The 72,089-nt window shown below is 46.3% G+C and overlaps 1 protein-coding gene across 1 annotated transcript; it reads right to left on the bottom strand.

Moving 5' to 3' along the window:
• Window positions 1-42,751: 42,751 nt before the first annotated feature.
• On the bottom strand, window positions 42,752-60,010 carry LOC121836373. The gene is made up of 3 exons (XM_042291271.1): window positions 59,893-60,010; window positions 52,869-52,980; window positions 42,752-42,842 (listed from the first exon to the last, which is right to left on the bottom strand). The coding sequence occupies exons 1-3, from the start codon at window positions 60,008-60,010 to the stop codon at window positions 42,752-42,754; spliced, it is 321 nt and encodes a 106-aa protein (XP_042147205.1).
• Between the last annotated feature and the right edge of the window lie 12,079 nt (window positions 60,011-72,089).

Raw genomic sequence — 72,089 nt, 5'->3', positions numbered from 1 at the left:
TCCAAAATAATGTAACTTCTGTTTGTGTTTACAGTATGAATGTTTTAGCTGGTCCCCTACAGTGGGCAATTCTTGCTTGTATCGGCAGACGCCCACATACATGTGCTTGCCCGCGTTTGTTAGTATTTTACTGCAGCAATTAGAAAATTTTGTAAACCGTGACGTCAGAAAGGCACTGTGACTTAAACCCTTATAATGTTTTAAGAAGCAAGAATTGGTGCAAGCCAGAATGTTTTATCAATTTAGTGGCACTATGGACGTAATAGCCCGATTGATAGAATGTCACGTTGGACGTTTTTTCACTACGGCAACGACATCCGACAAAGAACTACATCCGTCGTGCAACTGCATTCACCGAGCAGATACACCATTTTATTTCAAAATAGAATGAAGGCATCATATGCCGGTAACCAGAAAGGCTTTGCTTATACGTGTTCGTGGCAATTCAAGGAACCCTTCCCAAGCCAGGTATGTTTCCTTGAATCCAAACAAGGAGCGGTAAAAGTAAATGTGAGTGATCCTCTCTATTTGGAAGATTTTTATAAAGTCTCCATTTCATAAAAATTATGTATTCAAACATATTTTTTGTGTATCAAATTTCGTTCGATGCAATGGTTTCGGTTAGAGTGGTCACGTTCCCTCAATGAACCTTTTCCTAGAAGCGTTCTGCGCACGCGCGAGCGCCCGATGCCATGCGGCGGAAGTGGGCACGAAAAATCGAGGAAATTCGGAAGGAGGCTGTGGATCAGGGAGTAGAACACGTAATTGCAGCATATATATAATTGTGTTACACAAAAAAGTGAAAGCCGTTTACAACTCCCTGTAACACCGAATTAGAGCGCAGCTCTTGAGGAGGAGGAGGGAAGGGTACTGGGGGTGGGTGAAGTGACCTGGGGGGGTCGCGTGACCTTGGGGGTCACGTGACGATTCCGATTATGTCATCAGTGACGTCACTGATGACATCATCAGTGACGATGATGATGCTAACTCCGATGACGTTATCAGCGATCCCCGCAGGGGGCACCTGTGAAAGCAGGTGTTTGGAGAGTGGCGTCTCCACGGACCCCGAGCCATGCGGGTTCGCCCGCCCACGTATGGCTGTGCGTGGCTTTCCCGTGTCTGGGGAAAAGGGCATCCTGGTGGTTGAGCCGAGCCCGGGGTAGGTTTGGACCCTTCGGGGCCCCCCGGGCGAGGCAATACACCACTTCGGCCCCTGCTTCTCATAGACGGAAGTCCTGGTAAGGCCCGGCCAGGATGATTCAGCCTAGTCGCCACTTCTACTATCCCCTCCTCTCTTTCACCCTTGTCTTCTCCTTCTTTTCACTCTTCTCATTTCTCTTCTTTCTTTTTTCAACTCCTTTGGCGGCAAGGGCTAACCTTGGGTGGCGACAGACTCCTTGTCCAGAACCACACTTGGGTATAGTACCTGGGCAGTGCTAGTAGCGTAACGTCTCCAGCAAAGCCCTGTTTGTTATGGTGCGTTACCTATTCCCGTGTTGGGCTCCGTGGTGGGCAGCACACCACAGGTTCACTACTCTCCGCCTCTTATGGCTCCCCCCTCCTCCAAACCGAACACGGCGCGTGCCCCTAAAAGGGGTTGCTCCGTACTTCCTTTCGAAAAAGCATCCGAACCGCCAAAGTTTCCAAGATTTTTTGTCATTTAAGCCCTAGATGAAGAAAAGCCACTGGCTAAGCTCTCGCCTTTTCTAGTTTCAAAATGTCTTGATGCCATTATTGGCAAAGCTTTCAAGGCAAAAAAGCTTTCTGGTTCTTGTCGAGGTTGAAACGGAAGTTCAAAGCAGGACGCTTCTAAAACAGACATGTCTAGGCGAACACCAGATAAAAGTAAGCCCACATCGGACACTGAATAGTGTTCGAGGTGTTATCTCTGAGCCTGATCTGATAGATTGCACTGAGGATGAAATTCTGGCTGGACTCCAGAAACAGGCAGTGGTGGCCGTCAAGCGGATCACCATCCGTAAAGACGGGCTGGAGCAGCCAACCAAGCATTTGATCCTGACTTTTGAACTGCATACGCTTCCTACGACCGTTAAAGCTGGTTACCTACACTGCAAAGTCCGGCCTTTTATCTCCAACCCACAAAGGTGTTTCCGGTGTCAGCGCTTCGGGCATGGCTCGCGAAACTGTCGGGGCCGTGAAACTTGCGCAAAGTGTGGCAGCAACGACCATGTTGCTGACATTTGTGAGAATACTCTCAACTGTGTTAACTGCCAAGGCAACCATGCTGCTTATGCTAGAACATGCCCACAATGGAAGCGGGAAAAAGAAATCCTAACCCTTAAAGCACAAAAGAATATTACCTACCAAGAGGCAAAACAACAGTATTCCTTTTTCGCAAAAGGAACGTTTGCGCAGGCGGTGCAAAGGGGACCAGCACCGCGAACAGAATCGAAGGCCACTCAGGTCTCTCCTGAGGTCCTGGCAGTGGCTCTTCAGTCCCCAACCCCCCAGCAGCGGCAGCAGCTTCCCCTGGTTTCTGGAGGAAGCGCACCAGCTGCCTCTCGACCACGGGACAGGCAGGGAGCCCCCCTAGCTGTCTCCACTCCAAGGTGTCCCCCCAGGGAGAAGGAGCGAGAGTCTCGCCCCAACTCACGGGAGAGGGCCTCGTCCAAGGAGCGGCATCACGCCGCTCCTTCAACAGCTGAGGGGCGGGGACGGATGGAGTTGGGCGACGTTCAGCCCAGCACCTCCACTGCTGCCCCTTTGAGTGAGGGCGGTCGTGGCCGGGGAGTCCGGCCCCGTACCTCGACTTTGCCCAAACCTACACAACAAGCCTCGTCTCAAGAGGTGGAGGCGAGGGACGAGGCCACCGAGCCTTCCGCTCTTTCGTCCGATCAGGACGATATGGAATGGGAGATTTCTAAAACAAAGAAAAAAAACGAGAAAACCAGTAATACCTCCAAAGTAGTTTCCTCTGGGAACGTCATCGCAAGACCAGAGTAGTTGATTGTATTTTTATACTTGCATCTCTTTTACATAACAATGCCTCCACTTGTTCTACAATGGAACTGTCGAGGTCTTCTTGCAAACTATGATGATATTACTGATATACTAGAGGAACACAGTCCCATTGCCCTCTGTTTGCAAGAGACTCACCTAAAAGAGAGTCACACAAATGTCCTCAGGCATTTCCAAGTGTTTCGGAAAGACCGGCAGCATTCAAGCCATCCATCTGGAGGTTCTGCTGTCGTTTTGCAACGCTCTGTACCATGTTTGGAAGTACCCTCAAACACTGAACTAGAGGCCGTTGCTACCCGTATACTGACTAACCGATTGATTACTATTTGTTCAGTATATATACCTCCAAACTACCAGCTTAAGTATGAGGAACTTGAATTACTTTGTGATCAGCTTCCTTCTCCTTTTGTGCTTGTGGGTGATTTTAATGCTCAATCCTCTCTGGGGAAGTGGACGAAAAGATACACGAGGAGCACTTATTGAGCGTTTTTTACTGTCATCAGGATTATGTTTGCTCAACTCGAAAGAATCTACACATTTTTCATCAGGAACACGTACATTCACATCAATTGATCTTTCAATTGTGCATCCCACATTATTTCCTTTTCTAACATGGAAAGTCATTCCTAATCCATATGGCAGTGATCATTTTCCCATTATTTTAGACTTTCACAATCACCCTATTACACTTCCGACTCGGACACCTAGATGGAAGATTGACAAAGCGAATTGGACAATTTTTAAACAATCCTCTGTTTTAGCTATTACATCTCTCCATCAACTTTCTATTGAAGAGGCAGTAGACCATATTGCAAAGCACATATTGGAAGCTGCTATGATCGCAATACCCATGACATCCACTCACCTTCCCAAACGACCGAAGCCATAGTGGAATGAAGATTGCCAAAAGGCTAAAAAGAAACAAAACAAAGCATGGGGCATTTTTAGGCGGTTCCCTACACCGAGCAACCTTGTTACTTTCAAGAAAATGAAGGCTTCTGCGCGATTTGTTCGCAGGCTGTCTAAAAGACATTGTTGGATGAAGTATTCGTCATCTATAAATAGTCAGGCGACACCAAAGGAGGTATGGGATCGAGTCCACAAAATAAATGGCTCTTACCATGCTTTTTCCATTCCTCTTTTGACAAAAAATGGAATATGCCCTGAAAGCCTCGAAGAACAGGCAGACATTCTTGGCGAACACTTCGAGTTCGTTTCCAGCTCAAGGAACTACACGCCTACTTTCCTTCGACACAAAGTACATGTAGAAAAAAGGTCTGTCAATAGTTCGAGTGGCTATCAAGACCCACATAATGCTCCACTTACGTTGCATGAACTTAAAATGGTTCTTCATTCCCCTAAGCAGACTGCACCTGGCCCAGATGGAATTCATTGCATTATGCTTCAACATCTTCATCCTTCAACTGTTCAACTCATTTTATATCTTTTCAATAGAATTTGGTCTGAAGGACACGTGCTTCTAGTTATAGGCCTATTGCATTGACTAGGTGTCTATCAAAAACTCTGGAACGAATAATTAACAGAAGGCTTATGCATTATCTTGAAACTCACAAAATTCTAGACGTGTATCAATGCGGCTTTCGGTCGGCACGATCCACAGTGGACCACCTGGTTCGCTTCGAGACAGCCGTGAGAGAGGCATTTGTGAACAAACAGCACTGCCTTTCTGTGTTCTTTGATCTGGAGAAGGCTTATGATACTGCCTGGCGATTTGGAATCGTGCAAGACCTCATCAACATCGGTATTTGCGGGAGCATGTTCGGCATCATTAAAAGCTATTTAGAGTGCCGCTCATTTCGTGTGAAACTTGGAACAACTTTCTCTCGGGATTTTGTACAGGAAAATGGTGTTCCCCAGGGGGGTGTACTTAGTGTCACTCTTTTCATTATAAAAATAAGCTCCATTGCCCGAGTAATACCTCCTTCAGTTCAATACTCTATTTATGTTGATGACATCCAAGTTTCACTATCATCATGTAACCGCTCCATATGTGAAAGGAGAGTTCAACTGGCAATCAACAAATTGACGAACTGGGCTGATACCAATGGTTTCAGGTTTTCCACAGAAAAAACTGTGTGTGTATGCTTTTCTCGCCGGCGAGGAATTTTTCAAGATCCTTCATTAACCATTTATGGACTGCCTATAGCTGTGAAGAGTGAACATAAGTTTTTAGTTCTTCTGTTTGATTCAAAATTATCTTTTGTTTCTCACATTAAGCAGTTGAAGTTGAAATACACAAAATCACTTAATATCCTAAAAGTATTGTCTCATCAATCTTGGGGTTCTGATAGACTGTGCCTTTTACGCATTTATCATTCAGTGGTTCACTCCCGTCTACACTGTTAGCAAGTCCCGTGTATTTGGCGAGTATTTGGGGTGTAAAACACGCTATTTACACAAATTACCATAATTTTACACGATCAGTAACGGATAATTCGTTCAGAAATCATGCGACGTTGTAAAAAACGTGTTTTGGTTAGGTCATACACGCATAACCGTGTAGCCGACCTCGATAACACGCATCGCCCCCGGCGACGACCGCGGCATTGCCGGCTGTCGAAGCACCGGAATGCTTGGGGACACACCTAGAAAGGACCGTCGAGACAAATGCCGCGGAAAGAAACATGTCTCGGAGACAGATATGCACCAAAAGCAACTGCGCCATGTCGCAGGACGTTGGCGTAACCCGCGCTTACCGTGCTCGCCGCCATTTTCGGGTCGATGTCAATGCGGCTTCCCTCATGTCGCCTATGTTTGTATTTAGCTTAGGGGTCTTGATAATAGTTTCTTACACACCACCAATAAAGTCATGGGTCTAATTATTCGTTCCAAACAGTTAAAATGGATATAAAAAGCGTGTCCTCGATGTGAACACGTGACATTGCACTTGGTTTCGTTTTTGCTTCAACTGCAAGCGATCTGGCCACGGCGCAAGCGCAACGCCGATGTACGCTGGAAGCAAGAGCCGGCTGGCTTTCGTTGTTTTTGTTTGACCGGAGAAAATCTGGCAAGTATGGCAAGTACGCATGGCGCCGCTATTGTTTTCGTTTGACGGGACGCGAGAAGCTTCGCATAGAGCTTTGCAGTTTGCGAGCACATAGTGAAGACGTGACCGGAGAAGTGCCCCTGTGATGTTCCCGGAAGACGGAAAGTACCATTCGTAATCGTCGTGTGTGCTTTGAAAGCGAAGGGAGTCACAGGGTCCACGATTGCGCAATTCTGTTTATTGAACAAGTTCAATACATTCGCTTTTTGAGGAAGCTTAACCTTAAGTATGCACGGCTCTGCATCATGCCCTCACTGTGTATTTCCCCACAACATAAAAACCATAAAACACACTTCAATTCATCATTATACAATAATTAACAAATACATACATCTTTATATAAAATCTAAAGTCCATATTTCTTGCAATCTTCAAATCCGTCACAAATACATCAAACACTGCGATTAGTCCCACGCATAAAAGATTAAAAAAAACTGAGCGTTCCCCGTAGGACCTTCATTGTCAGGGATGAAACATTCCGCTTTGAAAATCCAAGGGATAACAGAAAATCAGCAGACCTGGGACAAACTAGTCCTCTTTCAGTTGCTGTTACGGCATGGACCGTCACCGAAGACACCGAGAAAGACAATTTAATAGCCCTAATAAAGGCTTCACCAGAATATTTACGAATCTTATCCTCATTTAAAGAGTTTAATGATTTATATTCCCCTACCACTTGAATATCAACAACCGAAGCTTTACCATCTTTTACTAAAACTAAATCTGGATATCTTACTTCATCTCCAACAACCACCCTCGGTTCCTCCGTGACAATCCATCCCTCAACTCTAGCCTTTTCCGCCACCCAATTCGCAACACAGTTATGTCGCTCCAGTCTCGGCGCATAAGTTCTTGGGCATACCTGGACAACATGCGTATGTGTTTCGGGGAAGAGACAACCAGCCCTGCAACGTGTATCCTTTGCCCGGCCCCTCGCACGTCTCGTCTTGGTCGGGAGCGCGTGGGCTCTAAGTTTGATTAGATCCACGTACTCCCTCCCAGTCAGAAAAGCCAAGGTTCACGACAGCGCGGCGTTGACTTCGGCGATCTCGTTCTGGTTTGGTGCAACAGGGCGATGCGAAAAAGAGCTGAAACGTTCGTCGTGTGTGGTGCGGTGTTTTGTATTCCGGGTCTGTTTGAACCGCGCTTTTAACGCGGAGCGCAAATTGTTTGTTGCGGGGTGGAGGTTCAACGGGTACAGTCCCGTCGTCGTCAGCTGGTCCGGTCCAGCTGGTCCGGGAGGACGGAGCGAGCGGTTTTAAAAGTAAATCTTCCTTCGTTCCGTTTCAAACTGTGAAGATATCCCGACACATACCGTGAGTAAGAAGCAGCGGGCGTTTTCAACAAAATTACGTCGTTTTAATTGAAGAATGGACTCCGGATTGTTGTCTTAAATCTGCCGTTTTTATGCTTCGTGTTGGACTGCGTTTGCACTGCGACGTACACCGCTCGAGAAGATGATTCGGTCCTGCAACGAGTTTGTTGCGCCAATCATGCGGCGTGAATAAATTAGGGCGAGGTTTCCTACCTGCCCACAGATGCATGTACTGAGACCATTTTTTACGTAGTGAACGTAGTGCTTTTTTATTTTGGGAAGAGGCGTTGGTGCATTTATTATGGTACAATCACTTGAGAGTTGAGAAATTGGAGAGCGAGCAAGCTTTCCCAACTTTGTCTCTTTCTCTCTTTTACTGCCCTGTTTCAGTTTCAGTAGGCATATCTACTAGCAGGTACAAACTGCTCTAAAGCAGTTAAAAAACGGGAAGCTTAGGACGGTGCGGACTCCATGTTTCGCGCTTTTCCCAAGGTGACGGGGGAAATGCTTTTGTGAGGTATGCCGAATATGCAAGCGATTTTGTTATGCCCGTCGTTTGCGTCTCTCCAGCAAAACGAATAACTACAAAGGCGCAATCACAAGCCAAGATTTACGATAGCAGTGCGTTTGCTTCGGTGATCCCTGTAGCTGTATTTTATCCTGCTCTCTGCAACACCGTGTCATGACGAAGAGCTCGAACGGTAACGGTTTGTGCTGGCCTCCCGGTTGACAGAAACCCGGGTCGCCCGCATCGGCACCGAGTGCGCTTGGGCTGTTGATGCTCAAGCCTTTCATCCGCGGCTTGTCGCCAGCTCATCCTTCTGCTCAACGGTGAGGAAGGGCGAGAGTAACCACGGAAGTGAATGTAAATTCTCGTTCATTCAGTTATCCGGTGTCAAAGTGTGGAAGATGTCCAACGTGTACTGAGGGCGGGAACTACGAGCGTTTTGCCTTGCTTTTATAACCGAAACCACACCAACGAGATAACTGCCTTGCGTACTCCAAAATGACAGAAGCAATAAGTTTCAACAGGTCACCGGGAATGTAGGCGAGGCGGCGCACACTGTTTAAACACTTGCAGTATCCACGAGTGGTACCAGGAAAGCGACGTCAACAGAGAAGGAGCTCGCGATTCAGCATAATGCAGTGCTACGGGCCCGTGTATCTTCAATGTTCGGGGTGGTGGCAGTATAAAAAAGAAGACGCATCAGCGCCTCACACCAGTGTTTACGAATAACACCGGTCACAAACTCCCGAGCCCCGCCGCTCCACTCGACACCGACACGACATACGACAACAAACTGCATCAAAACGCCCGTAAAGTGAAGGCGTCTGCTCCCGTACTGCAACTAGCGGAAGTGAAGTGTTGGGCGGATGTCCTTCACAAAAATATATAAAAAATGCTTTGCGGAAGGATCATTTTCATTTATTATTGTATACGTAATGACAAAATCCCAATAATTTGTTTTCCTATCTGATTCAAGCTAGTCGGAATGCTCATAACACTGGTCAAGCAAGAAAATAACAAAAATTTTAACTTTTTAGTGACCGGTTTAAGATTTATTGTTAAGGTATCGTTATTTATTGCAACGGAATAACATTATAGATTTTGCCTCCATACTTCTTAAATGCAAACAGTTCTAACACACGGCTGTCCATTGCGCCGTGTTTTGTATATTCTTCTATAAATCTGTAATGGTCAGCGACCAAAGAGCTCACCCGCACATGTCAAGCTTATATGCGCCGCGGGGAGAAATGGATATCGAGTAGGAAGTGTCGGGCGTAGTGTCGTTGTTGTGTTTGTGTACATGTCGGTGCTGTGTAGCATGTGGTACTGGTTTGCCTGATATGTATGTAGGGTTGCTCTCTAGTCATGGTCGTTCGCAGTGTTAACAGACTCGTCTTTTTTTTTAAATACAGGCTGCTAGAAATCTCGATAGGTGGCGCAAGTTACCGCCCGATTTTAAATAGTTTGCTCAAGTTATTTATCCATGTGAGTTCGGCATTCGTTTTTTTGTCCAGCGGCTCGTAGAAGCTACCGACGCCGCCGACCGCCGACGACGCACGTACAGTACGTACCTTTGCATGTAGGTAGGTCCGCCGTTGAAGACTTTACTGTGTATAAAAGACATCGAACGAGAACTAACGCGCCCTGTGTGCTTCCAATTCGGGTGAAAGGCGCGCGGCTCGCTGGGCTCGTTTCTCGCCTGTTCTCGGCCGCTGGCCGCCATGTTTCATAAGGAACACGCTCGAAACGTGTTTTGCTGAAGGCAGACACGGTGTAGCGTGTGAAGTTTACACAGCACCTCATGTGTAGACGAAAAACACAGATAGCTGCGTGTAAAACGAACACGTTTCGACGTGTCCGCTATGGGACAACGGTTTACACGTCTGGGCGCGTTATTTTTGCTAACAGTGTAGATTATGGCAGCTTTGTGTATGGCTCAGCTAAAGCGGTATTGAAGATGTTAGACCCTAGTCATAATCAGGGGCTACGGCTGTCTATCGGAGCATTCCGCACCTCCCCGGTTCCCAGCCTTTATGCAGAGGCCAATGAGATCTCTCTTGAGAAAAGACGCTTTGCTCTAGGATTTATGTATTCACTCCGAGTAAGGTCTGTTCCTCTCCATCCTGCTCATGATTCTGTTGTAAAAATTAGGTTTCCAAGGACTTTCCAAAATAAGCCAAGTTTTGTTCCTCCTTTTGCCTTGAGAAATACTACGGCAGCAGAACTCTTTGGTCTGGAGCCCAAATCCTGCGTGACACAGCACAGAAACACTGTAGCTCCTTGGGATTACTCCCTCGTCCATTGCGACTTTACACTGACAAAACACAGCAAGAAAGACACTCCGGACGAAGTGCTGAGGCAAGAGTTCTTCGAACTACAGAGCCACTATCAGCACTACACAAGCTTTTATACAGATGGTACTAAAACTGAATCTTTTGTAGGCTGTGCAATGATTGGACCATCTGTTTCCAAGGTAAAAAGACTGAACCCCTTTGCCACAATTTTAACGGCAGAGTTGCATGGTCTACTTCTTGCTGTTGAACATATCGTTGAGGAGAGGCTGCGTCGCTCCGTGGTATACACAGACTCTTTAAGCTCATTGAAAGCCCTTGTTTCCCTGAATATCCCCACAAACCCGTTGGTTTCACACCTGCAGAGTAAAATAATGTGTGCGATCAAAAACAAATGTGATATTGTGTTCTGCTGGGTGCCAAGTCATGTTGGCATCCCGGGTAATGAGGAGGCAGATCAAGCTGCGCACTCTGCGGCCACACAAATTGTGCACCTTAAAGAAATCCCCCACAAGGATTATCACAAGGTGGTTAGACATTGCATACTGCAGAGATGGCAACATGAGTGGGATACTGAGATAAACAATAAGTTGCATATGGTGAAACAACTCTTGAAGGAATGGGAGAGTGCTCGGCACCGTGAACGATTCTACGAGGTGGTACTCTGCCGTCTAAGGATTGGCCATACACGGCTCACACATGGGCATCTTTTGCGCGGTGAAGATGCCCCACAGTGCGAACATTGCCATTGTCCTTTGACTATACTTCATATTTTAATTGAATGCAATGCGTATGGCCTAGAACGCCGTAATCACTTTTCACAGCTTTACAAAGAGCATATTCCCCTACATCTGATGATTTTACTTGGCGATGAACCCCTCATACCACACTCTTCTGTTTTTAACTTTCTCAAAGCAATCGGCTTTCTACACCGACTGTGATTTTACTGTTTTGAACTCATGTCTATTCCTTTTACACTTGTACATAGGTCATGTCCACTGTTTTATCCTGTCATCTGCTACTAAAGCTCTTTCTTCTCCTTAACCCTCTCCCACCAATAGTTTATGTACTTGGCGCATTATAGCCTTAGATGCTTTTGCGCCACTAAAACCCAATCAATCAGTCATCAGCGATGATGACGATGACGATGCGGATGTCAGTGACGTCACTGATGACGTCATCCGTGATGATGACGATGCGGATGCCGGTGACGTCATCAGTGACGTCACTGATGACGTCATCAGTGATGATGACGATGCGGATGCCGGTGAGGTCATCAGTGACGTCACTGATGACGTCATCAGTGATGATGACGATGCGGATGCCGGTGACGTCATCAGTGACGATGACGTCATCGGCGAGGTCACGTGACCTCGGCGGGGGGTCACGTGACCCGGGGGGTGGTCACGGGACCTCGCGGGGGGGGGGGGTGTCACGTGACTTCGGGGGGTCACGTGACTTTGGGTGTCACGTGACCTTGGGGGTCACGTGACACCCAAAGGTCACGTGACACCCCAAGGTCACGTGACCCCCAGGGTCACGTGACCTTGGGGGTCACGTGACCCTGGGGGAGGGGTAGCCTTCGAAACTGCAGTGGAAACATAGCCAGTAAGGCTACTGATTAAAATGGTAATTAACAAATTTTAGTTAATTATACTACAAGAAATGACGATTAGCTGCTAGTATAATGTCCGCCGAGCTCAAGGAACGGAGTGTTAGACCGCCTGCACGTAGCAGTGAGCCCTTTCTTTAATAAGTATGTTTCCATTAAAAAAAAATACGCACAGTATATGGCCGGTACTTCCTCTGCGCAAAGTTGCGTCTACAAATGGTATTGCATTGTACATTTATACTTTTACTTTTCCACTTCAAAAAAGAAAAAAAAGGGCCGCGGGGGGGGGGGGGGAGGCGTCAGGGGGGGGGCCGTCCCTTGGCCCCCCGACGCCTTCCCTCTTTCCCTCAAACAAGGTACTTAAAAAGAAATATTGTGACTTTGGGGGCCTAATTGAAACCATCCCCGATCATCTCCCCTTTTGACTTCTTCCGCGCGTGAGAAAGGAAGAAGGAAAGGGATGCTATGGGAGGGGCGACTCTGCTCAGCTCTAGAGTTGTCTAAGCGCTGTATGAGGGCAGTTTTCGGAAACGAATGTCCCAACGTGCTCCGAATCTTTGCTCAGGTGGGACACCATCAACCAGGTTGGAATACTCAACCAAGTTTGGCACAAAGCAAAATTAGGTCATTGGGCTGGTGTAACTGAAAGATCAATCGGATAGAACTCTGCATTGCTGATAACTACGTTAACGCGGTGATTACTTCGAGCCGCACTTACGCCCAGCAAGTGATGTGATAGTGCTGATTCAAGGCAGTGAGTGTGTGACGGCGACAGGAGATCGCATCGGTGACGGCATTCGCGGCGAAAAATGGCGGAAGATGTGCGTTATCGTTGCCCACAGTGTGAGTACTTTGCAACAAGGTTTCTGACAGCTGTTGATCACCTGTGGGATGCCCACAGCCACGAGGACAACTTCAAGGTGCATTGCAACATTGATGGATGCCCCAAAAAGTACGCAAGTGTTGATTCATATAAGAAGCATGTTCATCGAAAGCACAAGCATGTTTTGGGAGACGTTGAAGCGTCATTGCCTACGGAGGTGCTTGACCATTTGAACGATTCTAGTGAAGTAGTGGACCTCGAAAGAACGAATGAATTCGTGGAAGAGCAAAACAGCCCTCCGACACAGGCTGACGTTCCAGATTTCGTCGCTAACAGCCGGGAGAGAATGTGCCTCTTCTTTCTAAAACTTACAGAACAACATAAGGTGGCACACTCTGCTTCGGAGCTTGTGTTTAGCGATGTAAAATGTTTGACTGAGAAGACACTTCGAGGGTTTGCAGAAGACGTCAAACGCGCTTTGCCATCCGCTTTCTCTGCGTCTCACGAGCTTGCAGGACTTCTTAGCCTGAACTTCGTTGAAGGCATATTTTCTTCTATCGAGTCTAAGTACAACAGGATTCAGTTTGCAGAGAAAAACTTGCCGCACACTAAGCCTATACCATGCTCATTCAAAAATAACTCAACGGCGACATTTCATTACGTGCCGATCATCCAGGTGCTTACAAATGTGCTGCAAGTTGAGGATGTTGGAGAGGAAATTATTCGAGAAGCACCGAATATGCCTCCGCAGCCAGAGATCTTAACGGGTTTCAGAGATGGCTCTTTGTATCGCGAGAAGCTTTCAGGCCTAATCTCGAACTCCTCATTGGACACAATTTTTCTATTGCTGTACACGGATGAAGTGGAAATCTGAAATCCACTTTGTGCCAAGCGTGGTACACATAAGCTTTGCTTGGTGTACTTTCCTTTTCTAAATCTACATCCTAGGCATCGCTCCCAGCTGCGGAAAATCCACCTTGTGTTGATTGCGAAGTATGCGGATTTGCAGACTCGGAGCCAGTGAGATCTTACTGCCACTCCTTTGTGACCTGACGCTTCTTAAAGAGGGATTGACTTTAGAAATTCAAGGCGAAAGTGTATGCCTGCAAGTGTTAGTCGTCGCATTTTGTGGGGATAACCTCTCGATGTACAAGCATGGTGGTTTTAACTGCTCATTTACAAGAGGTCGAATTTGTCGCTTCTGCTTGGCTCATTCGGACAACCTTGCAACCCGAACACAAGAGTCTCTGTGCGTTCTTCGAAGAAAAGACATCCACTAGGAGCATTTGGCTGCAGTTGCAATCAATCCGAACATGTCCGCACTCTATGGTGTGACGGAACGTTCACCCCTGCTTGCATTTAACTATTTTGACATAACATCTCAGCTGGCACCAGATGTAATGCATGACCTTTTTGAGGGAACGTTTTCTTTCATTCTACGGAATGTTCTCAATGGGCTTGTGCAAGATGGAGTCTTGTCTCTTACGGACCTAAGCAAGATTGACAATTTCGCACGGGGGTACAACGACAGGAAAAACAAACCTGAAGAGGTGACGTTTGCTTTCATCCAGAAGAAGGCAAATCTCAATGGCACTGCTACGCAGAAGTGGTGCCTTTTCAGGTTGCTTCCCCTGATATTTGTCTCAGATGTTCCTGAGGGAAACTTGCACTGGGAGGTCTACCTACTGTACTAGGAAATAATCGACGTCGTGTTGGCAGAAGTGCCTGTGGAATCTCTACCGTATCTTGAGGTGCGAATTGAAGAGTTTCTGAAGCTTTTTTTCAGAAACGTACCCATCGTCAAAGTGTATTCCTGAGCTACACTACATGATCCATTACCCCAGAATTACTGCCGAACTAGGCCCCCTGCGGCAGTACTGGTGTATGCGCTTTGAAGCTAAGCATCAATCAGTACTCCAAGGACTTGGCGAGAAGGGTGATCAATTTCCGAAACATCGGCAAGACGCTGCCTGAACGGCACCAACTCTTGCAGGCCTATCAGCTGCACTGCTTAAAGCTCAAGGAGGGGCTCTTAAGTAATGGTGCCAAGAAGATCGCCAGTGATGCTTTGCCACCTGCCGTGCAGGGCTGTGTTGAAAACCAGGAGGACACAATGTGGAAGGTCGCATCAGCTACCGTTGACAAGAGCACATACAGGAATGAGGACGTCCTCATCATGGAGAAGCGAAACAACCCTAGCTAGATTTGCTCAAATGTTATCCATGTACGTTTTGGGAGAGAAAGTTTTTCTTTTGCTCAGCCCCCTTGAAGTTGAATTCTTCCACATTCACCGTTTTTCGTACAGAGTAAAGAAGGCAGATGAACTGTATGTGTCTACTCCTGGGCAAGAACCTTCGCGTCAGCGGCTTGATCTGAACTTCAGTGGGGAGGTAATGCCGAGGTGTGACATTTTCTTCTAGAATATCGAAATTTGTGTCCATGTTGTCTTTTGATTTTTGCTTAAAAGCTTCAACCTGCATTCATTTTTCTGTAGCTGTTGTCTATTTCGGCATTGTTTTTCGTGTTCATTGTTAATTATAATGTGTTGCTTCAATGACCGTACAGTTGTCATGTTGTAATCATGACAATTCTTGTAACTGTTCACTCGCATATGGTTTGGTGTAAGCGAAAATATTCTGCGCTAGTTTCGGGTACATCTATGTTTTACAATAAAGTGTTTGTCAATGCTATTTATGTTAATTATTTGTGGCTGGGAGCCAGTTTTATGAGTTTCATGATTGGACCAGAAAATCAAAACAGCCGAAATGTGTTTCCAAATACAGGCATAATGCGTGTCGGCATTCGGTAAATAATTTCGGCTGGTTAGCCGGTGGAAAATAATACATAATCTTACCTCATTAAAAGAAATAAAAAGGAGACACCTGTCTTGATCAATATATGGAGGAAGTTTGGAGAGGGTGCTCGTTTCGATGTTCTGCTGACAGATGGTGCAACTTCCCCGCAGGGGGCACCTGTGAAAGCAGGTGTTTGGAGAGTGGCGTCTCCACGGACCCCGAGCCCCGCAGGGGGGGGGGGGGGCCTGCACCTAGTGTGCTAGGTGCTTGGTGAGTAGCGTTACCACGGACCCCAGCCACGTGGGCCACCATACCCGCACGCAGGGGGCACCTACTTTAGTAGGTGCTTGGTGAGTGGCGTCACTACGAACCCCGAGCCATGTGGGTTCGCCCACCCACGTCTGGCTGTGCGTGGCGTACCCGTGTCCGAGGAAAAGGGGACCCTGGTGGTTGAGCTGAGCCCGGGGTATGTCTGGACCCTTCGGGGCCCCCCGGGCGAGGCAATACACTGCTTCGACCCCTGCTTCTCGTAGACGGGTGTCCTGGCTTGGCCCGACCAGGATGATTCAGTCAGTCGCCTCTTCTACCCTCTTCTTCGTTCTTTCACTTTTTCTCCCACCTCTTTCTCTTTTCTTCTCCACTCTCTTCCTTCCCTTTTCATCTCCTTAGGCGGCAAGGGCCAACCTTGAGTGGAAACAGGACCTGTCCCTGCAACCACACTAGGGTATAGTGCCCGGGCAGCACTGGTAGTGTAATTGTGTCAGCCAAGCCTTTCTTGCTATGGCACATTACCTACCCCCTTGTTGGGCTCCGTGGTGGGCGGTGCACCCGGGCACTGAATTTTCTCCCCCATCTCTATGGGTCTGCACAAAAAATCCTTCCTTGATCGGCCCCCGAAAAGGAGTCGCACCGAAGCTTCTACCTCGCACGAGACACATTCTACTCCACGTAGATTCCCGAAATTCTTGGTACTCCACTCTGAAAGTGACAAACCGCTCTCGAAAATGTCACCATTTCTTGTTGCAAAAGTCCTTGAGAGTGTGATTGGAAAGAATTTCAAGGCTAAAAAGCTGGCATCTGGCGATTTACTTGTTGAAATTGAGACCAGCCACCAGAGTTCTGTGCTCCTTGCACTCAACTCTGTGTCGGACTACAAGGTCACCGTGACACCCCACAAGACATTGAACACCATCCAAGGAGTCATCTCGGAGGACGACCTTCTGGACGCGTCTGAGAGGGAAGTAGTGGAGGGCCTTTCTGACCAGGGGGTTGTAGCTGCAAGGCGCATCTCCTTGCGTCGTGACGGAAATGAGCTGAAGACGAGGCACATTGTGCTTACCTTTGAGGCCACCACGCTTCCCGAGTCCGTGAAAGCCGGATACCTTTACTGCAGAGTTCGTCCGTATGTTCCAAACCCCAGAAGATGCTTCAGCTGCCAAAGATTTGGACATGGCTCACAAAACTGCCGCGGCAAAGCCACATGTGCTAAATGTGGCAAAACTGACCATGCAGCAGACTCTTGAGCCAACGACGCAGTCTGTGTAAATTGCAAAGAACCCCATCCCGCTTACTCCAGATCGTGTAAGACGTGGAAAGATGAGAAGGAAATTTTTACCCTTAAAGTGAAAGAAAACCTCTCATACCCAGAGGCGCGTCGCCGCTTCGCGTTTTTGCGCAAGGGTGGCTTTGCACAGGTGGTGCTGCGGGGCCCTGCACCACTGAAGGTTGCAGTGGCAACTCCGACATCCTTCCCGGATGCTAGGAAGCCGCTGCAGTCCCCAACACCCCAGCTGAAGCGTCAGCCACATCCACTTGCCTCGGCCCCCTGGCGACCTCCCAGTTGAAGGAGAGGCCAGGCCGCGTTCCAAATTTTTAATGATTAAAAAGCGCGACAGGACAACGGACACAGAAGGAGACACAGACACAGCGCTACTTACAACTGAACTTTATTTCCGCTGCGGCTTGGTATATATTACCGGCAACAACACAAACAAGTTAGGAAGATATAAAATACACATTGTAAAGATCTTAAAAAAAAACACATAAAAAAGCTAAAATGCCTGCATCACTCGTTCGGCACCCACCCGAAACTAGTCATGCTTGGTCAAGAAACTGCAATTCTTTTTCGGATAACGATAAAGAGGGTGCGCTGACACATTGCAGTCCTAATCTAGCAATTTCTCGAGCCTCGAGTATTTCCCTTGTGGTTTTGTTTCTGTTTATGTTTACTACTGTACAATCTGTGAAAATCGGGAGTACAACCACAATCCCGGCAATGCACACCGAGGTGTCCTGATATGACGGCATCAACGTTGTAGTTTTGGGTGGGTGCCGATGAGTGATGCAGGAATTTTAGCCTTTTTATGATGCTTTTTAAGATTTTTACGATGTGTATTTTATATCTTCCTAACTTGTTTGTGTTGTTGCCGGTAATATATACCGAGCCGCAGCGGAAATAAAGTTCAGTTGCAAGTACCGCTGTGTCTGTGTCTCCTGTGTCCGTTGTCCTCTCGCGCTTTTTAATCATTATGAATCACCAACTCGCCCAACTTTCTACCCTCGTCCAAAATTTACTCGATCTTACTCCAGGGTAAGGGTTTTGTACCTTCGCGTTCCAAAATCTACCCTCGTCCAGCGTTTTTCAATCTGTGTTGTCACGTTACACGACCCGCCGGAGTAACTCGGATTCATTTTAGTAAGATTTGGAACACAGCCGCAGTGACTTGTGGTCGCTTTGAGACATGCTGTTTAAGAATGTGTGTTACCAGAATAAAGCCTTGAACTTGCTGCATCTTAACCATGTTGTTTGAGGCGCCTTGACACCGGAAAACCCCAGGCAAGCTTTGGGATCGATGTGTCCGGTATGACTTTTTTAGAGGTTTGTGTTACAATCACTTTAGTCTTACTTGTCTTAATGATTGGATTTGGGCTAGTTGGTATGACATTCTGAGGTATACTGCACTAGATTTGGGCTATTTGGTTTGACATTTTGAGGTATACTGGTTAAGTGTAACTTCGCAGCACAGTATACCTCAACATTTCTTGTCTTGTCAGATTGCATTGCCTATTAAAGTTTTTTTTTTTTTTAATTTTTTTACAAACACGGCAGATGTCTTTTAATATGCAACTTGATATCAAAGATGACAGCTCTAGTGTCTTGAAGAAGTATTTTTGGTGGGTTACATAACCCACCGAAATATTGGCTGTGATTCAATGTGCTCCCTTTTAAATCTACTTTTTTGTCCTTGAGAGATTCACCTGATCGTCCGTGTGCTCACAGGAAAGTATGGTGGGTACAGCTCCTGGCTTTAGGGTGGAAATGGAATGCGACCCGAAGAAGCATGATGCTTCAAAGTGCTTAGAGCAGATTTTTGTGATGTTCTTTCAGGGAAAAGTGCTGACCTCCGAAGTGCTCGAGCCACCTGTTCTGAAGAGAGCCTATGATAATATAATTTATAAAAAATGTGTAAATTTTTTATGCCATATGATAAATGTGCAATACATTAACCAAAGTTCATGCAGTATAATGCATGAACGCACGATTATCTGACACTTGTAGTTATGGTAGTAGTTTACAGTGGTTTGAATCGTGTTTGCAACGCACATTACTTTCGTTCTCTTATTGCAGCAAACATTCTGCCTTCGTTTTCACAAACATAATTATCATTAGAGCAGTTTCATGAACATCAACTATAAACACACCTACCAGTGGAAAGATATTCGCGTTCCTTTCGAAGCTTTCTTTCTGCAAAGCGCACAGGTGCACGGAATCGCGTCAAGGCAAAATTAAACCAGATAAGCAGCTTCGCGCTATGGTTTCGATAGGCGCGCCTCGGAAAACGAAACTGCGTAACTACCAGATTTCTGAGATAGCGTAATGAGTATATTACTTTTTATAAGCGTTGGAATAGCTCAGATTTTATAAAAGCCTGGTCTGCTGGGCAAGTTGGTAATTGACATTCATACTGTCACGAATGACAATTGATGAGGCGATAATAATTGAAGAAACTATACGTTTAATGGGGCGAACTTGTGTCCAGAGCAAATGGGAATAGACGATAATAACAAATCGTCGCGAGCGTCGAGGTCGGCGAGACAGCAGAGTCGAACGCTGGTGCGAAAACTTACTCTGGCGCGCTACGCGAAGCCCCGGTCTTATGTACAAGCGTGGGCTTCTGAAATAATCGGCGCAAAAAGTTCGACGCGTAGACCATTCGGACCTCGAACAAGCACCAGGATTTTCGAATTTACCAGAACACAAAATTGCAGTGCAAACAAAAAGCACGTCGCGCCCAGGAATCGTACCCTGGCTTTTCGCGTGGGAGGTAGGCACGATAACCGTTATGGCGCGTTCACACTGGAAGCGGATCCGCGTTCGCGAAGCGGATCCGCGCGTTCTCAACCGCAAAGCGGCTAGGATCGAGCGGTTGAAGCGCGTTTTTGTCAATCGCTTCGGGACCGATTTCTCCCAACCGCTTTGACGAACCGCAAAGCGGCAACCAATCACAACGCGACGCTGACGTGACGTCAGTGACCTTCGAAACAATATGGCACCTGTCGCTGGTGAAGCGTCCAAGGCGATGTAGTCCTAGCGCTGTAGTCTTAGCTTTCGACAAATCAACGGAGAAACTTGATGTCCACGTCCGTCACTTGAATCCGCCGCGAAAAGAATTGACTCGTAATTTTAACGGGCTTCGCACCGGTGATTCGGTTGGGGTAGGAGATTGTTTATTATTCCGGGTGCCACAGCCCAAGCTCGCTGCCTGGTTAATCTCTGCCTGTAGAACGTCGGAACCCGTCCCTGATCGACCGAAATGTCAGATTTTCTACCCACTAAGATAGTCGCGTGAACTATTAAAAGCTTTCGACACCGTGCATGGCCACCACGAAGGCCCATAGAGACGTCGTGAGCTTGATTGCGTAGCCAACGCACTACCTCGGAGGGGGCAGCGTACCTGCGCTAGCTCGACCTGTAACGTTTACTACTAATAAAATAAATAAAGGGAACCTACTCAAGGAGTAAAGTGTACGTACCAGACAGTGCAGAGGTAATCCATACGGCGTTTATTTGAGCTGTCAAACAAACAGTAGACTCGATCGACGAGCGAGTGACAAGAGGAGAGTCCGCCACCAACGAAGCCACGACCGGCTAGCACCGAACACATTCCCCCGCACCACGGTCCACCCCACCGCTCACAACTTCGAAAATGATAAGAGCGAACAACAACGAAAGGGGAAAACTGGCCCTCTATCCTGAAAACAAGGTCAGCTATTCATGCGGGAAGGGTCCACTTTGAAGGAAAGGTCGGGGGCATCCTGTTCTGAGTCAGAAAGGCGCGCCTAGCTGGGCTTTGCTTGTGGGCGAAGTCGAGGGAGTGACAGGCAAGTTTGGCGGGTCCATGCTTCTTTTTTCGCTGCCTGAACTCGTGATGCGTGCGAAAATCCCGGAGAAAAATATACCGAGTGCCAAAATAGCAAAAGTTTGGCTTTGGATCGTCGATTAAAGTGGATTTTGGATTGTAAAACAGGGTTGCCAAACGCAAGTCTCCAAAAGATCACGCGTGATCGCAGAGGAACCGCCTCTAGGTGTGTCTGAACGGGGTCGCTCGCGAACCGCATCTGCGACCGCTTCGCGAACGCGGATCCGCTTCCAGTGTGAATGCGCCACGAAAGCGGATCCGCAAACGCGAAGCGGATCCGCGCGTTCTCAACCGCAAAGCGGCTAGGATCGAGCGGCTGGAGCGCGTTTTTGCCAACCGCTTCGGGACCGATTTCTCCCAACCACTTTCACGAACCGCAAAGCGGCAACCAATCACAACGCGACGCTGACGTCAATGACTTTCGAAACAAGAGGCACCCTTCGCTGGTGAGTCGTCCAAGGCGCTGTAGTCCTAGCACTGTAGTCCTAGCTTTCGACAAATCAACGGAGAAACTTGATGTTCACGTCCGTCACTTGGAACCGCCGTGAAAAGAATTGAGTCGTAATTTTAACGGGCTTCGCACCGGTGATTTGGTTCGGGTAAAAGTTTGTTTATTATTCCGGGTGCCACAGCCTAAGCTCGCTGCCTTGTTAGTCTCTGCCCGTAGAACCCCCGCAGGGGGCACCTGTGAAAGCAGGTGTTTGGAGAGTGGCGTCTCCACGGACCCCGAGCCATGCGGGTTCGCCCGCCCACGTCTGGCTGTGCGTGGCTTTCCCGTGTCCGGGGAAAAGGGCATCCTGGTGGTTGAGCCGAGCCCGGGGTAGGTTTGGACCCTTCGGGGCCCCCCGGGTGAGGCAATACACCACTTCGGCCCCCGCTTCTCGTAGACAGGAGTCCTGGTAAGGCCCGGCCAGGATGATTCAGTCTAGTCGCCTTTTCTTTTACTATCCCCTCCGATCTTTCACCTTTACCTTTCCTGTTTCTTTCACTTCCATCTCTTTTCTTTTGCTCCTTTTTCACACCTTTTTGGCGGCAAGGGCTAACCTTGGGTGGCAATAGACCTCAGTCTTGACCCACACTTGGGTATAGTTTCCCGGCAGCATTGTTAGCGTAACGTCTCCAGCCAAGCCCTTCTCGTTATGGTGCGTTACCTAACCCCTTGTTGGGCTCGGTGGTGGGCGGTGCACCGCGGATACTGAAGACTCTTTGCCCTCCTATGGCGCCCCTCTCTTCCAAACCCCGCCTGGGGCAAGCCGTTAAAAGGTACGGTCCTGATCACAAGACTATCGAAAAACAACCTGACGTAGAAAACTTTACGAAGTTTTTCGTTGTTCATTCCCTCGATGAACAGAAACCCGTGTCAAAGCTATCGCCATTTGTTGTAGCCAAAGTACTTGAACACCTTGTAGGGTTTTCCTACAAGGCTAAAAAACTTCACTCAGGAGACCTCCTAGTTGAGATGAATAACAAAAAGCAAAGTGAAGCGCTGCTCAAACTGAACACCATACTCTATGTGAAAGTGTCGGTGAGCCCTCACCGCACACTGAACACTATCCGTGGAGTCCTCTCTGAGGACGACTTCCTTCACACTAGTGAGGAAGAACTGCTCGAGGGATTTCAAGGTGCCGGCCTCGTTGCCATAAAACGGACTATGTTCAGAAAAGATGGCGAAGAAATCCCTTCAAAACATGTCATCCTCACGTTTGAAGGGCATACACTACCACAAACAATCAAGGCTGGATACCTTAATTGCCACATACGCCCTTATGTCCCCAACCCCCAGCGGTGCTTCCGTTGCCAGCGTTTTGGTCACGGAGCACGCAGCTGTCGAGGGAAGGAAACATGTGCAAAGTGTGGCAGTCAGGATCACGTCTCTCACATTTGTGAGAATGTTGCCCACTGCACTAATTGCAATGGACCACACCCTACTTATTATCGCGGCTGTCCCATCTGGAAGCAAGAAAAAGAAATCATTGCTATCAAAGTCAAAGAAAACATAAGTTATATCGAAGCTAAGAAACGATATTCCTTTATGTCGAAGGAATTCTACGCCGACGTGGCGCGCAAGGGTCTTGCGCCACGTTCGGAATCGAGGGATACCCAGGTCTCACCTGAGGCTCTGGAGGCAGCCCTCAGGGCCCCACTTTCCCAGCTAGGGCAGCAGTGCCCCCCTCCTCCTGGAGGGAGTGCACAAGCTGCTTCGCTGGTTCCAGACAGGCCGGCAACTGCCGTACCTGTCCGCACATCGCGGTCCTCTTCCGGGGAGAAGGGGCGAAACTCCCGCCCGACCTCCTCAGACAGGACCTCCTCTTCGAAAGAGCGGCACAACCCTCGTGCCGCTCCCGCAGTACCCAAGGGGCCGGAAGGGGCAGAGTTGAAAGACACTCTGCCCAGCACCTCCGCTGCCTCTTCGGCTGGTCGTGGCCGGGGCATGCCACCCCGTGCAACGAACCAGCCAAAACCTTTAGGTAAAGGATCGCCTCCAGAAGTGGAGGCGATGGATGATACCTCTGAGTCACCCACTCTTGCATCCGACCAGGATGACATGGAGTGGCAGACTCCGAAGTCCAAAGGGAAAAAGCCAGTGGTCCCCCCCTCCCGAATAACCATTAACTTAATACTCTCCATTTTTTCATTGTCTCTCTCATTTTAATTTTACATTTCACCTTTTTAGATAAATGAAGAATTTGCATTTTATGCAGTGGAACTGTCGTGGTCTTTTACCTAATATTGATGACGTTAATTTTTTTATGGATGATCTTCGGCCTATTGCCCTTGCATTACAAGAAACTCATCTTCAAGCTCATCATACACAGATTTTAAGGCGTCATCAAGTTTTTCGTAAAGATCGTTTTAACTCTAATTCTGGGGGCGTGGCAGTGATTGTGCAGAGTGGGGTTCCTGCTCCGAGGTCCCACTGTGCACCCCACTGGAAGCCGTAGCGGTACGTGTTCTTCTAGACCGTCTTATAACAGTTGTTTCTATATATTTGCCTCCAAATGTTCTCCTGCATATCCATGACCTACAGGGACTGGTGGGACAACTCCCTCAACCCTTTTTAATTTTAGGTGATTTTAATGCCCATCATCCCATGTGGGGCAGTGCTCGTCTCGACTCTCGAGGCAGAGTAATTGAACGGTTTTTACTATCATCTCAATTATGTCTTTTTAATAGTAGAGAGCCTACATTTTTTAGTTCGGCCCACAACTCATTTACATCTATTGATTTATCTACTGCATCACCTTCATTACTGTCTCGTTTTTCTTGGCAGGTTCTTAATAACCCTTTTGGGATTGACCACTTTCCTATTGGTTTAGAGAGGGACATTTTTCTTCCCACCCTTTTAAAACGAATGCCTCCGTGGAAGTTGGACAAGGCAGATTGATCTCTTTTTAAAGTTAAACTCCACGTTGGATACATCCATGTTTTCCTCCATGACCGCGGATGAGGCCACATTGTATGTGACATAGCACATAATAAACGCCGCCCAGCAGTCGATTCCCCAAACTACCGGTACTCTGCCACACAAGTGCAAACCTTGGTGGAATAAGGAGTGTGTCATTACGCGCACGGAGCAATATAAGGCATGGGGCAAGTTCAGGCGGTATCCCACCTCCAGAAACCTGGTAGAGTTTAAAAAACGAAACGCCAAAGCCCGGTGGACCAGTAAGCGATCGAAACGGAAAACCTGGATGAAATATGTGTCATCTCTGAGCAGCTTTGTAACTGCTAAGGAGGTCTGGGATAGATTCAAGAAAATCAAAGGGGTCTATAGGGGTTTTACGATCCCCATTTTCAACCCTCCATCTGCATCACTGAAAGATACGGCTAACGTCCCTGGAGAGTACTTTTATTCTGTGTCCAGCTTCTCTAGTTATATTCTGAACCCTTCAAGTTGTTTAAACGACGTGCACAGCAACATAATATGGTCACAACGGGATCAAATCCCGTATCTTATAATCAGCCTTTCACACAGTATGAGCTAGAGAGTGCCCTACATATCAAAAAGATCTCTGCTCCTGGACCCGATGGAATTCATGACGAAATGCTGCGTAATCTCTCTACAGAGTCTCTTGAATCCCTTCTTAATTTCTTTAATTCCTTGTGGGAAAGGGCTTGTTTTCCAGCAGCTTGGAAACAGGCTCACATTATCCCTCTCCTGAAGCCAGGTAAGGATTCATCTCTGCCCTCTAGTTACCGTCCGATCGCTTTAACCAGCTGTCTAGGGAAAACCTATGAAAGACTGATAAACAGGCGGCTGGTGTACGTTCTAGAAAAGGAAAGCATTTTGGATAATAATCTGTGCGGTTGCCGCAGAGGACGATCGACCTTGGATCATTTGGTGCGCTTAGAAACGGTCATACGTGAAGCATTCGTGAATATAGGCAGAACTGTGTGTCAGTCTTTTTTGATTTAGAAAAAGCCCACGATACGGCGTGGAGATATGGCATCCTCCAAGACCTTTATGGCTATGGAATTCGCGGTCGTATGCTGCAGTGCATAAAAGATTTCTTAACAGGGAGGACGTTTCAGGTTCGGCTTGGGACCGTATTGTCGGATCCGTTCGTTCAGGAAAACGGCGTTCCCCAGGGAGGTATTTTGAGCGTTACACTTTTTATAATCAAAATGAATTCTTTTGCCCAGGTTTTGCCGCCGTCCATTGCATACTCGCTTTATGTAGACGATATCCAGATGTCAGCATCGTCGTGCAATCTTTCGAGCTGTGAGCGCCAGCTACAGCTTGCCATAAATAAGCTTGCCAAGTGGGCAGATGAAAATGGTTGTAACTTTTCTCCCGAGAAAAGCGTCTGCGTCCCATTTTCACTACCCCGCAGGGGTTACCTGTGAAAGCAGGTGTTTGGAGAGTGGCGTCTCCACGGACCCCGAGCCCCACAGGGGGCGCCTGCACCTTGTGTGCTAGGTGCTTGGTGAGTAGCGTCACCACGGACCCCAGCCACGTGGGCCACCATACCCGCACGCAGGGGGCACCTACTTTAGTAGGTGCTTGGTGAGTGGCGTCACTACGAACCCCGAGCCATGTGGGTTCGCCCACCCAAGTCTGGCTGTGCGTGGCTTAACCCGTGTCCGGGGAAAAGGGGACCCTGGTGGTTGAGCTAAGCCCGGGGTATGTTTGGACCCTTCGGGGCCCCCCGGTCAAGGCACACCGCTTCGACCCCTGCTTCTCGTAGAGGGGTGTCCTGGCTTGGCCCGACCAGGATGATTCAGCCAGTCGCCTCTTCTATCCTCTTCTATCCTCTTCTTCCTTCTTTCACTTTGCCTCCCACCTCTTTCTCTTTTCTTCTACACTCTCTTCCTTCCTTTTTCAGCTTCTTAGGCGGCAAGGGCCAACCTTGAGTGAAACAGGTTCTGTCCCTGCAACCACACTAGGGTATAGTGCCCGGGCAGCACTGGTAGAGTAATCGTGTCAGCCAAGCCCATCTTGCTATGGCACATTACCTACCCCCTTGTTGGGCTTCGTGGTGGGCGGTGCACCCGGGCACTGAACTTCCTTTCCCATCTATATCGGTTCCAAAACTAAACCAAACGATCGGGCCCTGAAAAGGACCCGCACCGAAGCTCTACCAATATTTCTTTCCAAAAAAAACGTAAACGACCATTTTACAAGATTTTTTGTTCTTCACTTCGATGACGCATCCAAACCGCTTTCAAAACTGTCTCCGTTCCTTGTTGCCAAAGTGCTTCAAGGCACGCTAGGAGCAAAGTATGAAGCCAAAAAGCTCTTCTCGGGTGACCTTCTTGTGGAGGTTTGCGAGAAATACCAAGCTACCGCTTTGGCAAATCTCCAAATGATCCAAGACTTCAAAGTTACAGTGTCAGCTCATCGTACACTGAACACCATCCGCGGTGTTATCTCGGAAGACGATTTGATAGACAGTACCGAGGAAGAAGTTGTAGATCTACAATCCCAAGGAGTTGTTGCTGCAAAGCGAATCACAATCCGTCGCGATGGTGAGGAACGACCCACTAAACACGTCGTTTTGACCTTCGGGAGGCACACTTTGCCTCCATCTATAAAGGCAGGCTACATTAATTGCAAGGTGCGACCTTACGTCCCAAATCCACTCCGCTGCTTTCGGTGCCCGCGGTACGGTCACGGATCCCGCACTTGCCGCGGTCGTGAGACATGTGCCAGGTGTGGTGGCAGGGATCATACTGCTGAGGGCTGTAAAGCTGAAAACAAATGTGCGAATTGCAGTGGCAACCATCCTGCCTACTCCAGATCTTGTGAGCACTTCAAAAAGAAAAAGGAAATCCTTGCACTTAAGGTTAAAGAGAACATAACCCACCAAGAAGCAAAGCGTCGCCTTTCCGCTTTCCAGAGGGGCTCTTTTGCCGAGGCAGTGTCCAGCAGGGACCTGCACCGTCCAAGGTATCAGTGGCAACCCAGGTGTCCCTTGGGAACCCTGGGAAACCACTCCAGTCCTCCACGCCCAGGTTGAAGCTTTCTCTTCCTGGGCATTCCCTCTCGGCTGCCAAGGCAGCCGAGGCATCCGGTCATTCCAAAGAGTCGGGTGCCATCGAGGCAATGGAGGTGACTCCATTGCCCGCACCTCGCAGGTCGTCCCTGGAAGAGAGCGAGCGAGCCCCTCGCTCCTCTCAGAAGAGGACTTCCTCACCCAAGAAACCTCCAGCTTCGGGGGGAAGCACACCAGCTGACTCCCGGAGTCAGAATGGGCAGGCAATGCCTGTCTATGGTTTGAGGGCTTCCTCTGGTGAGGAGCGGCACTCTCGCCAGAACTCGCTGGAGAGGTCCTCCTCATCCAAAGGGCAGCATCGGGCTGCCCCTTCAGGATCTCAGGGGCAGGAACAAAGGGACTCGGGCAATATCACGCCCAGTATCTCCCCTGCCTCTTCAGTGGGGGGTGGTCGTGGACGGGGTTTTCCACCCCGCGCTGCGGACCTACCCAAAACTCTAGGAAAAGTCTCGTCTGAGGAGGTAGAGGCGATGGACGAGGTAACTGATCCGGCTGCTCCTGCGTCTGACCATGAAGACATGGAGTGGCAAACCCCAAACCGTAAATCGAAAGGCAAGAAGCCTGTGACTGCTCCCAAATAGATTATAGCAATTTACCTCTTTAATCGCGAGCGTTAATTTTCTTTTTCTTTCCTTTTAATTAATTTATTCGTGTACTTTTTTACTTAAGTGAGAAACTTGCATTTTATGCAATGGACTGTCGAGGTCTTTTACCCAACATCGATGATGTTAATTATTTTATGGATGAGCTTCGGCCAATTTTTCTTTACAAAAAACTCATCTTCAAACACATCATACACAAATTTTGCGACATCATCAAGTGTTCCGCAAAGACCGTTCGAACTCCAGTTCTGGTGGGGTAGCAGTGGTCGTGCAGAGTGGGGTTGCCTGCTCGGAGGTTCCTCTTTGCACACCGCTCGAAGCTGTAGCGGTACGCCTTCTTTTAGACCGCCTCATAACAATTGTGTCCATTTATTTGCCACCAAACGTTCCATTGCAACTTCACGAACTCCAAGGGCTTGTAGTGCAACTCCCTCAACCCTTCTAAATTTTAGGAGATTTTTAATGCTCATCACCCTATGTGGGGCAGTACTCGCCTTGATTCTCGAGGCCGAGTAATCGAGCGGTTTTTATTATCATCTAACTTGTGTATTTTGAAAGGGAAAGAACCTACTTTTTTTAGTTCTGCTCACAACTCATTTACATCTATTGACCTTTCTATTACTTCACCTTCATTACTTCCATGCTTTTCATGGAGGGTTTTTAATAATCCTTTTAGGAGCGATCACTTCCCTATCGTTTTAGAGAGTACTGTCTCTCTTCCGACTCTTTTAACGCGAATGCCTCGGTGGAAGCTAGACAAGGCAGATTGGTCCATCTTTCAATTGGAGGCACTAATCGATTCTTCTCTAACCTCGAACATTGAACCCAGATGAAGCAACACTGTATGTCACAGAGGTTATAATAAGCGCTGCCACACGGAGTATTTCTCAAACATCTGGTCATCTTCCTAAAAGATGCAAGCCTTGGTGGAATGATGATTGTAAAACAACACGAAAGTCCCAGAACAAAGCTTGGTGCATCTTTCGTAGATATTCAACTTCTAGGAACCTACTTGAGTTTAAGAAAAGAAGAGCTAAAGCTCGCTGGACAAGGCGCCAGGCGAAGGGAAGCTCCTGGAGGAAGTATTTGACGTCCTTAAGTAGCTTTGTACCTGCAAAAAAAGCGTGGGATCGGCTTAGAAAGGTTAGGGGTGACTACTTACCCTTCAGAATTCCACTTTTCTCTGCATCATCTTCAACGTCCTTGAAAGATCAAGCAAATGTTCTTGGGGAACATTGCCAAGACGTTTCTAGTTTACGCAGCTGCAGTGAAGCATTTAAAAAGTTCAGTTCGACAGCAGAGAAACAGCCGATCATTCTGTCTGGTGCTCGTGACGCTCCGTACAACAGGCCTTTTACACTCTCTGAGCTCGAAGTGGCTCTCAGTGTAAAGGAACAGTCTGCTCCTGGACCAGACAATATTCATTATGAGATGCTGAGGCACCTGTTACCTGATTCTCTAGGCAGTTTGCTGACCTTTTATAACTCATTGTGGCACTGCTCTCCACTCCGCGATGTTTGGAAAAGAGCACATGTAATCGCTCTTCTGAAGCCTGGTAAGGATTCTTCTCAACCAACTAGCTACCGTCCCATTGCACTCACAAGCTGCTTGGGAAAAACCTACGAAAGAATGATTAATCGACGTCTCGTTCATTTCCTGGAGACTGAGAATGTGCTTGACATTAATCAATGTGGTTTTCGAGCTGGACGTTCCACCCTTGACCACTTAGTCCGCCTTGAAACCTCTATTCGGAAGGCATTTGTACACCGCCAGTACTGTCTCTCTCTGTTCTTTGATCTGCAAAAGGCGTACGACACGACCTGGCGCTATGGGATCTCTATGCTTACGGTTTTCAGGGTCGCATGTTGCGATGTATACAAAACTTTTTAATGGGACGTACCTTCCAAGTACGTCTGGGCTCCACCTTATCGGACGTGTTTTTTCGAGAAAGTGGTGTCCCTCAGGGAGGGGTGCTGAGTGTCACACTTTTTGCTGTTAGAATCAATAGCCTGGCTAAGGTGATACCACCGACAGTGCCTTATTCTCTGTATTTGGATGATGTGCAAATTTCAGTTTCTTCTTGCAATCTGCATAGTTGCGAACGTCAATTGCAACTGACAATCAACAAAATGAGCAAGTGGGCAGCCGAAAATGGGTTTCGTTTCTCCCCCGACAAAACCGTATGCGTTCCTTTTTCGCTGCGTCGAGGGTTGTCACCGGACCCTACCTTGCATCTGAATAAACTTACCATCGCTGTAATGGAGGCGCATAAGTTTCTAGGCGTGATATTCGACAAAAAACTCACATTCGTACCCCACTTGAAAGAACTGAAACAAAAATGCCTACGATCTTCCAATATTCTTAAGGTGCTGTCACACACTACTTGGAGGTCTGACAGACGATGTCTGCTGCGAATTTATAACTCTCTGGTGCGGTCCCAGTTGGATTACGGTGCACCGGTATATGCGTCGGCACGACCATCTGCTTTGAAGACGTTAGACCCAATCCATCACTTGGGGCTGCGTCTAGCCACAGGTGCTTTTCGCATGTCGCCCGTGCTGAGTCTATGCTGAAACGCATCAGATGTCGTTTGAGCGACGTAGACAATATCTTAGTCTCTGTTATGCCTACAAAGTTTATAGTGATCCGTACCACCCTTCATTCTCCGCTCTGCAGACCTCTGCATCACTGCGCCTTTCTGAGAATAAGCCTAGTATTGTTCGGCCCTTGAGCCTTCGGGCTGAGAGCATGCCATGGTCGCTGCACCTTTCTTTTGATGAGCCTCCCTTGTTGAGACAGGCCTATAGGGTTGCTCCTTGGGACTTGGTGCCAATCTATTGTGATTGGTCCCTTTCAAGGTACAACAAAAAGGTTGTTCCTCCTTTTGTTCTTTAGTTCGCAGAGCTAGAGCAGAAATATAGTGACTATCTCTACTTTTACACTGATGGCTCGAAAACATCGAGTTGCGTAGGCTGTGCAGTTTGTTCTCTCGCCTTCAGTGAAGTTAAGCAACTCAACCCTCTAGCAACTATTTTTACCGCCGAATTGTATGGTACCCTGATTGCTGTTGAATATATTCTAGAAAATAACATTAAAAGAGCAGTTGTGTTTTTTGATTCCCAAAGTGTTCTCTTAGCTATTTCATCTTTAGCAGACAGCAAGAATGCTCTTGTGCAGCAGGTTCGCTTTCAGATAAACAAAGATTTCCATCTAGGACAACTTATAAAATTCTGCTGGGTGCCCAGTCATGTGGGCATTCCTGGTAACGAGAATGCAGACCACCTTGCACTTTCTGCAAAAAACTACACGGAAACGTCTTTTGGCCTGCCACACCTAGACCTCAAGCCAGCCTTATACAAGTCAATTATTAAGATATGGCAGCTGGATTGGGACACGCAGATCGATAACAAACTCCACATTATTAAGCCCAACTTAGAAGTATGGGAGAGTTCCTCCCATAAAAGGACCGCCGTTCGGAAGTCCTCTTGTGCCGCTTGAGAGTTGGTCATTCTCGATTGACACGCCTGCACTTGCTCTGTGGTGAAGATGTGAAGCTCTGTGAAAAGTGTGGGAAAGTGTGAACTGTCCTTCACATCCTTTGGAATTGTAGATTTCTTGATCATCAACGTCGAAGATATTTTCCTGAACTTTTCAGGAACCACCTTCCATTTCATCCTTATTTTTTGCTTGGTGATAGACCCTTGGTACCATTTGCTCGCGTTTTAAGTTTCCTACATGCAATTGGCTTTTTGCACCTGATATAGGTAGACAAGTAAGTTTAAACATAACTGCATGCTAGGCTTTTTAAGCTAACTTTCTTGGCGCAATATGGCCACAGTCGCTCTTGCGCCATTAAACCCCAATCATGATAATAATTTTCACTACGCCGTGGTCTGTCACTAGAACCATCCCTGAAACTGCAAAGAACCTTCATCCCTGTCAGAAAAGAGCACAAGTTCTTAGGTGTCACTTTTGACAAAAAGCTCAATTTTATTTCTCACCTGAAGTCACTAAAAAAAAAATGTCTCATAACCGCAAATATTCTAAAAGTCCCAGCCCATAAAAACTGGGAATCTGACAGAGAATGTCTTCTACGTCTTTACAACGCTCTTGTTCGATCCCGGCTCGACTATGGGGCTCCAGTTTATGGTTCTGCTTGACCGTCTGCGCTCAAGATGTTGGATCCAGTCCATCACCTCGGTCTGCGACTCGCAACAGGTGCTTTTCGGACGTCCCCGGTCCTCAGCCTGTATGCTGATTCAAATGAGATGTCACTCGAGAAAAGACGCCAACATCTAAGCTTAACATATTACTACAAGATACTTGCGAACCGTAATCATCCAGCCTACCACTCCCTCCAAAAATCTAGATTTTGCCGCCTTTTTGAGAATAAGCCAAGCATTGTAAGACCCTTAAGTGTCCGAGTACAGCAATTTTGTTCTTCACTTGATCTTTATTTGGACGAAGTTAAGCTCATGCAAAATGTAGACTGTGTTGCCCCCTGGGACATAGTGCCATTTGCTTGTGACTGGGCTCTCACAAGGTTTAATAAGCATACTGTCTCTGCCCTTATCATCCTACGGGAATTTTCTGAGCTTGAGAAGAAGTATGAAGGTTACACTCATTTTTACACTGATGGTGCTAAGTCGTCGTCATTTGTTGGCAGTGCCGTGCATTCTGATTGTTTTATGAAAGTGAAGCGTCTAAATGCTTTCTCCAGCATTTTTACAGCTGAACTTTATGCAATATCTATGGCCATAGATTATATTCTACGGGCTAAAATAAAGCAGGCTGTCCTATTTGTAGACTCTCAGAGTGCTGTTACCGCAATATGCTCTTTGAGAGTTACTAAAAATATGCTGGTGCAGCAACTACGAAATAAGTTAATAAAGCTGTACATGGAGGCCTAAACATAAAATTTTGTTGGGTGCCCAGTCATATGGGAATAAAAGGTAACGAGGAAGCAGACAGGCTCGCTACATCATCAGGTAATCTTCCCCTGTCTCACGCCTGGTTGCCACACCAAGACATTAAACGTCTAATAAAGTCATCCCTTGTTAGTTTATGGCAGTCTGAATGGAACTTGGAGTGCAACAATAAACTTCATATTACAAAGCCGGTTCTTGGGCTCTGGGAGAGCTCCTCTCACAGCTTCAAATATGCTTTGCAATATGTGCGATATGTAAGCTTCACAGCTTACATATCGCACAAATATCGTCTTGGTGGGGGGACCCACCGTTGTGTGAACATTGTGGGGATACACTTACCATCATGTATATCTTGTGGCTCTGTCCAGCTTTGGACAATGAACGTCGTACTCACTTTCCTGAATTGTTTCATTTCCAAATCCCATTCCATCCAGCTCTTTTACTGGGAGAATATCCCCTCATTCCATTTGACCGTGTGTTGACTTTTATTACCAGCGCAGGTTTTATTAATCAGATCTAGTTCTGCATAGCTAATTATTATTTTGTAGCACATCAACAACAACAGCTTGTTTTCTTTTTAATTTTGTTTGGCGCAGTATGGCCTCCGTAGCTGTTGCGCCGTAAAACCCCCAAACAACAAGATCTGCCCGTAGAACGTCGGAACCCGCCTCTGATGGACCGAAATGTCAGTTTTTCTACCCACTAAGATAGTCGCGTGAACTATTGAAAGCTTTCGACACCGTGCATGACCACCACGAAGGCCGATAGAGACGTCGTGAGCATTGCGTAGCCAACGTACTACCGCGGAGCGGGCAGGGTACCTGCTCTAGCTCGACCTGTACCGTTTACTACTAACAAAATAAATAAAGGGAACCTAATCAAGGAATAAGTGTACGTATTAGACTATGCAGAGGTAATCCCTACGGCGTTTATTTGAGCTTAATGTCAAACAAACAGTAGACTCGATCGACGTGCGAGTGACGAGAGCAAAGTCCGCCACCAACGAAGCCACGACCGGCTAGCACCGAACACATTCCCCGCAGCACGGTCCACCCCACCGCTTAGTCACAACTTCGAAAATGATAAGAGCGAACAACGAGGGGGAAAACTGGCCCTCATCCCGAAAACAAGGTCAGCTATTCGTGCGGGAAGGGTCCACTTCGAAGAAAAGGTTGGGGGCGTCCTGTTCTGAGTCAGCAAGGCGCGCCTAGCTGGGCTTTGCTTGTGTGCGAAGTCGAGGGAATCACAGGCGAGTTTGGCGGGTCCATGCTTCTTTTTTCGCCGCCTGAACTCGTGATGCGAGCGAACATCCCGGAAAAAATCTTCAGAGTGGCAAAACAGCAAAAGTTCGGCTTTGGATTGGGGATTAAAGTGGATTTTGGATTGTACAACAGGGTTGCCAAACGCAAGTCTCAAAAGATCACGCGTGATCGCCGAGAAACCGCCAACCGCCTCTCCGTGTGTCTGAACGGGGTCGCTCGCGAACCGCAACCGCTTCGCGAACGCGGATCCGCTCCCAGTGTGAATGCGCCACTAGGCTACGCGCGCGCTGCCTACTTCGCCAGCTGTGTTCGCGGCATTATTGAAATAAGCGCAAAAATGATGGGACAAAAAAAGTGAAAGCCGTTTACAACTCCCTGTAACTCCGAATAGGAGCGCAGCTTTTGAGGAGGAGGAGGGAAGGGTACTGAGGGGAGGGTAGACCCCTCCTCCTCCTTCTCCTCCTCCTCCCCTCATTCTTTAGTATGCTCCGGGGGGGTCACCTGAGCTCGGGGGGAGGGGGTCACGTGACCTCGAGGGGGGAGGGTGGGTCACGTGACCTCGGGGAGGGGGGGCCACGTGACCTGGGGGCCACGTGACCTGGGGGCCACGTGATCTCGGGGGGTCACGCGACCTGGGGGGTCACGAGACCTTGGGGGTCACGTGACCTTGAAGGGATCACGTGATTTTGGGGGTCACGAGACCTTTTGGCTCACGAGACCTTGGGGGTCACGTGACCTGGGGGGCCACGTGACCTTAGGGAGTCACGTGACCGGGGGGTCACGTGACCCGGGAGCTCGCGTGGCCGGGGGTCACGTGACCTGGGAGGTCACGTGACATAGGGGTGACCTTGGGAGGGGTCACGTGTCCTGGGGGTCACGTGACGTTGGGGGGTCACGTGACTTTGGGGTGACCTTGGTTACGCCAACGCCGCTCAAGCCGGAAACGGGCGCCTGAGGGCTGCGCTCTAAAACGAGACGTTTACAACACCTTGTAACGCCAAATTAGAGCGCAGCTTTTGAGGAGGAGGAGGGAAGGGTATCAGGGAAGGGTAAACCCATCCTCCCTCCTCCTCACCTCCCACCCTACCTGGTACTGTAAAATAGTTTGTTGGGCGCTCGTGTTTGTTTCTCTCTGTTGTGTCCATCTTTTTTGCGCAAAACCATGTATCTTACCTGCTACTGTCGAGACCGGTTCTAACGAAGTCAACGGGAATCGGAAATCACTTTGCTATATCCGCTATTTCGTTATAACCGACTTCGGTTATAACGAAGTGCAAAAGGGAATGGGAAATTGCTTCGCTGTAGCCGCTATTTCGTTATAACTGACTTCGTTATAAACGGTCTCCGACAGTACTCATCTCTTCCTTCCTCCTCCTCATCCTTCGCCTCCTCCTCCCCTCGTCTTTCAAGTTTCTCCCCTCCCTCCTCCCCCTCTTTCCTCCCCTCCCCCTCGTCCTCCTCCTCCCCGCGCGTTGCATTATGGGAAATGTCCCATAATGCACCGCGCAATTACGTTGACGCCGACGGCGACCGCGACACCGCTCAAGCCGGAAACGGGCGCCTAAGAGCTGCGTTCTAAAAGACGAAGAAGCACACAAGACAAGCGCTAACTGGCTACTAAAAGTTTATTGAACGCTTCCAACTTTGCTATCTCTGTGCATGCGCGTAATATCATCTCAACAGAAGCCCGGAATACCGCCAAATCAGTAGATATAGCCCGCCCACCGCCTATTCAGAAAGTCAGCAAAACAGCTGCATCACCCCGCAGCACAACCCGGACGAGGAAAGGAAAATGTGTTACCAAGCTAGACAGTGTAATGGAGCTGTACTCTTTGGGTTGCATATACTAAGATGCAACACTAGTGCAAACGTCTTTGTCGCAAGCATGTATTTTTGCTACCTCCAGCAACTCTCTTTCTAACCTTCCTTTGTTGTGTTCCTCCACCTGCGCACCGTCCAACATGGGGGAACAACCATAAGTTCCCCGCAGGGGGCACCTGTGAAAGCAGGTGTTTGGTGAGTGGCGTCTCTACGGACCCCGAGCTCTGCAGGGGGCGCCTGCACCTTAGGCGCTAGGTGCTTAGTGAGTACCGTCACCACGGACCCCAGCCACGTGGGCCGCCATACCCGCACGCAGGAACACCTGCCTTAGTAGTTGTTTGGTTTAGTGGTGTCATTATGAACCCCGAGCCATGAGGGTCGCCCACCCACGTCTGGCTCTGCGTGGCTTAACCCGTGTCTGGGGAAAGGGGGACCCTGGTGGTTGAGCTGAGCCCGGGGTATGTTTGGACCCTTCGGGGCCCCCCGTCAAGGCATATATACACCGCTTCGGCCCCTGCTTCTCGTAGACGGGTGTCCTGGCTTGGCCCGACCAGATGCCCTTCGTTGGCTGAGCACGTAAACTCCCAAATTTTACTTTGTTTTAATTACATACTGTAGCAAAACACCGCTTTTGTAAATTAAATACTGCAGTCCAATGTTTCATTATAATTGCAACTCTGTGTAGGAACATTTACTGCGCGTATGTTTTACTTTTTGTTGTGTTGTGTTATATCAAAACTTAAGAAAAAAGCTGTTTCCTCAACACCACTTCCATCCCCGCAGGGGGCACCTGTGAAAACAGGTGTTTGGAGAGTGGTGTCTGCACGTACCCCAAGCCCCTCAGGGGGCGCCTGCACCTTGTGTGCTAAGTGCTTGGTGAGTAGCGTCACCACAGACCACAGCCGCGTGGGCCACCATACCCGCACGCAGGCGGCGTGCACCTACTTTAGAGTAGGTGCTTTGTAAGTGGCGTCACTATGAACCCCGAGCCATGTGGGTTCGCCCACCCACGTCTGGCTGTACGTGGCTTAACCCGTGTCCGGGGAAAAGGGGACCCTGATAGTTGAGCTGCGCCTGGGGTATTTTGGACCCTTCGGGGCCTCCCGGGCGAGGCAATACACCGCTTCGGCCCCTGCTTCTCGTAGACGGGTGTCCTGGCTTGGCCTGACCAGGAACATTCAGTCAGTCGCCTCTTCTACCCTCTTCCTCCTTCTTTCACTTTTCCTCCCACCTCATTCTCTTTTCTTCTACACTCCCTTCCTTTTTCTCTTTCTTAGGCGGCAAGGGCTAACCTTGAGTGGAAACAGGACCTGTCCCTGTAACCACACTAGGGTATAGTGCCCGGGCAGCACTGGTATAGTGTAATTCTTTCAGCCAAGCCCTTCTTGCTATGGCACATTACCTACCCCCTTGTTGGGCTCCGTGGTGACCCGGGCACTGAACTTCCCTTCCCATCTATATGGGTTCTAAACAAAAAAACACTGATCGGGCCCTGAAAAGGGTCCGCACCGAAGTAAAAGACCATCCTGCACAACGTATTGAATTCTTAAAATTCACAAAGTTTCTAGTACTTCACTCAGAGGACGAAAAGCCACTTGCAAAATTATCCCCCTTTGTGGTATGAAAGGTGCTTGAAGGCATTATTGGAATGAATTTTAATGCCAAAAAGATGGCATCGGGTGATCTTCTTGTCGAAACTAATACAAAACAACAAAGTGAAGCTCTCCTAGCTTTGAACTCCGTCACAGATTACAAAGTCAGTGTAACACCTCATTGCAAGCTGAACACCGTACAGGGAGTCATCTCTGAGGATGACTTACTTAAAATATCTGAGGCAGAGATCGTTGAGGGCCTTTCTGGGCAAGGAGTGGTAGCTGCGCGCCGCATCCCCATCCGCCGAGACGGTGTTGAACGGAAAACCAAACACGTCATTCTGACCTTTGATTCGACCCCACTACCAGAAACTTAAGGCTGGCTACCCACGTTGCCGTGTACGGCCCTATCTGCCGAACCCTCAGAGGTGCTTTAAGTGCCAACGGTTCGGCCATGGGTTACGAAGCTGTAGGCGAGCCTACACCTGCGCCAAGTGCTCCAGCAGTGAGCATGTTGCTGACACTTGTGAGAACAATCCAAAATGCGCGGACTGTGACGGTCCGCACCCGGCACACTCCCGCTCCTGTCCATTGCGGAAGCAAGAGAAAGAATTCCTTACTCTAAAGGCAAAGGAAAATCTTCCCTACCATGAAGCAAAAAAACGTTTTTCTTTCTTGGCGAAAGGCAGATATGCCGAAGTCGTGTGTAGGGGACCTGCACGGCGAGTAATGGCATAGCACCCAGACGTCTCCGGACGATCTGCGGGTCTCGTCGAAGTCCCCATTCAAACCCACGGGAACGGTGCCAACGGTACCATGTCCCAAGCCCAGGGAGGGTGCTGGCCCGCCAGCATCCACCTCCGAGCAGGGGATCACCCCCCCCCCCCCCCTGCCTCTGTGTTCCCCCGGGGCCGGGGCCAGCCACCCCGAACCGCTGCCCCGAGGAAGCCCGGTGAGACGTCGAAGCAGTTGGCCCCTAAGGGTCAACTGACGACACCACCGGAAGAGACCATGGAAGAGTGTGGGCTCAGATCCGACGACGAGGCTACCCTCTCGGGATCGGAGTCCTCCCTCGCTGCTCCCACTAGCTCTAGTGGGAAGCAGAATGATTGCGCGAAAAAGATAAACGCTCCGCGCATAAAAATTTATTTTAAACCTTAGTAACCCGTTTTTACCCGTTTTTGCAGTTTATAAGTTAAAGTTTATTTTAATTTTAGCACTGCTATGTGTAAACAATTAGGTATCATGCAATGGAACTGTCGCGGCCTTCTTCGTAATATTGATGACGTTAATTTTTTTCTCGATGAGCTTCACCCTGTGGCACTCTGTTTACAGGAAACCTATCTGAATGACATGCACACACAGCTCTTACGCCGTCACCAGGTTTTTAGGAAGGACCGCCTTTCTCCTAACTCTTCTGGTGGTGTCGCAGTAGTAGTTCAGAGCGGGGTTGTGTGTGTTCAGGTTCCTCTACAAACACCATTCGAAACAGTAGCAGTTCGCGTTCTCCTTGACCAACTCATCACCCTCGTCTCTCTTTACCTGCCACCCAACGTTCCACTGCAGCTCCACGAGCTACAAGGACTCATAGGTTAGCTGCCTAAGTCTTTTTTAATTCTAGGGGATTTTAACGCCCACGACCCTTTTTGGGGTAGTTTTCGTCAGAATTCCCGTGGTGGAGTTATAGAACAACTTTTATTATCCTTCGGGCTATGTCTTCTGAATAAAAAGGAGCCAACGTTTTTTAGTGCTGCTCATACCACCTTTACTTCAATAGATCTTTCCTTATCATCACCAGGTTTACTTCCGTGCTTTCCATGGAAGGTTTTAGATAATCCATTTGGCAGCGATTATTTCCCTATAATTTTAGAAAGCTCAATACCCCTTCCTTCGCTTTCGACCCGCCTTCCAAAGTGGAAGTTAGAAAAGGCTGACTGGGCTCTTTTTGGTTTCATTGCTGTACTGGATCCATTGCTCTTTCGTAGTATGTCCCCCGAGGAGGTGACAGTGTTTGTCATGTCCCCCGAGGAGGCGACAGTGTTTGTCACTGAATGTCTAATTAATGCTGCTGCATCTTCTATTCCGCAAACATCCGGCGTCCTGCTCCGGAGGTGCAAACCCTGGTGGAATGATGACTGCACAGTCACTCGCAGGAAACAGAACCATCCATGGGGTATAATTCGCAAATATTCCACTGCTTTTAACCTGATTGAATTTAAAAAAATATAGGGCCAAGGCACATTGGACACGGAAACAGGTGAAGAGGACATCATGGAAAAAATATAGATCTTCTCTAAATAGCTTTGTTTCAGCTAAAGAAGTGTGGGATCGCCTGCGGAAAGTTCGAGGAGATTACCAATCTTTCCGAACTCCTCTGTTTTCGTCCCCCTCTGTATCACTGAAAGATCATGCAAATGTTCTCGGGGAGCATTTCCAGCTTATTGGTGACTCTAAGTTTAGCGAAAAATGTAAGAAGTTCCAGTCGACTGTTCAAAAGCAGCCCATCTCGATGTCGGAGGGTGGTTCATATTTTTACAATAGACCATTCACAATGTGTGAACTCAAGGTCGCTCTTGGTGCAAAGAAACAGTCTGCACCAGGGATAGGCAGACTCCACTATGAAATGTTGAGGAAACTGTCCCGGAATCTATGTATGGTCTGTTAACGTTTTTTAATCATCTATAGCAAGCCGCTGCCTTTCCTCGTTGCTGGAAGCATGCCCACATAATTCCTTTTTTGAAACCTGGGAAAGACCCTTCCATTCCTACGAGCTATCGTCCCATCGCACTCACAAGTTGCTTAAGGAAGACTTATGAGCGGCTTGTGAATCGTCGTCTTCTCCATTTCTTAGAGACTGAGAATTTTTTTGATGTAAACCAATGCGGCTTTCGGGAGGGACGAGCGACCACAGATCATTTGGTTCGCCTATAGAGACCGCTATACGTGAGGCATTTGTATACCGGAAGCATTGTGTCTCAGTGTTTTTTATTTACACAAAGCATATAATACCACATGGAGGTATGGAATACTTCGTGACTTATACAACTGTGGTGTACGGGGCCGCATGCTTCAGTGCATACAGAGCTTTCACAGCGAAAGAACTTTTCAAGTCTAACTGGGCTCCATACTGTCAGATGTTTTTCTTCAAGAAAAGGGTGTTCCTCAAAGAGGAGTGCTGAGCGTTACCCTCTTTGCTGTTAAGATTAACAGTCTAGCTAAGGTTATGCCATCTTCAGTAGCTTACTCTCTATAAGTGGATGGTGTGCAAATCTCTGTGTCTTCCTGTGACCTCTCCAGTTGTGAATGACAGTTGTAACTTACAATCAATAAAATGTGTAAGTGGGCAGACGAAAATGGCTTCAAATTTTCTCCGGAAAAGCAGTCTGTGTTCCTTTTTCATTACGCTGACGATTATCTCTTGATCCTTCTTTGCATGTTAATAGCACTGAAATATAAGTCCAGCAAAAGAGGACAAATTTTTGGGTGTGATTTTTGACAAGAAACTTACCTTTGTGCCCCATCTAAAAACTTTAAAACGGAAATGCTTGATGTCATCAAGCATCTTAAAGGTGCTGTCGCATACGTCCTCGGGTTTTGATAGGCGCTGTCTCCTGCAACTGTATAACTCCTTAGTTAGATCCCGCCTCGACTATGGTGCAGTAGTATATGGGTCAGCGCGGCTATCTGCTCTTAAGGTGCATGACCCAATACACCACCTCGGACTGCGACTTTCTACAGGTGCATTTTGCACATCTCCTGTGAAGAGTTTGTATGCCGATACGCATCAAATGTCCCTCGAGGAACGGAGGCAGTACCTCAGCGTCTCTTATGCTTACAAAGTATTTTCAAATCCAAAACATCCCTCCTACAGTGTCCTTCATGCTTACAGAAGTTCACAGCTTTTCGAAAACAAGCCGAGCATTGTTAGTCCATTAAGCCTTCGTTTGCAAAGTACAATTGTCAATCCCTGAGTATCCCCCTCCATGAGATTCCCTTGCTTAAATCACTCATAGGGTTGCTCCTTGGGATGCTCTGCCGATTTTCTGTGACCGGTCACTCGCAAAATACAGTAAGAGGGTCATTTCACCACAAGTCCTCCAGCAGGAATTCCTCTCCTTGCAACAAAAATATGCAAACTACCTGGAGTTTTATACAGATGGGTCCAAATCGTCGTCCTTTGTAGGGTGTGCTCTGTATTCCGCCTCCTACAGCAAAGCCACACAAGTTGACTGTAGGGCAAGCATTTTCACCGCAGAGCTTTATGCTATTTTACTAACGGTCGAACATATACTCGACAATAGTATAATGAAAGCTGAATTTTTTTTCGACTTACAGGGTGCCTTATTGGCTGTGTCCTCCCTGATGCCCACAAAGAATATCCTTGCACAACATCTACATGGTAAGATCAACAGCGCCCTGCGACGCGGTCGCGACATTAAGTTCTGCTGGGTGCCAAGCCACTTTGGGATTTTGGGCAATGAAGAGGCGAATAAATTGGGCGTGTCTGCCCGAGGCTCATCTATAACATTCAATTGCTTACCCTACCAAGATTTAAAACCACTTCTGAAGAAATCTATTTTTCTCAAATGGCAGCTTGAATGGGATACTGAGAGCAACAACAAACTTCGCATTATCAAGCCCGTTCTGGGCGTTTGGGAGAGCTCTTATAACAGGAAACGTCGTCTGGAGGTTCTTCTGTGCCGTCTAAGAATAGGTCACTCCCGCGTGACACATCAGTATCTGCTTCGTGGTGAAGAGATTGCACTATGTGAACATTGTGGAGAGCTTCTGACCGTGTTGCACATTTTGTGGCATTGTTCGTCCCATCAACCACTCCGTCAATCATGTTTTCTCGAACTTTTAGGGATCATCTCCCATTTCATCCCTCGTTTTTGCTTGGCGATAAACCTTTAGTCCCTTTCAGCCCTGTCTTAGACTTTTTAAAACAAACTGGATATTTATACCATTTGTAAATATCTAGTTTCAAAGTAAAATTTTATTATAGTATGCTCTAAATACGTTAAGTTTGGCGCATTATGGCCGTCGTTGCTGCTGCGCCAATAAACTCCTAATCACCATAGTCACCATCATAACACTACTTCCATAATATCTTACACAAGAACGATTACTTAGAAGCATTCAATTTCGTTTTGCAACAGCAACATGAAAAATATGTTGCACTCAATGACTGAATGAATTACTACACCGAAAATGACTTTTTTATTATGACTGTTGTGTTCTAACACAATGAACGGCCAGGACAACAGTTTGGGTATTCACCACTTTTGAAACGTAAGAGACAGTTGCCGTAACTCCTCTTGATTTGGCACCTGAAAGCAAGTAACAAGTCAATGTAGACCCCTGAATGCACCACCCCTGAATGCACCATTGTTAATGGAACAAGAATAAGTTATATTATTCAAAATTGAATGTAGACTAAACTTTGGCAGTCAAAAATGTAAAGGCAAGCACATGGGTGCGCAACTCGTATGTCCAACTCGTATGTATCTTGAGTAAAGATATTTTATAGCCTACTTAATTTTCGTGTTGAATCTATTAACAAACTTATGACCCAATGTTTTTTTTTTTTTTTTGCTTTTATTATTGCCAGCGTTTCTAGATAAATAAATTAAATGAAGTTCGAAACACATTTGCCACTATTACGTTCTGTCTTTTAAGTTTGGTGTTGAGTGTAAGTACATGTGGTCAAGAATAATTTTTATTCCAATACAGAGTGGAAATGTTGTATGCATAATAGTAAACAGCACAAATAAACACAAGAACAAGGAGAACACACACACAACACCGACTCGCGACATTTTTTGTTTTTTGCTTCTATGCGAAAATGTGTGAAAGGAAGAAGCATAAAACAACAGGTAGGACATTTTTTTGTCTAGCCACCCATCGCCCGTAGCAGTCCTTCACACAAATTGGGCCAATCCTTTGATGAAGTCGATGTCCGCGTTCAGAATTTAGATATACTCTATGCACTGGTCTTGACCGTGTAGAGCGATGTAATAGACTAATACGTACGGAGGTAAATAGCATAAAGTGATAATTAACTGCAAAGCGAGCTGACGTAATAAAAATATCCACTTAATGACAGGAAATTTGCTAATTACCTTTCTAAATATTTGCTCCCAGCTGGTACAATTTAATTAAAATTGTGTTGCCCATCGTCAATATATGCCATTAAAGTTAAAATTTATAAAGTCCGTGCGACGCGACTGGCGCGGCGGCGCGCGAGCCGTGTCGCACGGAGCGAATAGGCATGCGATGACTTGCTACCCACGCCCACCGTGGCGGCTGAAGTGACGGTGACGCCATAATGACGTTAGGGTGTCACGTGATCTCAGTGTCCCGTGACATCATCACGATAAAACTCCACGTCGGGTCACATGACACCACGACGTCGTATGCTGTCAGTCATGTCACCTTGTGACGTTGTAACATCATGTGACTGGTGTTACGGTGTCACTTGACGTCACGTGACATCAAATAAAATTATGACATCACTTGACATCATGACCTTGCTTTAGGTATAAGGTCTAACAAGGCGGTAAGTTGGGCGAGTTGGTTGATGATCGTAAAAATGGAAACGGCGCAAAAAAAAAAAAATTAACGAACGACAGAAGTATAAGAAGTGCACGGAATACAGCACTGCTTGGTAGCGCTGTGTCCGTCTGGTAGAATTGCTATAAAAATGCAATCTGCTAGAATTGCTCTAGGTCACGTGATTCCGTATCACGTGACAGCATATCATGTGGCATCATGACGTCACGCTACACCCTGACGTCGTGTGATGCAACAGTCATGTGACTCTATGATGCCACGCACATTGCATGTGCCCAGCTCATTCACAACAGATTATGTGCTCCCCGGTCTTTGTCAGCATGATGAAGCTATACTCCGTTTCACGGTAACTTGGCGAACTGTGGAGGCTGCGGCCCCCGCGACCCAACAAGATGAACGGAGCAAGTCACGTGAGAACACTCCATGGTCGAGGCAACAGAGGCCTCCTCACCGCCACAGCAACAGCACCGTCCGCGAGAAAAAGTAGTTCTAGGTTTCGTTTTCTTTTAACGGTAATTGAACTCGAGCATTTTCATCTTTAGAATATTAATAATAATAAATCGTTTATTGAGCCATTCTTGTACGTAATTTGACCGAAGGCCCGCATAAGCGCACGGGCGCTTATGTGCGGCACCGTGGCAACCCAACAGAGTGCTCAAAATAATTAATACAATGGTAATACAAACAGTTTACTCAGATCAGGCTATACAATGTTAACACAGCACTGGTAAAGTGAACATGCAAATGAAAGGACAGTATGTAAACACCTCAAACATAACGAGAGCGCCACTCCTTCAAATTCTGTTTTGTGTCTTTCTGAAACGACAAGGCGTAAAATTCTTGCGGATGTTTATTAAAGTAGAATAGAATATAATAGTTTCTTAAACGCCTTCCGTAATTCGTGTAAACCATAGGAATGGAAAAGGTTTCGCAATGCCTCGGATGTTTTTGTCTGTTGACTCTATAGTTGAAATCGTTAGTATAATAATGTTTCATTAAAACTACAAATTTCCCTCATTCCTCAACCTGAAATATTTGTAGAGAGGCCAACTTTTTCCCGCTATCATAAGTTTCAAATTTCGAACCATATGCAATACTATCTAAATTATATATATTAGCCTAACTTTTTCTTCCTTTAGGCAGATTAGTGTTTCCGTAACGCAAGAGGGAGACTCCTAGTGCTTCGTACACTCTTTTCCCAAGTAAAATATAATAGACATTTCTTAGTTCGTACATATATACGCAAAAACCAGTCGTACGCGCTTTACTATATTTTCAACGTGTGCATTTCTTGTTAAGCTTTCATCTAAACTTATTCCTGAATATTTTCTTTCGGCAGCATATAGGAACGGAGAGCAGTCACAAGAATTAAAATAGGTGGAATGGAGATAGACAGGACGTACAAGGTTCACTTTTTTTGTGTGTCCGGAAGGACATTAAGTTCCGTAGTGAAAAAGCCATTTGTATGAGAGATTTCTTGTGTTCAATAAACACATATGAATCATACAAGACATAAAAGAACATATAAGAACTATATGAGAACTGCTTAAGATATATAAGAAACTTCTCTCAAGTTTCTTATATGGTCCTGATGCAGTTCTTATATATGGTTCTTATATCTCTCCTATATATATGTTCTTATCTATCTTGTATGATTTGTATGTCTTCATTGGGCACAAAAATTGCTCATATAAATGAAAATTTTCAATAGAGTTGGTCTTGGTTTTGTTTACAAATATAGTATTCCAGGAGAACCAATCTACTAGTTTGTTTATGTCACTGTGAAAAATGGAAACTGCATATTCGTAATTTTTATGTTCCAATACAATTGCAGGGTCGTCCACGTATTGATATAACCAAGGATTTAGAGACAGTTTATCTAAGTCATTTATTTAAATGATAATAAATAGCACAGGACCTAAGATAGACCGCTGTTGTACGCCGGAAGGAACGGAATAGGGGTCACTTATGCTACCTCCTATCCATACACGTTGTGTACGGTTATGAAAGTAATTCTTAGAGCTGAAAAAAAAGGTCCTCTGAAGCCAATATTGTTTTAGTTTATTTAATAACAAGCCGTGATCAATGGTATTGAACGCTTTTTTAGACCGAGAAAAAGTGCTAGTACTATATGATCGTTCTCTATTCTCTCGTGAATGTAGTATGTAAAATCCTCCAACAAGAGAATTGTGCTTTTTTGCTGTCTAAAGCCGTTCTGGCAGCTATTTAATAAAGAAACAATTTTGGCAATACGATTGCATAATTTCAGACAATCTTTTCGTAATCTGGGATATAACTGGTAGAACTGCTATAGGTCTGTAGTTTGATACCAACATTTGATTACCTTTTTTTGTATATTGAACGGACTAATGCCACATTCAACACATCTGGCATTGTTCCAGTTCCAATAATTTCGTTTAATATGACAAGCAAGATATCTTTTATTTGATCAAAATTATGGTATATATCTCTTAATCCAATCCGATCATATCCCTTTGGCTTCGTGAGTATTATCATTTTTAATATGTCACTCAACCATGTTGAATTACCCTGAGACTGGGGTAGAGAAGAAACATCAAAACGTAGAAGGGAAAGAAAATAGACAGGACGACGTCTCAAAACAAAAAAAAAAGGGGACTAAGCCTGCTTCTGGGATGATGATATAAAAAATCGTAAGGGTGCAGGTGGGCTGGTGAGACGTCGTCCTGTATATTTTCTTTCCCTTCTACGTTTTGATGTTTCCTCTCTACCCGAGTCTCAGGTTAATTCAACATGGTTAATATTCACCAGCTCGCCTTCACCCTTACGATTTGTTTTCATGTCACTCAAGTCTTGCTCCGTCATGGACGGCAAATAGGCTGAGTTTGGGTAACTAGTTAAGCTCTCAGGGGCTTCTACGGTTTCTTGCGCTTCACTCCGCAAATCTTGTATTTCTTTCACGAAGCTATGATTAAATTGACTACCCAGAGTGTCAAACTCTGTTCCGCCAAATCGTTTGCGCATAGCGTCGTCCACGCTTTCTTTGGTAGTTTTTCCGATTATCTTACTGACTACTTCCCACGTTTTTTCCCCATTCCACTTTTGACCGGTGGAACTCGATATCGTGACAGTTCCTCTTCGCTTGCCGTATTTTTTCAGTCACTTTATTTCTCATTTTCCTGAATTCTCTTCATGATTGAATGTCGGTCGGTTTTTTTTTGGGGGGGGGGGGTCAATTCCACAAATAATTTTCAGTATAGCACCGTTCTAAAATGTCTTTATTTATCCAGTTATTTTCTCGTCTTCTCTGCTTAAACTTTTACTCCTCTTAGAATAACTCTATATGTGCTTCTATGCATAATAAGTTCGTAAATTGCAACATGGTCTTTTCCCAGTAAGTAGTCCCAGTTATATTCACATATAAGAGGGTCTATTATTTTGGAATCTATGATACATTTAAAACCATCATTATCACTATTGTGTATAGCAGAATTGGCACGTAAACTTTTATGGTTATAAAGTAATGATCCTCGACTTTATTCTTGATAACACCGGATACAGTTATCCTATCTCTGATTCAGATAATCGCGTGATCTATGCAGGTTCTAGTTACTGTGTCACCTAGATACTCTTCTCTCGTGTAATCACAGATTCCGTTCTGTAAACCGTGGTCAGACAATATGTCTAGATCGTCTCCAACTCCAAACTTGCTTTGGTTTATAACATCAATGTTCAGATTTCCAATGATGATTACACAGTCGTTGTTGTGAAACCTTCTTAGTACACCTTCAAGCTCATTGTAAAACAAATTTAAATCTGCACTGGGTGGTCTGTATAAGGCTACAACAAGAAAAGAAAGGTAATTTTTGCTTACTGAAATAACGATTATTTCAGCATGATCTAGAGAGGCTGGAACATGCCCAGCTATCCATTCATTTTTTTTTGTATAAAAGAGTACGTCTTCTCCTTTTTCCTCTTCTCTGCATAATGACACAGAGTGAAAACCAGGTAACTGATAATCCCACTCCTCTGATTTTATGTGTGTTCTTCTTATAACTAACACAACACTACCTAGTCTTCTTCCTAGGTACACATTAAGTTCCCAGTTTTTTCTGGTGCTCCTTACGTTAATCTGTATTATATTTAGTACTTCCTTTGATTTTCCCTTATCCGTTACCTGACTCACTTACTCCTCCTAATGAGTAAAACTGTCAAAATAATGTATTTCATTGATGGAGCCATTCATTCACCCTGCTCCCTTTGTATAAATCGGTTTCGTTTCCAATTCCGGATCACTGCAACACCCTCTCTCTGTCTAACGAAAACATGTCCATTCTTGCTTACGTAAATTCCTTCCTTTTTTAGTGCAACCCGTTTTTTGATCCATAGAGGGCCGAGTGTTCCTTTCCGTGAACCTGACTAATATCGGAGCTATGTTGTACTAGAATATCGGAACTACTCGTCCTTCTCTCGTCCTTAGTCTGTGAGCTGCCTCTACAGAATGCTCCGATATTGTCGGCAGTTCAAATCTTTCTGAGAGGTTCTTTATTAAGTTCAGAACATTCCCGTCCTCCGACTGTCTCACGCCGGGAATTTCAATGTTCTTGCGCCTAGAGCACTGCTCATTTTTGTTAATGCTGCCTTTAAGTTTGTGATCTCACACGCTTAGTCCGCAACATTGGCTTCCAGGCCAGTTGTTTTCGCGGCTAGCTCATTAATCGTATTTTCCTGGTTATCAGTTTTTTTAAGTAGTTATTTGTACTTTTACCAATATCGTTTCTCGTTTCGTGACCTTGTTCAAAACACTCGATAACTTCTTGCTCATCTCAGCAATTTCGGCTGCCACTCCCACTGTGTCACGGTCCTCCGGCAATGGAGGGGTAGGGGACCTAACATTCGCTGTCACTCCCGACTGTCTCTCTTCGTGGACCTTGCAGTAGGGCATACCCAGGATTTGTACGCTTCAGACGTTACAGTTTGAATGCAGTCTTATTCACTCCCGAATATGAAAAATTCACGACTAAATATTGAAGAATGTATGAGTTTCAAATATATTTAAACTAAAAAAGTTACGCCACATCCGTATCCGGTCCCGATATTTGTCTCCTTGTAGCGCCGTTGCCCCTATTAGCACCCGCGACAAATTAGCGGGTCGTCTCATGAACTGTTCCCGAAGAGTTCGCTACTCTAGCGGACGGCAATGTTGCGACGGTGGACGTTCATCCGAAGTTGGTTGGTTTCGCAGCAGACGACTCTTGGCCAACAAACAACAGCCGGTTCCTCGGTGCACTGACACACATGTTCCCGTGACTTCATGTCACATACCTCGCTCCGACGCTCTTATTTTTTTACGGCAGCCGCAGTTTCCACAGTTCGCCAAGTCATCGTTAAACGGAGTATAGTGCATTTGTTTCCCCTCTGTTTTGTGTCTATGGCGTTTTGGTTTTCTTTTTCCTTCATTGCGGGGCAGAATAAAGTTATCGCTTCACACTTTGCTCTAATCCTAACTGCGGTCAACATTGCGATTGCAACGTGACCCATAAAACCATAGACTAAAAAGGTAATTAACGAATGTTAGTTGTTCTGCTGATCGTGAGGATGGTCCTCCCCTTTATTGACCACCAAGCCAGATACACAAGCAGTGAAAACATTACTCATGTATTGCAACCCCCCCCCCCCTTTTTTTTTTATAAGTCTATTTGAATAAAATAAAACACGGTGTGCATTATTTCGCTAATCCTACTTATATGCGATCGAATGTTTCCGTTTCGAAACAGACATTCCCGAAAGTGTTTGAACTGTTTACAAGGGTAGTGTCTCTTTCTTACTATTCATTTTCGGCAATGAGCAATTAAATGAATTAATTGAAAGCAATAGTGTCATGTAAAATGACGGCTAGGTATAGGCGTTAAGTTGTTTTAGCACTGTACCTTTATAAATAATTTGATAAAATTACCAAACATTTTAAATTCTTATACCACACAGTAAATCGCTCTATTGCTCAAATGTTGTAAGCTATGTTTGTTCGTGCATACACTTCGCAGTCCACAAGAACAGACACGCCTCAAAAGTTCACTTACACAAAGAACACTCACACTGCGCTGATTCTCAACTCTAGTTTGTATTGTCCTTCATCTTCATCTTCTTTTACTCTTATATATAAATAACTAATGTAAGCTATGGCAGATATATCAAGGTAACGTTTCCTAACTAGTCTTCTTTATTTCTTTTTTTGATAAAGCTATCGAAGGGGTGCTAACACGAACTATCTAGCGTGACAGTGTTCGTGGTTTCTATGATTTCTTGTGTAAGTTTGTTATTGCTTCTGCCTAGTACGGCGCAGTTGGCCAGGAGTGGAACCGCAATCTCGGCAATGGATGTCTTAGACCCGTGCCACACGGTCAACTCGAATGCCATTTACAACGAATGACATTCGCCCCAAATCATTCGACTGGTGCTACACGGCCTGCACGAATGGAATTCGCTGCAAATGTCATTTGCCACTGAAGGGGTTCGGCAGAACTCATTCGGTCACGGGCCAAATTTGTAGCCTCTACCCCAGGCCCCAAGTAAAAAAAACTCCAATGTGATTACGTTAATCAAAGTATACCTGAATTAAAAGTTATTTATTTGTGTTTGCTTTTATGTATGCATTCTTTTATACTAGACTTGAAGCGCGGCTTGTCACATAATTGCAAGCGGCTGCTCTTTAACCCAGTAGACACAGCCACCTCGCCATCTTTTTCGCGTTTCTTCTCGGTTTTGTTACGTTTTGTTCGAACTTCAAAATTTCTTCCGATGGAGCCGCAAGCGCCGCAAGCAGCCGCGATCGGTGCACTGGGCGTTACGCAGCGAAAGTAGCAGCCAGAGCCACGGAGTTCGAGAGCAGCTGCTCTTCGATTTCACGAACGCGAGAGTGAGCGTCCTCAGCTTCGGCTTTGAGCCTTTGCTGCTCGGCACGGCGCTTGGCGCGTAAATAAATGAGGGCGCTCATTAACCGTCGCACCCAGAGCGCACCCATTTACCGTCCTCCGGTGCAAGGACCGACACTCGCGACTGTACAGGCGCCATTTCCTTTCGCTTTGGTCAGCTTCTGTCTTTGGCTTTGGCTTATTGTGGCTAGAGCAACTAGAGCGTCACCAACAAATGAATTACAGCGGAAACGCAAAAAACGTAAAGTAATTGACTGCAAAATTTGTTTAAAACTACCTATAGACACTTTTTAGTGATCATAACCTTGAACAAACGAATGTAGCTTACAAAAAACTTTACAATTAGTTTTCTTTATAGAGCAGGCGCTATCATCATCATGGTGCAAAATGACATTACAAATGTACGTGTAGCACGGGCTTGAAATGTAATGTCATTCAGCGCCCGAATGAGATTCGCCCTGAATGGCATTTGCCATGCCTGTGTGGCACGGGAATAAATGACCTTAGTCGGCCTTGATAGCATTTTTATTGTGTTCCCGAAGTCGGTCGTTGAGACATCTTCCTGTTTGTCCGATGTAGCGCTTTTCACAGGAAAGGGGAAAGGAATAAATCACTCCTTCTGTGCAAGAAACAAACTTAGTTTGGTGGTTCTTGGTGCAGCGCGCTGGTCGTGTAGAAGGCCGTTTACCTGTTTACATAAGCTGGAAAGTTTATGCGGAGTCAAAAAGATGATGTCAATATTGATTCGATCGGCTGTTTTCTTCAGCTCGTGAAAAACGTTGTGAAAATAGGGCACAATAACAGGTCTAGTAGTGCAGTCTCTTGGACTGCGTGTCATAGCTCCTACATACTTGACTTCCCTGAATAGGCATTAAGCAACTGCTGTTAATAAAGACAGGGTACCCTGCTGAGACCAACCGAGAGATTTGCATTTCGAAGCTCGTGTGTACTCTGTGCTTGCATGATTTCATAAGAGAGCTTTTTAGACAAAGTTTTGCAATGCGCCTTCAAAAAAAAAAAAGCTTTGGGTCTGTTAGCTATAGTTAAGGAGTGGCTTTTTTGCCCTAAGTTCGTAAAATCAGCAGACGTGATGGTTTGCCATGAACAATCGAAGGTCTAATAATCTTATGGATCGCTCAACAGGGAGTTCGTGAGTGAGTTTTGACGAATCCAGGCAGTTTTTGAAAGTGGAAAGAACTCTGGCCACCAAGGTGGTGAAGGTGTTATCGTCAGTGTCAAGGAACACAAAGTAATCATCAACGTAGCGAAACACACGCTCTATTTTTGAGTGGTCCAGGTTTCGCTGTAAGATTCTGTCATGGAAGGCAAGGAAAAGGTCACTAAGGACAGGAGCAATACAAGACCCCTATGCATACTCCAGTTTTTTGCAAGTATGTTTTGCCGTTCCAGATGGCAGAGGTACATGTCAAGCAGACGGCTAAGTCCAGAAAAACCTTGATAGGCAGACCAGTAGCGGTTTGAAAGGCGTTGACACCAAAGGTGTCAACTGCACGCACCGTACTGGGGAGGAGCAATAACAAACTTACGCTAGAAATCATAGAAACCGCGAACAATCTCACGCTAGATAGCTTATGTGTTAGCACCCCTTCGATAGCTTTATATAAAAAAAGAGTTAGATTATTTAGGAGACCTTACCTAGTTATATCAGCCGTAACCTAAATTAGTCCATAATATATGAGTGTAAAAGGAAATGAAGAAAAAGCGCAATACAAACAAGAATAGAGAGTCAGCGCAGTGTGAGTGTTCTTTGTGTGAGTGAATCTTTGAGGTGTGTCTGTTCTTGTGCGCTGTTAAGTATAAACACGAACAACCAATTCCCAAGCTGAAGTATTGACTAGTTTATGCACTTACCCCATTACTGTAACTTTTTGCTCCGGGGCGTGGCACGTCCATCTTTCGCAAGGCTCTTCTAGATTTAATGTTTCACCGTTAGAGATGTGCCTTCCACGATAGTAGCATGTTACTGGAAAAATCACTTTCATCATGATAATGCAGTCAAATGCAATGGTGCAAGCGAGCTGGACAGGAATGCCGAAAATAAGCCTTGGAGAAGGGGGACAAGGGACATGCACAAATCTCCAAACACAGCTAAGTGACTGGTACGCGACTGAAAAAATCCGACTGGCCCTGTTGTCGAACCAGGGACCTCTCCATACAGTGGAGCGCTCTACGAACTGAGCTAACCTGGAGTTAGACGACTCTAGAGCAAACGGGTTTTATCAGCTTCAACCAATCTAACACCAAGAAAGCTGAACGGCGTGCATTTTTACGGTTATGATAATAATGCAATAAATTGCGTTATCATCATAACCGTCGAAATGCTAGCCGTTCAATCGCTGTTTTAGTTTGTAAATTTTTGTTACTTAATTTATCTTAACGCTGATATCTTGCAGTGGTAACATTGACTTGATTTTAGCATCTACGACGCTTAGTTAAAGGCTCATTTCCGACACAGGGTATGACTCTAAATTGTCGAAAAGTTAGTTCTAGCGGTTTTTTTTGTATCGCGATCTCCTGCACGACAGCAGAGAGCCGTGAACTTAGTTGACCGTCACAACACGGCTGGGTTATTTTTATTTTGCAGATTTGTACATAAGGAAACTGGAAAGAAAACTTTAATTTGTATAGCTGAAACATGCTGATGCATCGATTTTGAATGGTTAAATCATTGATGGACTCGATTCGGCAGGGGGCCCGTCTCGGCTTCGCTTTTTCCAGTTCTAAACAAAGGACACGCTTGTCGACAGCGGATCCTCAATTAAACTTCTATAAACAACTACCTAAACCTCCCTATTTTGCTTGGCAACGAACCACTAGTTCCGAATCACTGCGTTTTTAGCTTCTTGAAAGCTATCGGCCTTTTTACACCGACTATGATTTTACACCCAACTTCATGCCCATAACTATTTACAAGTCATACACATAGTTTTAACCTATCATCAACTACTGAAGTTCTATCCTCTTCGAAACCCTAACTGCAATAGTGTATGTACCTGGCGCATCATAGCCTAAGATGCTTTTGCGCCATAAAACCCCAACCAACCCAACTCTATAAACAACTGCAAGCTGGAGCGAGCTGCCTTCGTTCCCTGCAATGCTCTTATTTCGTGCATCCTTGTTCAGATTATATTTAATTGTTGTGGACGCCACAAAACGACAAATATAATCCCGGTGTACTGCATTTAAAACGACAAAAAACCTCAAGGGAAATTAAATCGCTGTAAACTCGTTCAATATTTGTAGTAATCGCCTCCAATTTCTATTGGTGCACGTTCAGTGTCGCTCTTCTCAGTATTGCCACACTGGGGGATGTCATAATGCGGGGCAAGAAACGTTCCCAATGAGTTTAAAGACACCATTCGCAGCACAGAAAACGCGAGACGTGCCCTAAGTCAAATACCCAGCTTTGGAGCACTCAAAAGAAGACTCAACGCGGGAGCAGCGCCACGAAGAGCACTTTCGCCGAATTTTCTAGCCACTCAGCATTGCTGCGGAACCTGACGCTCGTTAAATCGCGCCACGGTATTCAAAACGGCACTAGCCACGATAAAACAGTCTATAGCAGCTGATCTACATTTTGCATCGTTTCATGAAAAGCGCGAGTCGTGCCACACAGCGCCAAACGCCAAAGAGACGTGGACAAAAAACGCTGTGTGTGGTTGGCCCTACCTTCCCCTTTTCCCTTCTGTAAAAAAGGCACCCGCCGAATGCCGTGATTATGCCCGCTGAAACGCGCGTAAACATGTTGAAAATACGTCCCTTTGGTTGCGTTCTTAACATATCGTTCTAAACGGAGCAGTTTCTTAACGTATCGCGCTACAGTGTACGACAGAGGTGCAAGCAGGTGGGCGATGCTTGCAAGAAATAAACTTACCTCGTTCAAGGGGAAAATAAACAAGACAGAAACTTATTCTGGGCGATCTAGGCTGCAACTTCAGAAACGATGCTGGCGTAGGAATAAGTGTTGCCGACAAATGGCATACGCAGCGTCGGCGGAGCGCCGGCTGATTCTGGTTCTTTTTGCGGTATCGTTTGCTATTAACCCGAATCGCTCGGCCGTCCCTCGACACGGCGCACGTTATCTGTCGGCAGCACTTAAGGGCTGTTCATACTCCGTCGTAATGTTAACGATCGCACGCGCTCGTTCCCGCTCGCTGACGCTGTCTGCGAACGGGGTGTCTATACTCCAACGTCAAGTTGAACGCGGCGCAGCGCTGAGCAGCTCGACTCGCGACAGCGTAGCTTGCGACGGACTTGGACATCCTCTACGTTCAACGTTGGATGACGATGGCGCCGACAAAGGCTATCCCAGAAGCCCTCGCGCGAAAGTCGCATTTGGGAATCCGGTTGTCGAGTCGTCTGGGCCAGTCGGAGTGAGCGAGATGCTCATTTCTGGGATCTGATGGAGATTTGTTTGGAGATTTGTGTTTGTCCTTTGTCTCTCTTGTTCCCCTTCTCCAAAGATTATTTTGGTCATTCTTGTCCAGCTCGCTTGCACCTTTGCATTTAATTGCATTATAATCATAACCTTAAATTGCTAGCCTCACCCTTGTTGGTGTTAGACTGGTGGTAGCTGATAAAACCCGTTTGCTCTACTGACATCTAACCCCTGGTGAGCTCAGTTGGTAGAGCGCTTCACCTGTAATGGAAAGGTTCCGGGTTTGATACCTGGAACAGGCAGATTTTTTCGGTCGCTCAATAGTCACCACCTAGTTGTGTTTGGAGATTTGTGTTTGTCCTTTGTTCCTTGTTCTCCCTCTCCAGGAATTATTTTCGTCATTCTTGTCCAGCTCGCTTGCACCTTTGCATTTAATTGCATTATAATCTGAACCTGTCGTTCGTTCTTTCCGTGTGTCATGTGCTGTTGTCGTTCCCGTGTTCGTGTGCGTATTTAATGTTCGTGCGCTTGACTGGGCGAGTGTGTGCGTGGACGTAGACCGCTCTGAGGATGCGCTACCCTCGATTCTCGACAGGCCTTTCGAACTAACGAGCCGGTGATGCTGGCCGTGGTGTTGGGGTGCCGACAAAAGCTGGAAGCTAAGTGACGTGCCAAAGGTAGGGTTAATTGGAGTTAGGGGTGACCTAATGCGTCTACTATTTATTATCATGTGCTAGTCGCACTCGCCGGCAGTCGTTCCCGATCGAAAAAACGTTGCCGAATGTACGGGAACGGCAGACGCAGTGAAACCTCTAAACTATTTAGCCGGCCAGAAATTTTCAACTGGGCTGTCTCAGCTTGTAAACGATAGTAGCGGTACGCGATAACAATTGAACTGAATCCTGTATTGTTTGTATAGGCTTTGTAAAGTGCGTTACAATTTCGAACGCGTACATTGCGTAATTTAGGCATCATCCGCTCCCTTCGGTGTCCGTTTCTTATGTCAGCGTGAAATTCTACTATGACGATAACACACCGGTTATCTGTCAGAAAGAGATCTCTGTGGAATATCGATTTCATGGAAGCATTACGGCGGAATCGCCGGAGTCGCTTGGGACGACTCTGGTGAACCTGGGAAGCAGCTAAGTTCGACAGACGCGATATCGTGCTTTTTTTTTTTTCGTCTTTTTTTTTTTTGCATTTTGTGTGACATTAGGAGAAAATAAATGCTGGTTTGCACTCGTTATCACCGTCATTTTCTTGTTTTTGAACTGCTAACCGCCAACCCGAATGGTTGTTTTGAAGCATGACATGACAACACGGGGACGAACCACACTGACCGATTGCCTCTAGGCTAGGTGGTGCAAGCTACCGCCCATAGATAACCTGTAGAGACGATGTGGTGGCCACGGAGACGCGCATGCGCATAGTGGGACAGTTCGTTGGGGCGCGCTGGACCAGGGTTGGTCTACGCTGGACTGTAAACACCATCGTTCAGGCGCTCTTCGGCGCGGCTTAGAGTGGCCGACGAACGTCGGTCTGCGCCGACGCGCGTTGCGTTCGTTGACGTTGGAGTATAAAGCCCCTTTACCCTGCGCGTACATCGTTTGAGAAGGGGTGGCGTAGGTTGCCTAGAACAGATTTTTTTTACCGACAGCTTTTTTTTTTTTTTTTTTTTACTGAAACTTTTATTATCTGCTTGCACCTCTGCAGTAAATTGCAGCGCGATACGTCGAGAAACCGAGTTTCGCGGGCCGTCTAAAGTGCCTTAAAAGTGTTAGTTTACATACTGTAGACAAATTTCTTACCTATAAAAACAAGCTATGAATCAGCATTTTAGAAGCATTTTCTAGTTCGGTAACATTCAGTCAAGCGTCGGGTCATAGATCAAGAGAAGTATTGCAATATTATTATTATCCGCGTGCATTATGGGCCTATTTTTCAATGCTTTCGCATTTGTGCTCTTTTACATGCTCTGACCTGGGGCTGGTTGGAGCACACGCAATCAAAGTTCGCAACATAGCCACGGGATGGCGCCACAGCCCCACGTAACACCTAGCAACCGAAGATCGCCAGCGACGTCCCCCTTCGCCAATTTCGGCGCCGCGCAATGGGGGACGACGGCTGTATCACCGGGGTGCGTGTCGACCCATCCCGGCCCCTTCGTTCACGGCGAAAGTCTGTGTACGCCCATTATGAAATATTAACCCACCTCGGGTCACCTGCGCAATTCGCCTTGCGGCGCCCCGCCAGCGGCCCAAGGACGCCCTTGGCATGGCGCTTTCCAACTGCACCTCGGTTGCTAGGTGTTATGTCACGCGGCCGGCGTGCGGGTGCGCCACTTCGACGCCACAATTTGTGTTAAGTCATTTTGTAGTGTAAGATAACCGAAGAGATTTGAGGCCGGATGGTAAATGACTCTGTCGTCGGCGAACAGTGATTTTTTAATTGATGTCATGCAGAAGGTCGTTAATGTATATAAGAAATAAAAGTGGGGAACGTCCTGCGCCCTGGGGAACACCTGAAGTAACGTTTGCAACGGATGAGTTATTTTTATTAGCTATTGTGAACTGTACTCGGGAAGTGTGAAAATCATGACTCCAGGATTGATGACTGTGTCAAGTCGAGGCACCGAAAGCTTAGTAAGAAGACGATTATGTGGCACTCGATCGGAGGCCCTTGAAAAATTTAGGAATATGGCATCTGTTTGATAGGTGTTTTTTCATGTTAACATGCAAGTCATGAGTAAAATGGGTGAGCTGGGTTTCACAAGAAAGATTTTTTAGAAAGCCATGTTGATGAGGGTAAAAAAAATAATGGAGTTAAGGTGATTGATTATGCTAAAGGCTCAGGATATGTTCCAAAAAGTTTTGATGGAACGTGAGTTAAAGAAATTGGACGATAATTAGATGCGAGTAATCGGCTACCCCATTTTTAGGCGGGGACTATGTTCCCAATTTTCCAATCTTTTGGACTACGGCCAGTGTTTAGAGATTGGGAAACAATTAAGCTGAAGTATGAACTGGCAGTTATATAAGTGTTCTTAAGAATTTTGAAGTTAATAGTATCCGCCCCAGCAGATGATGATAGCTTTAGTGTGCCGATAAGAGAACTTATTCAAGCGGGTGATACTGTAACAATTCGCATGACGTTGGTTGGCAATTACAGAGGAGAGCTAATTCTGTCAAGGTTTTCAACTGGGAATACGGATACAAAAAAGTTGTTTAGGGGTGTTGCGCAGTCGCTATCATTGATGGGATCTTTATCGCTGTTGGTTAATTCCGGTGATCGAAAATAAAAGTTTGGTGATAGAAGCTACCAAAATCGAGTTGGATTCGTGTGAAGAATTGATGGCATGTCGTTAGATAGAAATTTTGTTTTAGCATGTTTAATGTTTTGGAATATTTTTTTGAGAGTTATTTGTGTGCTTCCCAATCTTGAATGAGGCCAATACGTTTTGCTTTCCTATAGAGGCGTTTCTTTTTTGTTACTTAGAGCTTTGAGACTCGTATTAAAAAAGAGATTATTCCTATCGGATTTAATGCAGATGCTTGAAATAAAGTCATCAATGAGATCGGTCAGCTTATGTCAAAATAGGTTCCAGGTCTCTTGAACAGTTCTGGAAGTAAAGTGTTCACTGATGTAATAGGTGTTCAGCGTTAATAGATGCAGTCTTGTTTTTTAAATATTCGATAAATTTTAGCGTGGGCATATTTCTGTTGATGGAAAGTGAGTGTCATGTTTAAGATTCGGTGAACACTTAATTAATATCTGGGTAGTTGAAGTCGCCAAAAAGGAAGAACGATAGTTTATGATATGCGCTTCTAAGTATATCAAGGAAATCTCGTAGATAACCAAGAAAAAGCCCGCTGCTGTCGGGTGCCCTTTAGCATGACCAGGTAAGGTGATCTGCTGTAGCCCTCGCTCTACAAGCAGACCGTTTTCGTGTTAGTGTCACCATACTTCATTCTGATGTGGCCCGTTTGGGAGAAAATATAAAATGGACTTATTTTTCGAGTGAAATCCGCTAGAATTTAAAGCGTTCATTCGTAAATAGGAAATATGGGAATATTGGCCCAGCGTATGCAGAGCGGGCTAGTGCACTACAGCCGAGATAATATGACAGGATGCATTCCTGCATGCCAGAGGGTATGAGAATCATCCTTTATAAAAGTCGGGAAAACTATTTTGAATACCCGGCGTGGTAACTGGAGTAGCTAAGTGTTCCGAAAGACACTGTGCAATATAGGAGCTTCACAACTACAGAAGAACATAAAAAGGAGCTTTTAAACTACAGAAAAAAAGAATAGCACAAAATTTACCTTACCGAATCTACTCAGTATTCAATACATCTTCGATTACAATGTGTTTAAGGCACTTGTTGAAAGCAGCGGACTTGGCGCCTTTTTATTTTGTACTGAAATAAATCAACCAAACCGCGATTCCCGACTCAATCGATCTCAGTCATTTTAGATAGATCAAAATCAAAGATCATACCATCGTCTGTTAGTAGCGAGCCATCTTGAGTTAAGGTGGCAACTTCAGTCTGTTTCGTACCAAATGTTTGTTGTGCCAAAACACACATTAAAGTGAATGCTGCCAGTATTCCTTTCATTGTGGTTCCTACAGTAACCTGAAATCAATATAAAAAATCCATTGCACCTCCAGACCCATACCACAAAAGGTAGGCATTGAAATTATTAATGAAGGAATAAAATGCATTGCAATTCTTTTTATTGTGCCGTCAATCTTCTAAACAGCAAAAAAAACAATTTACGTTTTTGTTTTTTTTACAAATTGTGTAATGACGCTGTAAACCTGCGTTTTTAAAGCTTTGACGTAAAAGAATAACGGGCATATATATTTCCCTTTATGGGTAAGAATTCTGCTACGGATTTATTTTGTGAAAGTGAAAATTATATTGCTGTTGACCAGGGCGGTAATTGTGAAAACCCCAAGATGCATTTTATACATTACTTCCCCTTTTCTCAATCTATTGTAAAAAGAGTAGGTGTACCAACGTCCAGCTCGTTTTTGGTTTTTATGTCAGAACTGGTCCATGTTTTTCCTGCCGAAACTAGCCCAGGGTTATTATGTCGAAACTTGCCACTTAGACGCTACGATTTTTTTGCAATATCTAGCCGCATATATTAAACAAAGGCGTTCAGTTTTTTTATGAAATATCAGTGGGGTAACTTTAAATTTAGAAAAACTGACGTATGTATTACCTGTAGTGAAAGATTAGCTCGAAAAGGAACAAAAATAAAGGTTTCATTTTCATTTCGACAGCAAGAGGTAAAAGTACAAACACGCGAATTCCCTTAACGCAACTAAACTCTTAAAGCGCATCCTTACAATTGATAAAAGCACATATATAACACACATATAAAGTGTTATATAATTTTGTTATATAATATAACATATATGATTGACAATAGCACATGTATAACTATATAACACACCTTACTTTAATGACAAGGCGACCCGGGAATAGAAGAAAAACTTGCCCCGCACCTGTGCTACCGGTCAGTATTGAACCAGCTTACTTGCACTCTCGCTTCAGCTTACTTTAAGCTGAGATATTAGAATAACCAAGTCCACCGTATATATGCACATATTCTTAAAGAGCTCGATGCCAAATCGAGATGCGTTTCAATAACTGCACAAACGCATTTAGGAAATGTTGAGGTACCGTATTCTTTTTATTGTAGAGCAGGGTGAAGAATAAAATATTTATACACCAACTCGACTGTCTGACCTCATGTCACTGCGGCGGCGCTGCTGTCGGCACTGCGCATGCGCAGACACTTCACCTGGTGTTAATCCGCTTTATGCGTACGTGCATTGCCCACCAGGTGTCGGGAGACGCGGGAATATTTGTAAACAGTGTGTTGGTGTATAGATAAGCGAAGATTTAAATCGGGCTGCGCACGAGAAAAAGCGGCCCTCTTCAAAGCAGTTCCAAGTGTTCAACTTTGTTTCTACCTCCTACTTCGTTTTTTAGTTATGTGGTATTCAATTGGAAGCACTTCTTAAATCGAAGATAACGTTTTTTCTTACAAAGCTTGCCATCTGCTTTTATGATATCCCCAGACTTATAAATTTAGGATACAATTCGATTTTCCCTGCAGTGCCACAAACCCAACAAAGTGAGCGTACAAGTAAACTTAAAGCAAAAAAGGGAAAAAAATCGTCTCGTGTGTTTAGGAGCTTGGCGACTCTGAGAGTAATCATAGAGATTATAGTAAACAATGGCAAAATACTCCTATAAGAAAGTCCCCTTAGCACTGCTGGCATTTGAGGACAGATATCATAGAAAACGTGTGGTGGATGTAAACTAACAAATAAAGTGCACAAACCCAGTTAAGCTGTGTCAGATGAGTGCAACCGGAAAGATCTTGCCCCTCTAGCTGCGTCAAAGATGCCGAAATAGCACCAAAATATTCTTGATCAATTCTAGTTATATACTCATTTGAGAAATCATTGAGTTCTGGCGTTCTTTCAAGGCATTTAGTGTGCGTCACGTCTGGCGCACACGTGACGCACACTAAAATTCTTAAAATAACGCCAGGGGTTATTTTTGTTTAAACTTTTCTTACTCTAAAGTTCAACAACCTTTTCAAGGAATCTCCATTGCAACACGCAAGTTGTTGTCGTCAAAACCTGCGTATATTTTTTTTACTCGAACAACCAATAAGAAATAAAAACCTGCGATCGATGACGTTTGTTGTTTATGTGGCCAGCTTGATCATTATACGCATGAACAGAAGTAAGGTATGAACGAATGGCATGAAGAAGAGGGGCTTAAATTACTATAAACCCCGCAGGGGCACCTGTGAAAGCAGGTGTTTGGAGAGTGGCGTCTCCACGGACCCCAAGCCCCGCAGGGGGCGCTTGCACCTTAGGTGCTAGGTGCTTAGTGAGTAGCGTCACCACGGACCCCAGCCACATGGGCCATCATACCCGTACGCAGGGGGCACCTACTTTGGTAGGTGCTTGGTGAGTGGCGTCACTACGAACCCCGAGCCATGTGGGTTCGCCCACCCACGTCTGGCTGTGCGTGGCTTAACCCGTGTCCAGGGAAAGGGGACCCTGGTGGTTGAGCTGAGCCCGGGGTATGTTTGGACCCTTCGGGGCCCCCCGGGCGAGGCGATACACCGCTTCGGCCCCTGCTTCTCGTAGACGGGTGTCCTGGCTTGGCCCGACCAGGATGATTCAGTCTGTCGCCTCTTCTACCCTCTTCTTCCTTCTTTCACTTTTCCTCCCCCCTCTTTCTTTTTTCTTCTACACTCTCTTCGTTCCTTTTACCCCTTCTTAAGCGGCAAGGGCCAACCTTGAGTGGAAACAGGACCTGTGCCTGCAACCACACTAGGGTATAGTGCCCGGGCAGCACTGGTCGAGTAATTATGTCAGCCAATTGCCCATCTTGCTATGGCACATTACCTACCCTTTTGTTGGGCTCCGTGGTGGGCGGTGCACCTGGGCACTGAATTTCCTTCCCATCTTTATGGGTTCCAAGCTAAACAAAAACTCTGATCGGGTTCTGAAAAGGGCCCGCACCGAGGACAAACTTTTAAAGAATCATACCACGGCACCGGAAACTTTTCCAAAATTTTTGGTCATGCACTCGGACAACGAGGACAAACCGCTCGCAATACTTTCACCTTTTCTAGTCGCGAAGACGTTGGAGGTGGTGGTTGGAAAAAATTTCAAAGCAAAAAAGCTTTTTTCTGGTGACCTCTTTGTTGAAGTCCATGCCGCAGAGCAGAGTACTGCACTACTTGCCCTCAACGAAATCCAAGACTATGCCATTTCTGTGACCATTCACCGCTCTCTTAACAGCACGCAGGGCGTCATCTCCGAGGATGATCTACTTGAAAGCCCGAACGAAGATACCCTTGAAGGTCTTAAAGATCATGGTGTCATCGCTGTGCGACGCATCACTCTTCATCGTGATGGCCAGGAAATGGACACTAAACATATAGTTTGGACGTTCAATTCAACAAGTCTCCCCTCCGCAGTCAAGGCCGGCTACCTTAACTGCAAAGTGAGACCGTGCATCCTCAATCCAAGACGTTGCTTCCGCTGCCAACGTTTTGGCCATGGGTCAACCACGTGCAGAGGAAAAATGACATGTGCCAAATGTGCAAGCAACGATCTCCCCACAGACAACTGTTCTAGCGACTCACACACCTGCGTGAATTGCCGAGGACCTCACCCGGCATACTCTCGTTCGTGCGCTGAATTCAAACAGGGAAAGGAAATAATAACTCTAAAAACAAAGGAAAACTTGACTTACCAGGAAGCACGTAAGCGTCACTCCTTCGTGTAAGGAGGCACGTATGCTGGGGCGGCAGCCAGAGGGGCTGCTCCGCCAAAGACCTCTGTGGGTACACAATAGTCCGCTCGGGATATTGTGGCCCCATTTAGCCCCCCTTTCCTTACAAGACCAAGGGTGGATAACACACCCTTACAGACTCCCATAACGCAAACAACCGACACGTCGGTGCGTCTCGGTGGTCTTTCGCAACCCCGACAGCATGCAGAAAAGGCACCTCGGGGCTGTCCATCCTCCTCTTCTCATCACCCTGGGAGCGCTGCCAGAACATCGGCCACTCCCAACGCCAAGGTTCAGGAGAAGGTGAAATCTAACATAAGTCACCTTCATTTGGACGCACCCAATAGGTTGTGTTCAACCTTCCCGTACTACATGAAAAACAACCTAGTACACTTCAATCAAAAGCTCTGGATGCGTCCGAGCGTAATCGTGGTGCATCCTGCTCGCATCATGAACACCCTGGTGTACAAGGAGTGATGGCTGAATCTTGCACTGATCCTGCAGATTAGACTACCCCTATGGAAGTTGACAAGCAACCAAAAAAGAAAAACAAAAAACAGAGCCCCCGCATAACAGGAACGCCCTAGCATAATGCCAGTGAATACTGTGCAGTGGAATTGCAGAGGAGCACGCTCAAACATTGATGCTTTAAAGGATCTGGTGCAGGCCCTAGACCCAGAGGTGACCTGTCTTCAGGAGACGTTCCTCTCTGAGTCAGCCTCGTTCAGATTTGGCAGATGCGCAGTATATCGTGAAGACCGTCCTCCGGAGGTGAGAGGTGGAGGAGTGGCTCTCATTGTGCAGCCATCGTGCCCTTCATAGCAGATTTCTTTAACCTCAAACTTGGAAACAGTTGCTGCGCGTATTTACATCGGTATCAGGGTAACTGCATGCTCTGTTTATCTTCCACCTAATGAACAGATCACGTTGACTGAACTAGAACACCTTGTAAGTGAACTCCCAAGCCCTTACCTGCTTCTTGGAGACTTCAATGCACACAATAGACTATGGGGAAATCAATTGGATGCAAAGTGGTGGAAAATATTTTGCTAAAAAATTCAGTGAATCTTTTAAATGACAAGTCTTCTAGGCAAATTACCCTAAGCTTGCCTGTGAAATACTCGGCCATAGACTTGTCATTTTGTTCAGCTTATCTTTTTTACGAAATTGTCCTGACGTGTTCACCAAAATCCATATAACAGTGATCACTTTCCCATTGTCATCCAAAACTCGAGCTCTACTCCTTGTGTTCCGAAAAGAGTGACCCGGTGGGTCATTGACCCCGCAGGGGGTACCTGCGAAAGCAGGTGTTTGGAGAGTGGCGTCTCCACGGACCCCGAGCCCCGCAGGGGGCGCCTGCACCTTAGGTGCTAGGTGCTTGGTGAGTAGCGTCACCACGGACCCCAGCCACGTGGGCCACCATACCCGCACGCAGGGGGCACCTGCCTTGGTAGGTGCTTGGTGAGTGGCGCCACCGCGAACCCCGAGCTATGTGGGTTTACCCACCCACGCCTGGCTGTGCGTGGCTTAACCCGTGTACGGGGAAAAGGGGACCCTGGTGGTTGAGCTGAGCCCGGGGTATGTTTGGACCCTTTGGGGCCCCCCGGGCGAGGCAATACACCGCTTCGACCTCTGCTTCTCGTAGACGGGTGTCCTGGCTTGGCCCGACCAGGATGATTCAGTCAGTCGCCTCTTCTACCCTCTTCTTCCTTGTTCACTTTTCCTCCCACCTCTTTCTCTTTTCTTCTACACTCTCTTCCTTCCTTTTTCACCTTCTTAGGCGGCAAGGGCCAACCTTGAGTGGAAACAGGTCCTGTCCCTGCAACCACTCTAGGGTATAGTGCCCGGGCAGCACTGGTAGTGTAATTGTGTCAGCCAAGCCTTTCTTGCTATGGCACATTACCTACCCCCTTGTTGGGCTCCGTGGTGGGCGGTGCACCCGGGCACTGAATGTTCCTCCCCATGATATGGGTTCTCGTGCAAAAACCTTCCTCGATCGGCCCCCGAAAAGGGGCCGAACCGAAGTTCCAACCACAGTCAACACACCATCTACTCCTGCTAGGTTCCCAAAGTTCTTGGTTCTGCACTCTGAAACTGAAAAACCACTATCAAAGTTTTCTCCCTTCCTTGTAGCCAAGATACTTGAATCTACTGTCGGAAAGAAATTCAAGGCCAAGAAATTGCCCTCTGGCGACCTGCTTGTTGAAATCGAATCAAGCCAGCAGAGTGCTGCCCTTGTTGCTTTAAGTTCCATATCTGACCAGAAAATCACAGTTACACCTCACCGCACCCTAAACACCATCCAGGGGGTTATTTTTGAGGATGACCTCCTTGACTTCTCAGACAGTGAAATAGTTGAGGGACTTTCCGACCAAGGCGTTGTAGCGGCAAGGCGTATCTCCTTGCGCCGCGACGGCCAAGAACGGAAAACAAGGCACATAGTTCTTACCTTTGAATCCACTACATTGCCAGAGGCTGTGAAGGCTGGGTACCTTCACTGTAGAGTCCGGCCCTACGTGCCAAATCCTCGCAGGTGTTTTAACTGTCAGAGATTTGGTCATGGATCCCAGAACTGCCGAGGCAAAGCCACTTGTGCGAAGTGCGGTCAGGCTAACCATCAAGCAGATACATGCTCTAACGACGCCAACTGTGTCAATTGCAACAGTCCCCATCCTGCGTATTCCCGCTCTTGTAAAACTTGGAAAGATGAAAAAGCTATTCTTACCTTGAAAGTGAAGGAAAATCTCTCTTATCCAGAGGCACGCCGTCGCTTTGCGTTCTTGCAAAAAGGCGGCTTTGCAGAGGTGGTGCAGCGGGGGCCTGCACCACTGAAAGTGGCAGTGGCAACCCAGACGTCTTTTCCAGACAATGGGAAGCCACTGCAGTCCCCCACGCCCAAGCTGAAGATTCAGCTCCCTGGGCATGCACTTTCAGCAGGTCGGTCTCCCGACCATTCCAGCAAGAGTGCTAACTGCCCTGCATCTTCAGGGCAGCAGCCTCTCCGTTCTGGCGGAGAGTGTGCACAGGGTACCCCCGCTTCTCAGGATGGGCCGGCAGCTGCAACTGTCGTGCCCGTCCGCACTCCGCGGTCCCCTTCCAGGGAAGGAAGTCGACGCTCTCGCCCGCACTCGTCGGAGAGAGCATCCTCTTCCAAGGAGCGGCATGTCTCTTCTGTCGCTCCTACATCGAAAAAGGGACAGGAACGGGTGGAGTCGGGCAGTGCCCTGCCCGACACACCTGCTGCCTCTTCTGCTGGATCAGGTCGTGGCCGGGGCCTGCAGCCCCGCGCTCCGAGCCAACCCAAAGCTTTACCCAAAGCCCCGTCCCAAGAGGCGGAGGCAATGGATGACAGCAGTGAGGTGTCTGCGCCAGCGTCTGATCAAGACGACATGGACTGGCAGACGGCTAAATCTAAGCATAAGAGCAAAAAACCAGTAACCCCTCCAAAGTGACGTAGGACATTATTTTTTGCCCTGCGCGGCAAAGTCAAGGTTTTACTTTTACTTGTCCTTTACTACTTTTACTTATTTACTAATATTTTAACTGTGTTTTAGAATAATGTCTAAATTTACTTTTATGCAGTGGAACTCCCGCGGTCTTTTACGAAATATAGATGATGTCAATTTTTTTATGGACGAATTGCGTCCTATAGCTCTCTCCTTACAAGAGACACATCTTAATGATCATCATAATTCAGTGTTACGTCGCCATCAGTTTTTTAGAAAAGATCGCCCTTCATCAAATGCATCAGGTGGAGTAGCTGTGGCTGTTCAAAGTGGCGTCGCATGCTCGCAGGTTCCTCTTTGCACACCTCTTGAGGCAGTGGCTGTGCGCCTTCTTTTGGATCGCCTCATCACTGTTGTATCTATTTATATTCCACCAAACATTCCACTGCATCTTCATGATCTCCAAAGACTTGTTGCACAGCTTCCTCACCCTTTTTTACTTTTAGGAGATTTTAATGCTCACCACCCCTTATGGGGTAGCGCCCGCCAAGACTCACGTGGTGGAGTCCTTGAGCGGTTTTTATTAACATTTGGGCTGTGCCTCATGAATAAGAGAAAACCAACCTTTTTCAGTGCAGCTCACAATTCATTTACATCTATCGATCTTTCCATCTCATCCCTTTCAGTGTTTTCTTTGTTTACATGGAAAGTCTTGGATAATCCTTTTGGAAGTGACCACTTTCCAATCATTCTGGAGAGTCTTGTTTCAGTTCCAAGCCTTATGAAACGTACCCCTCGTTGGAAACTTGACAAGGCAGACTGGAGTCTATTCAACCTAAATGCAGAGCTTAAGCCTTCCATGTTCTTGTCCTTAACACACGATGAAGCCACCACATACATTACACAACAGATCACTAATGCCGCTTTTCGCTCCATCCCTCAAACCTCCTCTAGCATCCCCAAAAAGTGTAAACCATGGTGGAATGATGATTGTTCCAATACTAAGAAAAAACAGGACAAGGCATGGGGTATATTTCGCAGATATCCAACATTCATGAATTTGATAGAGTTTCAGCGAAATAGGGCCCAAGCTCGTTGGACCAGGAAACAGGCCAAGAGGAAGTCCTGGAGAGGCTATCTGTCCTCTATAAGCTGTTATGTCCCAGCAAAGGAGGTGTGGGACCGACTGCACAAGGTTGAAGGCGGCAAATACCGATGCTTTACAGTCCCTCTTTTTCCCTCTGTAAGCTCTTTACATGACCAGGCAAATGTGTTGGGTGCTCATTTTGCAGCCGTTTCAAACTCATCTCATTACTCTCCAGCGTTTCTGAAGTTTAAAACAAATGCAGAAAAAACGAAAGTCAGCTTGGCAGGAGGAGCCTCTGCACCGTACAATCAGCCGTTTACAATGGTTGAGCTTCAAATGGCTCTCAAAATCCGGAAGCATTCATCCCCCGGTCCTGATCGAATACATTATGAGATGATCCGCCATTTATCGGAGGAGTCACTCTCAGCCCTCCTGACATATTTCAATGAACTATGGAACAATGCACACTTCCCCGCCGGTTGGAAGCAGGCAGAAGTAATTCCGTTACTAAAGCCTGGAAAAGATCCTTCACTTCCTACAAGTTACAGACCGATTGCACTGACTAGTTGCTTGGGTAAAACGTTTGAAAGGATGATTAATAAGCGTCTTGTTTATTTCCTGGAGCAACACAATATTTTGAATGTAAATCAATGTGGGTGTCGATCAGGACGTTCCACCATAGACCATTTAGTCCGGCTGGAGACTGTTGTACGAGAGGCGTTTGTGAATAGGCAGCATTGCGTATCTGTCTTTTTTGATTTGGAAAAGGCTTACGATACCACTTGGAGGCATGGCATCCTACGTGACTTGTTCATGTATGGAGTACGCGGCAGATTACTTCATTGTATAAAAAACTACCTTAGTGGGCGTTTCTTCCGTGTACGGTTAGGCACGACAGTATCCAACAGCTTTCTCCAGGAGAATGGTGTTCCTCAGGGTGGAGTACTGAGTGTCACCCTCTTCGCCATAAAAATTAACTCTCTTTGTCGTGTCATACCTTCCTCAGTATCATATTCATTATACGTAGATGACATTCAAATTTCTGTAGCATCATGTAATATGTCTAGTTGTGAAAGGCAGCTACAACTAGCCATAAATAAAATGACTAAATGGGCTAATGAGAACGGTTTTAAGTTTTCTCCAGAAAAAACTATTTGTGTTCCATTTTCTTTACGGCGGGGTCTCTGGTTAGAGCCCTCTCATGTTAAATGGAAATACCATCGAAGTTAGAACTGAGCATAAGTTTCTGGGATTGATATTTGACAGTAAGCTTAGTTTTGTCTCCCATCTCAGATGGCTAAAGCAGAAATGTATGCAGACATTGAACATTCTTAAAGTCCTCTCACACAAGTCTTGGGGTTCTGATAGGAGGTGTCTACTTCGTTTGTACTTCTCTCTTGTACGATCGCGCCTTGATTATGGGTCTGTTGTGTTCGCGTCTGCTCGGCCGTCTGCCTTAAAAATGCTTGACCCTGTGCATCACCTTGGGTTGCGTCTTGTGACGGGTGCTTTCAGAACATCTCCTATTTTAAGCTTGTATGCTGACCCCAATGAAATGTCATTGGAAAAAAGGCGGCAGTACCTAAGTCTGGTTTATGCCTACAAGGTGTTATCAGAACCCAGCCATCCAGCCCACAATAGTATTCGAGAGTCTAAGTTTTATCGTACTTTCGAGCATAAACCAACTGTTATTCGACCCTTGAGCCTTCGTTTTGAGAGTCTCCGTCTCTCCCTTAACCTGCCACGTGAGGGTGTCCATTTCCTAGAAAGCGCATATCATACTGCCCCATGGGATATGAAACAAATAGCTTGCAATTGGTATTTTACAAAATTTAATAAACATAATGTTTCTCCACTCATTCTACAACAGGAATTCTTAGCTCTGCAAGAAAAATACAGACATTACCGCCAGTTTTATACTGACGGTGCCAAGTCCTTAATGTATGTCGGCTCAGCTGTTTATTCAAATTCGTTTACCCATGTTACTCGACTTCACAATGTCGCCAGCATTTTTACTGCCGAACTATATGGTGTTCTGGCAGCACTTGACTATATAATCAGGAACAAAGTGATGAAAGCCATTATATTTGTAGACTCTCAAAGTGTTCTTACTGCAGTATGTTCTATCACACCAAATACGAATAAGTTGACTCGACTTGTACGGGCCAGAGCTCAACAGGGACTCGCTGGTGGGAAAGACATTGAGTTTTGCTGGGTCCCGAGCCATGTGGGCATCGCAGGCAACGAGGCTGCAGATAGACTAGCTGCTTCTTCACAGAACCTTTTACCATCGAATGTCTGCATACCTAACCAAGACCTTAAAGCGTCCGTAAAATTTTCACTCTGGCAACTTTGGCAATCTGAATGGAAGTTAGCCGATAACAATAAGCTTCATGTCATCAAGCCAGAACTTGGTGTATGGGAAACCTCTTATAATAAAAATCGTTTCCACGAAGTCCTCCTGTGCCGGCTGAGAATCGGCCATTCATTCCTAACCCATCAATACCTGCTTATAGGTGAGGAACCACCGATATGCGAGCACTGTGGGCAAGCTTTATCTGTTCTGCATGTTCTCTTTCTTTGCCGTGGCCTTTTACAACAGTACAAGATCTATTTCTCTGAGTTTTTCAAGTACAACATCCCATTTCACCCTGTCTTATTTCTAGGGGAGCAGCCTCTCATATCACTTGAACGTCTTTTAGCTTTCCTCAAAACTACAGGTGTCTTACATAAATTATAGCCAAACTCTAGTCTAGTGAATGTACTTTTACCAGTGTTTTTCAGCTTACCTAGTTTGGCGCAGTATGGCCATCGGAGCTCTTGCGCCATAAAACCCGTAAGCAACAACAACGGTGGGTCATTGAGAAGGCACACTGGACGAAATTCAGTGAACAGGCCCAGATTCCTGAGGATGGCTTCACAGCACTTAATATTGTCACGAATGACAAGTGATGAGGCGATAATAACTGAAGAAACTAAACGTTTAATGGGGCGAACTTGTGCCCAGAACAAAAGGGAATAGAAGATAATAACAAATCGTCGCCAGCGTCGAAGTCGGCGAGACAGCGGAGTCGAACGCTGGGGTGAAACTGCCTCCGGCTTGCCACGCGGAGCCCCTTTTGTACCCGCGTGGGCTTCTGGAACATGCGACGTAGAAGGTTCGGTTTGTAGAACATTCTAACCTCGAATCAGCAAAACGGTTCAGGAATTTTTCAGAACATCACGTTACAGCATCAACAAAAATGTGCAGACGCGGCCAGGAATCGAACCCTAGCCTTCTGCGTAGAAGGCAAGCGCGATAACCGTTAGGCCACGGGCGCGCTGCCTACTTGGTCAGTTGTGCCCGCGGCAATATTGATGAGGCCACGTCTGCTTTGACAACTGTCATAATTGACGCAGCAATAGTTTCAATCCCAAGAACATCATCACGGGTTCCAAAATACCCAAAACCGTGGTGGTCTCCAAAATGTACAGAAGCCAAGAAAAATAAAAATAAGTATTGGGGGAAGCTCAAGAGGTATCCCACTTCTGAGTGGCTAATCGCCCTTAAAAGAAGCAAAGCTGAGCTCCGCCGCATAATCAGAAGCCAGAAGAAAAACTCCTGGTGCAGGTACACCTCGGACGTTACCCAGCACACATCAATAAAAGAAATCTGGGACAAAGTCCGGAAGATGGAGGGCTTATATAATGATACCCGACTCTCTATTCTCAAAAAAGAAACCGTTTAAGTGTGCTCCCCCATAGACCAGGCAAATCTGTTGGGACATACTTTCTCAGTAGTATCCAGCAAGTTTTCATATCAAAAACCTTTTCTAGCTTACTA

The sequence above is a fragment of the Ixodes scapularis genome, unplaced genomic scaffold (assembly GCF_016920785.2).
Source record: "Ixodes scapularis isolate PalLabHiFi unplaced genomic scaffold, ASM1692078v2 PGA_scaffold2__306_contigs__length_199485367, whole genome shotgun sequence".
NCBI classification, from domain to species: Eukaryota; Metazoa; Arthropoda; class Arachnida; order Ixodida; family Ixodidae; genus Ixodes; species Ixodes scapularis.
Note: the sequence above shows the minus strand (reverse complement) of the source record. Positions and strands in the feature narration are given on the sequence as shown.

Coding starts and splice junctions, on each gene's coding strand:
- LOC121836373 (XM_042291271.1), bottom strand. CDS start 60,010: ATGAAAGGAATACTGGCAGCATTCACTTTAATGTGTGTTTTGGCACAA. Junction 52,981..59,892: donor CTCGCTACTAACAGACGATG/GTATGATCTTTG, acceptor TGATTTTTCCAG/TAACATGCTACTATCGTGGA. Junction 42,843..52,868: donor CAAAAAGTTACAGTAATGGG/GTAAGTGCATAA, acceptor ACTTGCTTTCAG/GTGCCAAATCAAGAGGAGTT.